Genomic DNA, 61135 nt, shown 5'->3' with positions numbered 1-61135 from the left:
CCGCCTCCCAATCTTGACTAAGCTCCTGAGGAAATCCCTACCCACTGCTATCACTATGAGTTGGGAAGATGGGAGGAGAGGGAGCAGGTTAACAGCTTAGGCTCATGTAGTAGCTCCTTGCTGCTCCCGCTCTTACAGTGGATCTCAAGCCTCAGGCAGCACCTGCATCTCTGCTACTCACTATGTTCTGGGAAGTGAGGAAGGCGTAATAGACACAGGTAAGAGACAGAAGGGCACACAGAGGGGCGGTGGTAAGAGATATGAAGGGCAGAAGTCAGGGATGGGACAGGGCACATGGAAAGGATGGGGAGTGTCAGGAGTGAGACAGAAGGACAAGGCTAAGAGAGATAGTGGCCCTGCCCCAATTAGGGGAAACATTGGGAAGTTGGATGATGAGGCTCTGGGGAGCATTGCAGAGGATGAGTGAGACTATTTTTTATTTTACTTATTGCACTTGTATCCCACATTTTCCCACCTATTTGCAGGCTCAATGTGGTTTACAAATACCTTTGATGGCATCGCCATTTCAGGGTACAGAAATACAATTGGTGTTAAAAAGATGTCAAGAACAACAAGGTTAACATGTCAATATAATCAAACAGTTATAGAATGGGGGCCATCATTATCAGGGAGTCGTGGTAGTATGTTGTGGTTTGTTATGGATTCTCATGGTAAGCTTTAGTAAAGAGATAGGTTTTCAATGATTTGCGAAAGTTAGTTATTTCATTAATTGTTTTTAAGTATTTTGGTAGTGTGTTCCACAACTGCGTGCTCATGTAAGAAAAGCTGGAAGCATGTGTTAGTTTGTATTTTAATCCTTTGCAACTGGGGAAGTGTAGATGAAGGAAAGTACGGGCAGATCTTTTGGAATTTCTGGGTGGTAGGTCCACTCGGTCAAGCATTTATGACGGGGCGTCTCCGTAGATGATTTTATGAACTATTGTGCAAATCTTGAACGTGATACGTTCTTTAACAGGGAGCCAGTGTAATTTCTCTCTTAGGGGTTTTGCACTTTCATATTTTGTTTTTCCAAATATAAGTCTGGCTGCGGTGTTTTGAGCGGTTAGAAGTTTCTTGATAATCTGTTCTTTACATCCAGCATAAAGTGTATTGCAGTAGTCCAGATGACTTAGTACCATCGATTGTACTAGGTTTCGAAAAATGGCCCTCGGGAAGAAAGGTCTTACTCTTTTGAGTTTCCACATGGAGTGGAACATTTTCTTAGTTGTATTCTTCATGTAGTTTTCAAGTGTGAGATGGCGATCTATGGTGACTCCAAGAATCTTCAGAGTGTTAGAGACGGGGAGGGAAAGGTTTGGGGTGGTTATGGCGGGAAGTTAGTTGTGTTATATTGTGAGGTAAGTATAAGACATTGTGTTTTTTCTGCGTTGAATTTTAGCTGAAATGCATCCGCCCAGGAGTGCATGATTTGGAAGCTTTGGTTGATCTCATTGGTAATTTCCTTTAGATCGCGTTTGAACGGGATGTAAATCGTGACATCATCTGCATATATGTATGGATTGAGGTTTTGATTGTCTAGCATTTTGGCTAGAGGTATCATCATTAGGTTAAAGAGGGTTGGTGAAAGGGGAGATCCTTGGGGAACTCCACATTTAGGTGTCCATGGGTCTGATGTCATCGATTTAGTTGTTACTTGGTAAGATCTCATTGTCAGGAATCCTCTAAACCAATTAAGAACATTTCCTCCAATACCAAAGTATTCAAGAATGTGTAAAAGTATTCCATGGTTGACCACGTCGAAGGCGCTGGACATGTTGAATTACAAAAGTAGTATGTTGTTGCCAATTGCAATTGTTTGTTTAAATTTATTCAGTAAAGTTTCCAATACTGTTTCGGTGCTGTAATTCGATCTGAATCCTGATTGAGATTCATGCAGAATTGAGTGTTTGTTTAGGTAGTTAGTGAGCTGTTTCGTCACTGCTCCTTCCATGAGTTTGGTTATCAGCGGGATCGATGCTACTGGGCGATAGTTGGTTAGGTCACTTGCAGATTTCTTTGCGTCTTTTGGTAGAGGAGTAAGTAGGATATTTCCTTTATTGTTTGGGAAGAGACCCTTTTGTAGCATGTAGTTCAGATGTCTCGTGAGGTCAGTTTTGAATTGTTGAGGGGCTGATCTTATGAGATTGCTAGGGCAAGTATCTAATTTGCATTGCGATTTGGCGTAGTTTTTAAGCAGTTGAAAAGTATTGTCGGTTGATAGTGTGTCAAAGTTAGTCATGATCGGTCAGCTGGATATTCCCTGGGTAATGGGTCTAAACATTCAAGGAGGTTGACATAGTCAGTTGTGTTTGTCGGTAATGTGAGTCGTAACACATTTATAATTTTCTCTTTGAAGTAGTTCGCTAGGTTGTCTGCTGATGGAGTATCCACGTTGTTAGAGGTGATCGGAGTTGTATTCAGTAGTTTATTTACAAGTTGGAAGAGTTTGTGTGTGTCTTTGTAAGCCGGTTTTAGTTTGTCTGATGGCGTATTTGTATTTTCTTAGTAACTGCTTCCAGTTGTTAAATGCAGATTCGTCTTTTTTTCTTATTCCATGCCCGCTCTGACCTTCTGACTTGTGTTTTTAGTTAAGTTCTTCATTAAACCATGGTATTGAATTTTTTCTATGTGAGGTTCTGATTTGAAGTGGTGCTATGTGGTCTAGTATGGTTCTGCATCTGTTGTCCCAATCCTGTAGAAATTGGGTTGAGTCTGTTGATGCTGTCCATCCGTTATTATAGAGTTGTTGCCAAAATGTTGGTGGGTCTGTTTTGCCTCTCATGGTGTAAGTTGATTGTTCTTGTTTGTGTTGAGAATTTTTTTTCGTTCGCCAGAATCTCTGTGTCTCTCTTTTTGTCCAATATCCAGTTTTGACAGGTGACACACCTACTTCTGGGTTCTCAGCCAATCAGAAGCGAAGACACACCCAAGCCACACCTGCTCCTTGCCCCTTGAATGATGTCACCAGATATGATGTCTTGACCCCACCCAAGTCCCAGCCCTGTTGTGTAGCCATGCCCCTTGCCCCACCTCCAAACCCCACCCTCTTTTCATGGCCCTGTCCGAAACCCCACCCCCTTTGGTGATATCACATAAAGTGGTGTCATAGCCATGCCCCAGTTCCAAGATACCTGAGATACCACAGGTTGCTGACTCCCATGGTAAATCAAGGTGTGGTAAAAGCCTGCCTTTTACCACTCCTTGATAACTTTCCCTCTTGGTGATACAACTCTTGATATCAGCATTGAATATTTGTTGAAGTAGAATTGTTGCTCATTAAAAATTCTGTACTAATAAACATGTATTTATTTTAAATAAGTGATTTTTGTAGAATCACTCCATATCACACCACTTGGAATTCAATGCGGTCAGAGTTTTGTGATAGCTGCTTTGGAGATGATATTCGGCATTCTTTGAATTTACATAACCATCATAGAGTGCCCAAATATCATCCCTGAAGCCAATATCCCCAAACTCTGACTGCTTTGGATTCCAAACAGTTTGATATGGAAATATTCTGTGAACTCACTTGCTTAAAATAAATACATTTTGTTGCTGCAGCATTTTTTTTCTTCAGATTAACTGCAAGAAAACTATGGGGACTTTTCACAAAAGAACTGAAAAGTTTTGCTTTTATCACACCTTACATATAAAGGTTGTGTGCTAACTTTTGGGGTGCTCCCAGCATGTTCCTGTAGAGTTACCCTACAGAAAAGTACTTTACTATGTGGCAAGTGGAATTACGGAGCACATGGATACCATTAATTATAAATAAATGATAATTTTACAAAGCTTTTTCTGTATGTAAAGTTTTTAAGACTAGAATGTAAGCCGCTCAGACATCCCTTGATGGGTGGGATAGAAATTCCTTTAATAAACTTGGAAACTATGTGCAGATATAGCGAAGTTACTTACCTGTAGCAGGTTATTTTCTGAGGACTGCAGGACAAATATTCTCACATATGGGTAACTTGGAGCCCCAGCGTGGACACTGCCCAATGTTCAAAGGAAAATCTTGAAGCCTGTGGCACCATACCCGCTCAACATGAGTGTGCAGGACCAGTGTCACATCAGTCGCTCCCTCCGGCTGCTCCCCCGTGGGGAGCAGGAGCCGGCGTCCTCCACGACGAAGGCCGGCCTTCTTGAGGCCACGGAGGGGAGCCGGGGCTCACCGGGGTGATGGCCGCCCAGTCCGGGGCCGAGGCCGGAGGCCGGCGATCGCGGCTGCCGGACTATCGATCGCCGGCTACGGGGGCTGTGTTTGCGCCAGTAAGGGAAATGGTGCCGAGGCGCGGTTGCCGGCGTTCCCTTTATTCTTGGGCGCGGGAACCCCAAGCTCCGCCTCAGAGGAGTTAGACTGGAAGGCCAGCACGATAGACCCGCCTGGGAGGTCGGTCAGAGCCAATCAGAAGAGTTCCATTGATAACCAAGTTCTGATTGGCCGGCTATGTCTACAGGGGCTGGGCGGCTGACTGCCGAACAGTATTTAAGGAATGAGTCTGAGGTAGGAGGTTGCTTCAGGTTCTGTTACCCGAGGCCAGTCTCCGTGGTTCCTGTGTTCCGTTGATTTCCTGGTGTTGCTGATTTTGGACTGTTTCCTGGTTTTCTCTGCTAGCTGCCTGCCTTGACCTCTTGCCTGACTCTGACCACGTTATTAGCTGCCTGCCCAGATCTGCTGCCTGTTTGTGGACTCTCTACTCCATCTGCCCGCTTCTATCCTGGTTCCAGTCCAGGTCAGTCCGTCAACCCCGCGGCTCCTGAAGTCCTGTTGACCGCCTGCAGCTGGGGGCTCAACCCTTGGTGAACGGCGGTCGCCGCAGGTGAAGACTTGGGGTTGCACGGCTGTCCTTTGAGGTCCTTCGGGGCCTTACGGGACCTAAGGGCTCACCTTCCTTGCGGACAAGACAACCAGCAGAATAATAATAAAGCAGATAGAATGCAACTCCTAGGTGAGAAGGGAAAGTATACGAGACTTGGTTGTCCTGCTGTCTTCGGAGAACATCTGCTACAATTGAGTAACTATCAGGCTTATTTTCGAAAGAGAAGGGCGCCCATCTTTCGACACTAATTGGGAGATGGGCGTCCTCCCAGGGTCGCCCAAATCGGCATAATTGAAAGCCGATTTTGGGCACCCTCAACTGCTTTCTGTCGCGGGGACGACCAAAGTTCTCGGCGGTGTGTCGGAAGCATAGTGAAGGCGGGACTAGGGAGTGCTTAACACATGGGTGTCTTTGGCCGATAATGGAAAAAAGAAGGGCGTCCCTGATGAACACTTGGCCGACTTTACTTGGTCCATTTTTTCTTGCGACCAAGCCTCAAAAAGGTGCCCGAACTGACCAGATGACCACCGGAGGGAATTGGGGATGACCTCCCCTTACTCCCCCAGTGGTCACTAACCCCCTCCCACCCTAAAAATAGACTTAAAAAATATTTTTTTCAGCCTCTATGCCAGCCTCAAATATCATACCCAGCTCCCTGACAGCAGTAAGCAGGTCCCTGGAGCAGTTTTAGTGGGTGCAGTGCACTTCAGGCAGGTGGACCCAGGCCCATCCCCCCCTACCTGTTACACTTGTGGTGGTAAATGTGAGCCCTTCAAAACCCACTGTACCCACATGTAGGTGCTCCCCTTCACCCCTTAGGGCTATGGTAGTGTTGTACAGTTGTGGGGAGTGGGTTGGGGGGCTCAGCACCCAAGGTAAGGGAGCTATGCACCTGGGAGCAATTTCTGAAGTCCACTGCAGTGTCCCCTAGGGTGCCCAGTTGGTGTCCTGGCATGTCAGGGGGACCAGTGCACTACTAATGCTGGCTCCTCCCACGACCAAAGGGCTTGCATTTGGTAGTTTCTGAGATGGGCGTCCTCAGTTTCTGTTATCACCGAAAACCGGGGATGACCATCTCTAAGGTTGACCTAAATGTTGAGATTTGGGCATCCCCGATCGTATTATCGAAATGAAAGATGGACGCCCATCTTGTTTCGATAATACGGGTTTCCCCCGCCCCTTTGCCGGGACGTCCTGCGAGGACGTCCTCAGGAAAACTTGGGCACCCCATTCGATTATGCCCCGCTTTGCTTTCTCAGAGGACAAACAGGACATTGTATCTCACATATGGGAATCCCTAGCTACCAGGCTCATCGAAAGCAACCAGAGGTCGAAAGGGACTTGCAACAGCAAGGCCAATCATAAACCAATCAACCTATACATATATACAGTCTTCTTGTGAGGCAGCCTGGAAAAAAAAGAAAAAATGGGAGGGCAGGGGGGAGAAGAGAATCGCTGGACATGGATGAGAGGGGAGGGCAGGGGGGGAAGAGAATCGCTGGACATGGATGAGAGGGGAGGGCAGGGGGGAAGAGAATCGTTGGACATGGATGAGAGGGGAGGGAAGGGGAGAGGAGAATCGTTGGACATGGATGAGAGGTGAGGGAAGGGGAGAGGAGAATCGTTGGACATGGATGAGAGGTGAGGGAAGGGGAGAGGAGAATCATTGGACATGGATGAGAGGTGAGGGAAGGGGAGAGGAGAATCACTGGACATGGATGGCAGGGGAGGATGGGGGACAGAGGAGAATCGCTGGACATGGGAGGGGAGGGCAGGGGAGAGAGGAGACATGCTGGACATGGATGGAGAGGAGAGAAGGAGATAGAGGAGAATTGCTGGACATGGATGGGTGGAGGGATTTGGGGGAGAGAAGAGAAATGCTGGACTTGGATGGAGGAGAGGGGAGAGAGAATTATTGCTTTATATGAATACAAAGGAGGGAAGAGGAGGAATGCTGGACATGGATGGAGGGGAGGAGTGCTGGACATTGATGGAGGGAAGGAAAGAAAAAAAAAAAAAAAAAAAGAAGATGCACATGGATGGAGATGAGGGAAAGGGAAGAGAGGAGAAAAACTGCACATGGATAGAGAAAATAGGCAAATGCTGGATCCACGTTATACCTCCTCCAGTCAATTCCACGGAGGAGGACTCAGCTTTTACTTATGGATGTAGGGCAAGAAATTAAGAAGAAAGGAGGAAAGTAAAGAAATAAATGGAAAGGAAGCCCTGGAAACGGAGTTAAGAGAACAGATAGAGAGCAGCTGAATCAGACTGGGACCAATATGGATAGAAAAACAAAGTCACCAGACAACAAAGGTAGAAAAAATATTTACCATCTATTTCATTATAAGGGAAAACAATTGGAAAATTAATGTACAAAACTGCTATAAAAATGCAAGTTAAGAACTGTATTTTAAACTTGCATTTTATCTCATTTTAAGCATGACTGGTTGCTTGTTTCAAACAAAGAACTTTCATTTTCACACAGCTTTTAGATTTAATGATTGGAAAGATTACTCAAACCTAGCATTGTAAGAACAATGACTAAGATTTAAACATTAAAAACTCATACGAACATCACAAATAAAGAATACTCTTTGGACTTACCCTCTCTCTTGATCTGACCATAACTTAGTGCTGCTTTGAACAAAGAACCCATAATTCAGCACAATATTTAACGTGTGAGAACCAAATGGATAAGCCAATCACAATCTGTTTTAAAACTATGATGTAATGTTATATAAATTGGCTTAATTTACCCTTTCAGTACTGATATCCATTTTATCAATTGTCTCATTGGCAACACATTGTGATGAGAACAAATAGTAATGAGACAATCTCTGCTTATATTAGCAACTCTTAGTTGTTAACTTCTAGAGTCCTAAATGCATTGAAAATCTAGTCATTATGAGAAAGTTTGATCCACACTTTATTTCAGTTATATACCCTTTCAATACTGGAATCTATTTTCTCAATTGTCTCATTGGCAACACATTGTGGTGAGAGCAAATGGTAATGAAACAATCTCTGCTTGTGTTGGCTACTCTTTTGGTTATTAGCCTCTGGAGTCTTAAATGCACTGAAAACCTGGTCACATTACACTGCCAATCTACTCTATTTGGCTTCCAAAATTTTGTTAAATGAGTAAATAACAAAAACATCAACTTGTTTGTTAATATAGCCAATACCTGACAGACTCAATGATACCTAGTTGTAATATGTATATTCCTACCCAAACATTTTAAGAAAGTTTAAACCCACACTTTTTCAATTAGATCACACTTGGTTTTTACCCTTAATGCTGACTGTGATATGTTTACTTAACAGATTAACTGGTTTATACTTTATTACTGATGTTGGAATTAGTAACAAATTACTGCAGGAGAGCATCAATACTTTGTGTAGCTTGAATAAACACAATTAATTAAAGAATACCCTCCATTCAATGTTATTGTTCAAACCTGAGGGTTCCAAAGTGTTCAATCTATGTATCCATCTCTGTTCCAATTTCAACAAAGGTTTTGCACGATCACCTCCTCTGATATTAGGTTTAATTAAATCAATGATGAAACATTTGAGTTGTCCAAATCCATGATTAAATTTCAAGCAATGATGAACTAATGGAGCCTCCAATTTTAGTCTTTTGATATTACTGCGATGTTCATTTAATCTAAGCTTGAAATTTCTTGTGGTTTTCCCTACATATAGACGATTGCAGGGACAGAAAATTCCATATACTGCATATGCAGTATTGCAATTACTGAAATGTCTTAAATTATATATTTTGTTGTCAAAAGGATTTTTAAAAGATTTACATTGTAAAGTGACATCACAGTTTTTACATTGTCCACGTTTGTAATGCCCTAAAATCTTATTCTTGACAGTAGTCTTCTTTGTAGGGAGATATGATGGACTTAGAATCTCTTTTATATTTCTTCCTCTTGAGTATGACATTCTGAGGGAAGTATTTTTGAATTTCTCATGTGATTGCATTATGTGCCATTGTTCTTTAATAATCCTTGAAATTCTTGGACTTGCATTATTGTATCTGCTAATAAATGTAAGAATATTATCAGTATCTGTGGTGTTCATTGATTTTTTTAAAAGTCATTGTCTGTCATTGAATTTTGCACGTTTGTATGCTTTTTTTAGAAGATGTTTTTTGTAACCACGTGTTTTCAGATCTTTAATTAACAATTTGGACTGATGTTTAAAATCCTCATCATTTGTGCAGATTCTTTTATATCTTAGAAATTGGGAAAATGGTAATGCATCTTTGCAATGTTTAGGATGACAACTTGTAAAATGCAACAGAGTATTTTTGTTCAATGTTTTTTTTGGTAAACTTTAGTAATTAATTTACAATGTTGTTGTATGATATCAACATCTAAAAAATTAAGTTGTTCAAAAGAAAATTTGTAAGTAAATTGAATTGCAGAGTTGCAGGAATTTGCCCAGAGTACAAAAGATTTTAATTGAGCAATGTTTCCTTTCCACAATAGGAAAACATCATCAATGTATCTATGCCATGAATAAATACGTTCCACAAAAGGTGATTTGAAGATCCATTGTTCTTCAAAGTTATTCATAAATAAACAGGCTATAGAGGGGGCAAAAGTTGCCCTCATAGCAACCCCGGATATTTGATGGTAAAGTTGATCATTAAAAAGGAAAAAGTTTTCTTTCATCGCGATTCTTGCTGCAGCAATGATAAATTCTGTTGGAACTTTGTGGCCTATCACGTTTATCCAGAATCACTCTAAGAACTGTAAGCATCTCGTCTTGGGGTATTGATGTATATAATGAAATGACGTCTAGTGTTACCATAAGAAATGTTTGGTCTTCACCTTGAATTTCATTTAAGATATTCAAAAAGTGTGTTGTATCTATGATATAAGCAGGATGTTTTTCAACTTCATTTCTGATAAAAGAATCCACAAAAATAGACAGTGGTTCTAAAAGGGATCCGCGAGCTGAAATAATTGGATGTCCTGGTGGTTGTTCATGATTTTTATGAACTTTAGGAAGTAAATACAAAACTGGTGTTGTTGGATTTGAGTTATTCAAAAACTTGGCCTCACTTTTAGAGATAAAACCATGCCGAACTTCCATCAGTGACAAGACTATTTATTCTTTTTTGTAATTTAATTGTTGGATCTAATTTCAAAAGCTTATATGTGTTGGTATCAGAAAGTTGTCGTTCTGCTCTTTTATGTAATCAACCATATTTTGCACTACTATTGAACCTCCTTTATCAGCTTTTTTTTTAATGATGATTGATTCATCTTCTTTCAGTGATTTAAGTGCCAATCTTTCTTCTTTAGTCAGATTGTTCTTCCTGTGATTGAAAGTTGTTTTAGATATTTCATTAAGAACAACTTGACGGAATGTTGAAATTGTTGGATCCAAAGGACCAGGTGGCATCCAGTTTGATTTGAGCTTAAAAGTGCTTTGCTCAGATACAGATGTATTGTCAAAAAATGCTTTAAGCTGTAATGTTCTAATAAATTTCTCAAAGTCCAACTTAAATTGAAAATCATCAAAATGAATGCTGGGGACAAAAGAGAAACCTTTTGCTAACACTGATTCTTCTGTGTTAGTTAATGATCTCGAGGACAGATTAATTACCAGTGACCTCTCTGCTGTCTGTTTTTCGATTGCGGACGCAAACGTCTTCCTCTTCTTTGGTTGTTGCCTTGATATCTTCTGTGGTTGCCCTTTCGTGTTTCTAAAAAAATCATCTGGGGAATCACTACTACTGGAGGATCTTGATGACCCAGAGGAAGATGATTGAAAGCTAACTTTTTGGTTATGCTCTTCTTTGTTTTTATCACTATTGAAGGTCCATGCATAAACCCTATTTGTCTCATAGTCTTTGGCGTCTCGTAATAATTTCTTTGTTTTTTAACAATTTTTCTGTACCTGTTGATATTTTCTGTAACCTCTTGATAACGTTTTTCAAAATTCTAATCTCCCACGCCGGCACCACTACTCTGTCACTGCTTATTCCCCATCCGGTTTCACTCTGCTGCTTTACGCTCTTCGATAGTGCACACAATTACGCCACAATGCTGCAGGGGAAAATCGGCTGGCTGTTGTCACATTCCTCACTGTCCCCTCGCTGGATCAATCAGCTTTTTTTGTTGATTTCCCCCCCCCCCCCCGGCCTTAGCACTCCCCTGCGGCCCTACAACAGCACACAGTGCTCTTTGAGTCTGCACCAGTGCCTGCCACCACCGAAGCCCAGCTACCCAGCCCAGGTAAAATAAATATATTTTTAAAATTTTAACGTATACAGTCTAATGCTGGCTGATGGTGGGGTTCTGAGTGGGGGTGGGCTCTTCACTTTGTAGGGCAAAAAAAGAGTATATTTAATCATTAAATATACCTTTTTTCCCTAGGCAGTGAAGAGTCTAGCCCTACCCAGAAACCCATCGACAATAAATTTTAATAGTGCCCAGGTTGTATATTTGTCATGTTGGTGCCTTGGTGGGTTTTTGGGTGGGGTTGGTCTTTGAAGTGCAGTGCCTTGTTAAAATTAAAAAAAAAGTTTTAAATTTAATGTAGGTGGGTTTCTAGGTGGAGGTGGGCTCTGCAGTGCCCAGGACATTAAAAAAGGGTCATATTTAATGCTGGTGTCCTTCGGGGGGGGGGGGGGGGGGGGGAGATGCCAGACCATGGGGGGATGGGTAGGGGGGTAGGACAGGGCTGACACTAGGCTACAGGGAGGTGTGGGGAAAGGGTAGGGCTGAGGGCTGATACCGGGATGGATGGGGGGGGGGGTAAGGTAGAGAAGGGAAGGGCTGATGGTGGGCTACGGGGATGGATAGGAGGGTAGGGAAGGAAAAGAAGGGCAGATTCAGGGATAGGGAGATGGATGGAGGGGTAAAGGGAAAAGCTGATTCTGGTCTATGGGGATAGATGGGGGGGGGGGGGGTAGGGAAGGGCTGATGACAATTTCTAATTTTTGGTCCTTTATTTTGTGAGGGTTGGTCTGTGTTCTGCATGTGACTAAGTAGGTGAGAGATTCTGCTGGCATGTGGTTTGTGTGGGGATCTGTGAGTCTGACTTCTCTGGCTTTTCCAATGGGATGCGTAGTGCTTTTGTGTATATTCACTGCTGCCTTTGTAAAGGTACTGTTATTGGAATTGGTGTTAAGGTTTGCAACATAGGATCTGAGAAGCCTCTATGCAGGATTTAGTGCTACTTTATAAAGTACCTGGCAGTGAAGGGATTTTTTTTTTTGCTATTTTTGAGGTGCTACCAGAATTTGAATACATTGTTATATGTCATTGCTGTAATTATATTGCAGGATCCTGCCATGTGCATTGAGATGTTTGCCATTATAGTAGACTTATGTGTGGTCAAGTTTGATATGGCATAATGTAACTATATTTAAAAAAATCAGTTTTTCCATTAAGTATGTCTGTGGTTTATGTTGATCCAGGGCAGCTGTTGGGCAGACTACTTACAAATCCATCATCAAGTGCATTCTATGGCATTATTTTGTAGTATCCCAAGAAACATTACTCATACCTATATACACAGTGCCCACCCATATTATCTCTGGGCCCACCCAAAATGTCAGGTCTGGCTACGCCACTGGATGGCACGTCTCAAATCATTTTATTTTTGGGAGGTCAAAGCTTTGGAATGACCTGCCTCCTTCCTTAAGATCCGAACAGTCTTACAAGATCTTCAGATCATTACTCAAAACTTTATTTTTCTCTCAGGCTTTCAGGCCTCAGCATTAGAGAGTATTTCTGTGTCCTTTTCCCCTCCTCCCTCTGTTTTATGCTTTATTGTTTAGATGAGCATAGTTGAACTGATATGATTGAGGCTTTCATGTCATATATTTGGAGTTCTTTTCTCTTTTCTGTTTTATATATTGTTATATTATTACTTTATTCATTGTAAACTGCCCTGACTTGCTTGTTCAGATAGGCTAAATTTTAATAAACATAAAAATAACTGAGCCTGTTTCAAGTTGAGATGTGCCATGGATGTCACATGTACTGTGAAGGCAATGTGGCCTAACAACCTCGACATCGGCTGAGCTGAAACCTGCTGGCTCTGCTGTTCATGCAGGGCAATGGACTCTAAGGCCTTGGCCCTGGATTCTGGAAGGAAGGCCCTAGCTTGAACTGTGCCTAACAGGGCTCCTGTGAACTCCAGTTGTTGAGAGGGAAGGAAATGAGACTTTGGGTAGTTTATGGCAAAACCTAGTAGCTCCAACACCCAGATGGTTTTTTGCATGGAATTCTGGGCTCTTTCTTTGGATGTGCTCTTGACCATCCAATCAGCCTGGTAGGAAAACACATGCACCCCGGGGAGCAGAAGTGAGGCTAAATGGCAGGATGCAATACTTGTAATGGTGCTTCCTTGCTTAAAATTGGAGATACTTTTTGTGATTGGGAAGTATCTGAATATGGGTGTAAGCATAGCCAATTGTTTGCCTGAATCATGGGAAGTAGGGTGCACAGGGAAACCATCCTGAACTTTTCTATGACCAAATAATTGTTCAGGGCCCTTAGGTCTAGGATGGGATGAAATCCCCATCTTCTTGGGCACCAGGAAGTTCTTCTCCTGGCAGTAAAGGCTCGGCTACGTAGGTCTGTAGAAGGGGGGAGAGTTTCTCTGCAAGTACAACCCGGTGCTGCAAGCTGAAAGTTGACACTCTTGGAGGAATTTGATGCCAATTTAGGGTATAACCCCCCCCCCCCCCCCGCAACTATTTGCAGAACTCACCAGTCGGAGGTTACAAGGGGCCATCTTGCATGGAAAAAATTTAGCCTTCTCCCTACTGGAAGGTCATGTGGGACAGTTACTTTTATTGTGGCTATGCTCACCTGAAACCAATCAAAAGCTCATCCCTGGCTTCATCTGGGGAGCTGGTTGGGCCTTGTGGGGCCTCTGCTGCCTAAGTCTGTAGTGAGATCCTTGGGATTTCTGGGAAGGGTTGGCTGGAGGAGCATACTTATGCCTTTGAGAGCAGTAGTATCTCCTTTAGTTCCAAAAATGTCTTCAAGCTTTGTGACTTTCTCCACTTTGTCCCCAAAAATGTTGCCACCTTGGCAAGGGACATCAGTCATTTTTTTCTGAATGGCCAGCTCTAGGTCTAAGACACAAAGCCAGGCAAGTCTGTGCATGCCAATACTGCTTGGTTACTAATGCATGGAGTTTTGCAGCCTTATCTGTAGGTAAAGAGTCTGCAAACTCCACTACACTGCTCACCAAGTTCCTCAAGTAAACGCTCATGAAAGGTTTGTAGGACTGCATGTGGAAGACTAGCATACAAGCCTGATAAACTTTTCTCCCAAAAGACTTTAAGATCTTAGCATTCCACCACAGGGGCACAAAAGTGTGAGTTCTAGAACTCAAAGGCATTTTGAGAGCAGATTCAACTACCATAGAGTGGTATGAAAGTTGTTGCTTCTTGAATCCAGGAGCCTTCTGGACTCTATGTGTAGAATCCGCCTTCTGAGGAACTGGCTGTACAGTGAGAGGGGTCTCCCAATTCTTCATCTGCACATGCCTCAGGATGCCGTGCATGGGCACTGTCACAGCCTCCTTAGGGGGATCCTCATAGTCAAAGATGTCAAAACTCTTAGTCCTGAATTTGTCCTCAACTTCAAAATCAAATGGAATGGCTTTGGGCATTTCCTGCAAAAAACTGATGAAGGAGAGTTCCTCTGATGAAGACTTTCTCCTTTCTTGATTTGATGGCAAACCAAGAGAATTCTTCATGAGACCTCCAATTGTTCCACATCAGACACCCAGGAATTGTCTGAATCAGACTCAGGAAAGTATTCTTGAGACTGAGTCTGTGTCTGGCTTGGGTGACTAGACTGATGTCTAGACTTTGGGCCAGAGTGCTGAGGAACAGGTCCCTTCCTGGACACTGGGGGATCTTCCTTTCCCGATGGGCTGGAGAGGAGCACATCCTCTTCTGAGGCCAATGCTGGCTTCCTTCTAGGCACCGGTGTCACCTCATGGGTGACAGACAATGTATGGACCTTGAGAATCATTGGAATGGAGCCATGGTTAGCATCAACACACTCAAGGCCTTAGCATTGTGCTGAGCCAAGATTCGCTCCAACTCCTCCTGCAACAGGGGCAGGCATCAGCAAAGGTAGGGCTGGCATTGGCATAGCGACAGCCTGCAAAGATGTCAAGGCCGAATCAGAAGGCTGTTCCTGGTGTCGAGGAGACTGATACATCAGCACCAGCTCCATGGAGAGGGAACGGTCAATGCTTCTTGGGTATGGGCGGTGCAGATGACCTGGAGCTCCTGGCACTGTTCTTCGAGTGGGATCGATGTCATTGCTTCTTAGCTTTAGCTCAATGCACATCGGGCTTCCTCGGTGCTGACGAGGATGATGTCGAATCCAGATGAGTCCTTGGTGTCGGGTATGATACAGGTTAGTCTAATGGGGCCCTACTGGCACTTGATGCCGGTGTGCCCCCAGTGTTCGATACAGCTCACACTGGGCCTTTCTATTTTTTATGTCATGTTCTGCATTTTAGAATAGAGATGACAGAGGCTGTGTGGTCAGGTCCTAGACACGGCAAATATCAATTCTGAATGTCAGTCACAGATATGGTTTTGCCACACCTAGCACACATGCTCATCTTCAAATGTGGTATATCTCATTCAATACAAAAAGTGTGAAGAAGGGTGTGATACTGGAGAAACAAGCCAGATGCTAAAGACAAGATTCAATCTACATAGACATCATATTAAGCATGACAATGCCAAACAGGATGTCACCTCTGTGGGACAGCACTTTAGAAAACCAGAACTCTGCAAGAATGATTTTATGGTGAGAATACTAATGGAAATTTTAAGACAATCCAGGAACGTAAGATCTAGATATGAGAAAAACTAGTGAGGTAATTAAATTTGCTGACAACACAAAGTTATTCAAAGTTGTTAAGTCACTAGGGGATTGTGAAAAATTGCAAGAGGACCTTACAAGACTGGGAGACTGGGCATCCAAATGGCAGATGACATTTAATGTGAGCAACTGCAAAGTGATGCATGTGGGAAAAAGGAATCCAAACTACAGCTACGTGATGCAAGGTTCCACATTAGGAGTCACCGACCAGGAAAAGAATCTAGGTGTCATTGCTGACGATACGTTGAAACCCTCTGTTCAGTGTGCAGCGACGACGAAGAAAGCAAATAGATTGTTAGGAAAGGAATGGTAAACAAAAATAGGGAAGTTATAATGCCTTTGTATTGCTCCATGGTGCAACTGCACCTTGAATACTGTGTGCAATCCTGGTCACCGCATCTCAAAAAAGATATAGAGGGGCATTTTCGACCAGGGACGCCCATCTCTAAGGGCGCCCATCTCCGAGGCTGGCGCCATGAAGGGGCAGGGCCGACCATCTTTCGTTTTGATAATACAGTTGGGGCTGGCTAAATGTCAGAGATGGCCGTGTTTGAGATGGCCGGCCTCGGTTTTCGCCGATAATGGAAACCGAGGCCAGCCACCTCAAACCTGGCCAAATCCAAGACATTTGGTCATGGGAGGAGCCAACATTTGTAGTGCACTGGTCCCCCTGACATGCCAGGACACCAACCGGGCACCCTAGGGGGCACTTCTAAAAATTAAAAAAAAAAATTTTAAATAGCTCCCAGGTGCATAGCTCCCTTACCTTGGATGCTGAGCCCCCCAAGTCCCCCCCAAAACCCACTCCCCACAACTCTACACCATTATCATAGCCCTTATGGTGAAGAGGGGCACCTACATGTGGGTACAGTGGGTTTTGGGGGGGAGGGTTGGAGGGCTCCCATTTACCATCACAAGTGTAACAGGTGGGGGGGGGGGGATGGGCCTGGGTCCACCTGCCTGAACTGCACTGCACCCACTAAAAACTGCTCCAGGGACCTGCATACTGCTGTCAGGGAGCTGGGTATGACATTTGAGGCTGGCATAGATACTGGCAAAAAATGTTTTTTATTTTATTTTTTTTTTGGGTGGGAGGGAGTTGGTGACCACTGGGGGAGTAAGGGGAGGTCATCCCCGATTCTCTCTGGTGGTCATCTGGTCATTTGGGGCACCTTTTTGAGGCTTGGTCGTGAAAAAAAAGGGACCAAGTAAAGTCGGCCAAATGCTCATCAGGGACGGCTTTCTTTTTTCCATTATTGGGCGAAGTCGGCCATCTCTTAAGCACGCCCCCGTCCTGCCTTCTGTACCCTGCCGACACACCCCCTTGAAGTTTGGCCGGCTCCACGACGGACTGCAGTTGAGGCCGGCCAAAATCGACTTTCGATTATGCCGATTTCGCTGGCCTTGAGAGATGGCCGGCCATCTCCCGATTTGTGTCAGAAGATGGCCGGCCTTTTCTTTCTAAAATAAGCTGGACAGTGGAATTAGAAAAGGTACAGAGAAAGTTGACAAAAATGATAAAGGGGATGGTACAACTTCCCTATGAGGAAAGGCTGAAGTGGCTAGTGCTCTTCAGCTTGGAGAAAAGACAGCTAAGGGGAAATATAATAGAGGAATATAAAATAATGAGTGGAGTGGAATGGGTAGACGTGAATTGCTTGTTTACTCTTTCCAAAAATACTAGGACTAGGGGGGCATGCAATGGAGCTACAAAGTAGTAACTTTGAAACAAATCAGAGAAAATATCTCTTCATTCAACATGTAATTAAACTCTGGAATTCATTGCCAGAGAATGTGGTAAAAGCAGTTAGCTTAGCAGGGTTTAAAAAGGTTTGGATATCTCCCGAAATGAAAAGTCCATAAGCCATATTAAGATGGACTTGGGAAAATCTACTGCTTATTTCTAGGAAAAGCAGCATAAAATGTACTGTTTTAGGATCTTGCCAGGTATTTGTGACCTGGATTGGCAATGCTTATGTTCTTTTGATGAAATATTACACCCACCAGACAGGACTTAAAGATCTGGGGTTTCTATAAACCATAAAATTCTACTGCTGTGTCACCCTCTAATCAGCTAGCCAACTCTCCATGTTTCTCACCTAACCCACCCCATCCTCTTCCTGTGCAACTGTCATTGGAATGCTTTTTGTTTCACTTATATATTCTGATATTTGTCAACATTTGCTTATTTCTGATCTGAAGAAGAAGGGTTACCTTTGAAAGCTAATCGAAAAATGTATTTATTTATTTGTGACATTTATATCCCACATTATCCCAAAAGTCTTGAGTTCAATGTGGCTTACAATATAGATTGAATGGATATAGACTGAACAATTGGTGTCCTGGCATGTCAGGGGGACCAGTAAACTACAAATGTTGGCTCCTCCCACATCCAAATGGCTTGCATTTGGATGTTTTTAACATGGACGTCTTTGATTTCGAAAATCGACGAAAGTCAAAGACGTCCATGCCTAAGGACGTCCAAATCCAAGGACGTCCTTGGTATTTTCGAAATGAAAGATGGACGTCCATCTTTTTTCGAAAATATGGTTTTCCCTGCCCCCCGGATTTGGACGTTTTACAAAGACGTCCAAATCCCAACTTGGACGTTTCTTTCAAAAATACCCCTCCACGTTACCTTTATAAATTTGGATATCTCACATAGGCTTCTTGTTCTAAAAACCAGCCCTAAATAGAAAAAATATGTGGAGGCCTTAGAGTTCTGTTCCTGAAAGGAATTGCAGAGACCACTAGTGATTCTATTCTATTATTTTATGTTGAATTTTACTTACCCTCACAGCATCTGGAACAAGAATTAGAAAAGATTCAAAGAAGAGCAACCAAGATGATAAAGGGGATAGAACTTCTCTCATATGAAGAAAGGCTAAAGATGTTAGGGCTCTTCAGCTTGGAAAAGAGACAGCTGGGGGGGGGGGGGGGATATCATTAAGGTCTACAAAATCCTGAGTGGTGTAGAATGGATAAATGCGTATCGATTTTTTACTTTTTCAAAAAGTACAAAGACTAGGGGACACTCAATGAAGTTACTTGTAAATTCTTTTAAAACAAATAGAAGGAAATATTTTTTCACTCAATGAATAGTTAAGCTCTGAAGGAAAAGTATATAGTCTACTATTGAGATAGACATGAGGAAGACACTGCTTGCCCTTGGATTTGTAGCATGGAATGTTGCTACTGTCTGGGTTTCTGTCAGGTACTTCTGACTTGGATTGGCCACTGCTGATACTGGACTAGATGGCCCATTGGTCTGAGCCAGTATGGGTATTCTTATGTTCCCTATCTGTGATTGACACAGGTAGGAGGAGACATCTTTGGGGGGGAATTATAGCTGATGTAAATACCAAGCCCGGTTTGCATTTCATGTCTTTGGCTCCAAATTCCTGGTCATTGCATCTCAACCATAAGAGGAAGAGGCTTGGCTCTTACCTCCATATCTGATGCTCATCCAAGGGATGAAGTCGCTGTCTAACACAGCCACTGCAGCTGAACCACTGCAGCTGGAGAAATAAGGAGTGGTTGCATTTATCAGAGCCTTAAGGTTGCTGCATTTGTATCCAAGAGGAGCAACAGAAAAAGGATCAAGCCTGAAGGAACAGAAGGAGACTGCAGGAAAGTTCCAGCAAATGTACAAGGAAAAAGGATAATATGATAAAAGGCTCAGATAGCCTTACTTAACTGAAAGAGACTTACAGAGAAATTATTCCTCTTGAGGAGAGGCCCAGAGGGAGGACAGTTGTATTTAGTTTAGGACTTTTTCCAAGAACACTTGATAAAGGGGAAAACATTGCTAAGGGAAAAAGCTGCTAAGATACTGTCAGTATTACAATGTTTTCCTACCTTGACTATGCCTATAAATAGCTGCTTTAAGCATTGCCCAACTTGCCTGACATATCCATGTTTAAGTAAAGCTATGGTTGAGAACTGCAGCCTCTAACCTAGACTGACCTATTGGATGAAAGGAGAGTGCTATGGGAGTGGATTAATGTGCTAATCTGTCTCCTGGCTCATGTTGGTCCCAGGTCTGACCACTCTACAAACTCTAAGATATACTAAAAGTAACCTGCCTAATGCTCACCAGGCAAAACAGGGTTATTTTAATTTAATTTCTTTAATAGTTTGATATACTACATAAGGGGCCCTTTTACCAAACTGCGCTAAAAAGTGGGGTTTTTTGCGCTGTGACCACTTTTAGCACAGTGGTAAAATGACCATATTTCCATGTTTCATTAATGGCCATGCGCTAACCCCATGGTAATCAGGCAGCATGTGGCAATGTGCCCACGCTACCCGATTAGCACAGGTCATGCCTACTCTCCGCTCATGTGCCCACACTACCCGATTAGCACAGGACATGCCTACTCTGTGCTCGTAGTCACACTTCCCATGCTGAAAAATAAAAAAAATATTTAGCACGTGATTAGTACACGCTGATGGGCACACTACCACGGCAGTGCTTTTTACCACGCATTAGGCACGTGGCAGTGTCTACTGCACCTTAGTAAAAGGGCCCAAAATGTACAAGCATTAGGCCGTGTACAATAAATACAAAGAAAGTCTTGGAAAGGGAAATACAATATTTAAAGGAAATGAATGGAGCAAATTAGAGTGCTAGAAAGAAGTGAAAGATGGGGAGGAGTGGGGAGAAAAGTGCTAAATTGATGGGAAAGGCCTATTACTTTAGGGAGAGGTGAAAAAGCCAGGCTTTGAGGTGAGATGAACTTCTTGAGTAATGGTTCCATCTGTATGTGTTCTGACAAAGAGTTGCATAAGGGCCTAAATATCCAAATGCAGTGGCACGAATACTATTTAGCTATTGGTGGCACATCCAGGAGACATGCGTGAGCAAAACAGAGGGACTTGACAGAGGTATAGGGTATAACAAGGGAGATGAGCTTAGAGATTTTTTCAGGTGGGACAAATAGGAGGAGTGGCCTAGTGGTTAGGGTGGTGGACTTTGGTCCTGAAGAACTGAGTTCAATTCCCACTTCAGGCCCAGGCAGCGCCTTGTGACTCTGGGCAAGTCACTTAACCCTCCATTGCCCCACGTAAGCTGCATTGAGCCTGCCATGAGTGGGAAAGTGCAGGGTACAATGTAACAAAAAAAAAAATGGCAATGTTCAACAGGTAGAGAACTTATCTGTCTACACCAAACTGGCCAAATAGTAGATATAACTTTAAATGGATGATATCCATTTAAATTTATACATGGATTTTCCAGATTTTCAGCAATTTTATATGGATAGGTAGCAATGTTCAAAATCTGCATAGCTTTAAAGGGATAGCTTATCCATTTAAAGTTATGTGGTGCTGAAAATTTACACCATAAGAATTAGAGAGACCTGATTGAAAAAGAATAAAAACCTATCCTGGTACTTATTTTATGGTGTCTTCTACTCTTTGTTTGATTACAGATTGTTTGTGGAAGTTTTGTTTTCCTGTTTTTGCTTTTTATCTATAATCTGCCTACAATCCATATGAAATTGGCAGAATAAACAAAACTGTACAAACATATACTTCCCTAAGAATGGCACCAAGATTCATGCCTAGGGTGAAGTTGGCTCCTCCTTTCTGGAATCTACCACCAACTTCTGTTTTCTAGGCCATCTCACTAACAGTGCCACAGGTGGAGTGTCACAGTTCAGGAAAGGTGAACCCCTTGGGCCCCACAGCTGAATTAGCACTACCTGGTCAACCCAAAGGTTAGCTGCGCTCCGACTAGTGGCAGAGAAGTCACCCAGGCAAGGCACAGGACACGGCTCAGTAGGTAACCAGAGTCTAGACCAACAGAAACAGAAGACATGGCTGGAACTGGAAGGCAGGGCTGGAACTGGAAGACAGGGCCGAAGCTTGAAGGCAGGGCTGGAGCTTGAAGGCAGGGCTGGAACTAGAAAACAGGACTAGAGCTTGAAGGCAGGGCAGGAAACAGGGCAGAAGCAGGACTAGACACAAGGCAAGAACAAGCTGAGGCAAGGTTGGAGCCAACAGGAACAAACAAAGACAGGGCTGGAGATAAGGATGGAACAGGCTGAAGCAAGACTGGAGACAAGGGAAGAACAGGCTGATGGAAGGCTGGAGACAAGGCAGGAACAGGCTGGGGTAAGACCGGAGACAAGGCAGGAACAGGCTGATGCATGGCTGGAGACAAGGCAGGAACAGGCTGGGGCAAGGCTGGAGACAAGGCAGGAACAGGCTGATGCAAGGCTGGAGACAAGGCAGGAACAACTGAGGCAGGGCTAGAGTGCAACACACATAATAGACACCACTAGGACACCTGTGTTGCAAAGGCAAAGCATGAGAGTCCCATGGTTCCTTATAAGTGCCCTCGCTAATGATGTCATGATATCTGGTGCCCCAGAATGAGGCTTGGAACACACTGAAAGAGGTAGTAGGAGCACCAGAATGAAGCTAGAATACTGGAACATCAGAGTGAGGACTGGATAATCTCTGGAATGAGACTTGGAGCATAGTGAAAAAGGGAAACTGGCAGCATAGGCATCAGTACAGGAGGGATGCAGTGCTGGGGAGGTGATCCATGGAAGCCACAGAACTCTCCACTGGAATGAAAGGTGAATCGGGGGCATGGCCATGGCTGTGACAGTGAGTAGGCAAATGGATTTTTCAAATGCTGTATATGTAGCTTTGTTACATCTATAACCGTTCAAAATTCTTTATATATAACTAGTAAAAAAGGCCCGTTTCCGAAACCAATGAAACGGGCGCTAGCATGTGGCTTTTTTTGTGTGTGTGTGTGTGTACGTGTCACAGAGTTATTTTGTGTGTGTGTGTGAGTGTGTGAGGGTGCGGTGTGTGTGCAGGTTGTTGATGTGTGTCTTTTTTTGTTTTGTTCTTTCCAGCGGTGGTTCTGTGCTCTCCGTGCTGCACAGATAATGAGCCATTCTGCTGTGGAATGCTCCTCCCTTATTGTCATGTAGTTTCCTCTGATTGGTCCGTCTTACGTTGCCTAGTGTTGCCTGGGAACGGTGTTGTGATGGTCCTTTGTGTTTCAGAATGTTGAGGGTGTTTTTTCTGATTGGTCCGTCATGCGAGGGCGGGGCAGAGAGACATGGTCAGTGTTGTGGCTTCACCACCATGAATCCATGAACCCTTCAGGAAGTGACTGAGTGACTTCAGAACGTTGTCTTCAGAACGTTGAGGGTGAGTTTTATTACAGTAGATATTACAGAATTGGCTGGTCTTTGCAGAATCATGTGAAATCAGGAAAGGGCAGAGAACCTCCCTCATCTGATTCCCTCATCTCCTTCTCCTTCCCACAGCCAACTAGCAAAGAGAGGAAGTAAGCAATTGCTCCTCAAACTGCATCCTCCTCCTCTATCACCAAGGACCCAATATACAATTTAAGCAATGCAGCACTGTAGTTGCCCCTTGTTGTTCAATCTATGAGTTAAGACCCTGAGTAGGAAAGGAGAAGGATACAGCTGAGGCACGATGGGAAGTGGGGGTGTAGAAATTTGCTGGAGGTAAGGGCAAGGTGCTAAGTAAATTAGATTACTGTAATGCTCTGTACCAAGGATTAATTTAGGAAGCTAAAATAGGTTACAATTTATACCAAATGCATATACAGAATTAAAGTAATCTGACCAAATTACACCATGTTTCAAAGTTTACATTGGCATATGGTTGAGACAATTCACTTCAAAATCATATTTCTGGTTTATAAATGCACATATAGGGGCCTACCCAGATATTTAAATAATTGTTTGAATGTTTCACTCCTCTCAGTTGAGTCTTTTAGATTTACCATCTTTGTCTCTGGTTCATTTGATATCAATAAGAAATAAACCTTCTGATAATTAAACTTCCTTATGAACATTGCTCTCTAAGCTTGACCTGTATATTCAGAACCAGGCCATAACCAGAAACCCACACTGAGCAGCTATTATGCTGTCTAGCTTGTCTGGATAGATATTTGGTTACCAGTGCTGAATAGAGGCAGGGTCCAGATAGAATCCAGCTCCACTTTGGCTCTGCCCCGGACCACCCTACTGGATAAGTGCCACTGAATATCAACTCAAAAGCTTTTACCTATATAGAACAATGGCTTTGGAGTCCTCTTACCATGAATCTGAAAGAACAAGTGAATTATGTGTATTCTAGAAAAAGAATTTCAGCCTGTTATTTTACACATATTCGTGAGTTGAGAATTTATGTGGTTAATTTAATTCTAAAGAACTTTAAAGGCATTTTATTCATGTATTTAATATATTAAAGTTTTTTAATTCCCCATCCTCTGCTTTAAGTGATGTACAAAAGGAAAAGGGTAAATCAATACAAAACAAAGTAAAAAATACAGATGAATACAATAATAATAAAATTTACAAGATTTTGAGAATTTAAACAAGCAAAATCCAGCATGCCATGAATTATACTTAAACATATATAAGGTAATTTTATAATGTTTTTCACACATAAGCAGTCATTTATGAGCATAAAATTACTTTTATAAAATGATGTCACACCTATAAGTGCATTTGGTGCAACTAATTGCATACTTGTAGATTAGGTATACATGGAGGGGCATTTTCAATATGATGTTAATCTGACTTTAGACGTTTTGCAAAAAACGTCCAAAATCTGAATGGGAAAGAAGTTCATTTTCAAAAAAAGAAAAACATCTATCGTTTGTTGTCAAAAATACTGTTTCTAACAAGGTTTTGTCCTTCAGACGTTTTGTTTTTTGGTCCATATTAAAAAAAAAATGTCCAAGTGAAAAATGTAGAAAATCAAGCCATTGGGATGTAGGGATGGGCCAGCATTTTTAGTAGACTGCTTTCCTAGACATCCGAGGAGATAAATGGGGCACCCTAGGGTGCACTGCAGTGGACTTCAAAAACATGCTCCCAGGTACACATCTCACCATTGCTCCCTTATCTTGTCTGCTGAGCCCCCAAAAACCCACTGTCCACAACTGTACACCACTACAATAGCCCTTATGGGTGAAGGGGGCACCTATATGTGGGTACAGTAAGTTTCTGGTGAGTTTTGGAGGGCTCACAATTTGCCCCTTAAATGTGACAGGTAGAGGGAGATATGGACCAGAGTACCCCACTCCATGGTGTATTGCCCTGTACTGACCACTACACTACTCCAAGGACCTGCATGCTGCTCTAATGGACCTGGCTCTAACATCTGAGGCTGTCATAGAGGCTGCTAAATCATATTTGTATTCACATTTGTGGGAGAGGGTCAGTGACCACTGGGGAGTATTGGGGGGGGGGGTCACCCCTGATTCCCTCCAGTGGTCATCTGGACATTTAGTGCACCCTTTTGTGCCTTATTCGTTATAAAAACAGATTTAGCTCAAAACGTCTTAGTTTTAGTCCTGGAACGTTTATTTTGTTCCATTATGGCTGGAAAACGTCCGAGTGTTAGGAACACCCAGATTCCGTCCTTAACATGCCACCTTGTGATTTGAACGCACTTCTGATGGACTTCATAGAAAAATGTCTAAAAATTGGTTTAGAAAATACCAATTTGAACGTTTTTGTGAGAAAAATGTCCAAATGCAGATTTTTGCCACTTTTTGGGCGTTTTTATCTTTTGAAAATTAGCTCATTAGTGGAGGATTTTGGGTAGAGCACAGTTAGTCACAACTCAAGTGCACAGATTAAAAAATATGTATTAAATGCATGTACTTTATGCGCTAGCATTTAGGCTGTATTCTGTTTGAAAATACATGTGAGACTGACATTCATTTGGGACATTTTGACTTTGACATTCCTATTGTGACTTGGACGCCCTTTCTAAAATGCTCCTCCACGTGTCCTTATAAAATAGGATAAAAGTAGGCACCTTCTTGCTCTAGTAACATAGGCATCCTATTCTAAAATGACCCTCATAAATTGAAAAATTTTTTAAAAAAACCCCATAAATAATCTAAAGTTAAAATTAAAGTTGCTGATGCTATTTACAATATCAAATACTGTAACTGGCTCTCCAAGCAGCTCATTTCTCCCAAGATGTACTGATACATTGCTGTCGCTTACTACTTTACAGATTCTTCCAGCAGACTCAGATATCCTATTTCCCAATGGTAACAGTAGTGACTCAGTGCATTACCTATAACATAGTTGCTCCATCAAGTGCTTTGTGAGTTGAAGTGATCATTTTAAAGGTAAGTTAAATGGACTTTTAAGATGTGTTGCAAATAAGTCGCCCTGAAGTGGTTAAAAAAATACCTTGGTTCAGCCTCATTAGCTGAAGAGTCCTGTCTGCAACTTCATAAGTACATAAGTACATAAGTACATAAGTAGTGCCATACTGGGAAAGACCAAAGGTCCATCTAGCCCAGCATCCTGTCACCGACAGTGGCCAATCCAGGTCAAGGGCACCTGGCACGCTCCCCAAACGTAAAAACATTCCAGACAAGTTATACCTAAAAATGAGGAATTTTTCCAGTCCATTTAATAGCGGTCTATGGACTTGTCCTTTAGGAATCTATCCAACCCCTTTTTAAACTCCGTCAAGCTAACCGCCCGTACCACGTTCTCCGGCAATGAATTCCAGAGTCTAATTACACGTTGGGTGAAGAAAAATTTTCTCCGATTCGTTTTAAATTTACCACACTGTAGCTTCAACTCATGCCCTCTAGTCCTAGTATTTTTGGATAGCGTGAACAGTCGCTTCACATCCACCCGATCCATTCCACTCATTATTTTATACACTTCTATCATATCTCCCCTCAGCCGTCTCTTCTCCAAGCTGAAAAGCCCTAGCCTTCTCAGCCTCTCTTCATAGGAAAGTCGTCCCATCCCCACTATCATTTTCGTCGCCCTTCGCTGTACCTTTTCCAATTCTACTATATCTTTTTTGAGATACGGAGACCAGTACTGAACACAATACTCCAGGTGCGGTCGCACCATGGAGCGATACAACGGCATTATAACATCCGCACACTTGGACTCCATACCCTTCTTAATAACACCCAACATTCTATTCGCTTTCCTAGCCGCAGCAGCACACTGAGCAGAAGGTTTCAGCGTATCATCGACGACGACACCCAGATCCCTTTCTTGATCCGTAACTCCTAACGCGGAACCTTGCAAGACGTAGCTATAATTCGGGTTCCTCTTACCCACATGCATCACTTTGCACTTGTCAACATTGAACTTCATCTGCCACTTGCACGCCCATTCTCCCAGTCTCGCAAGGTCCTCCTGTAATCGTTCACATTCCTCCTGCGACTTGACGACCCTGAATAATTTTGTGTCATCGGCGAATTTAATTACCTCACTAGTTATTCCCATCTCTAGGTCATTTATAAATACATTAAAAAGCAACGGACCCAGCACAGACCCCTGCGGGACCCCACTAACTACCCTCCTCCACTGAGAATACTGGCCACGCAATCCTACTCTCTGCTTCCTATCTTTCAACCAGTTCTTAATCCATAATAATACCCTACCTCCGATTCCATGACTCTGCAATTTCTTCAGGAGTCTTTCGTGCGGCACTTTGTCAAACGCCTTCTGAAAATCCAGATATACAATATCAACCGGCTCCCCATTGTCCACATGTTTGCTTACCCCCTCAAAAAAATGCATTAGATTGGTGAGGCAAGACTTCCCTTCACTAAATCCGTGCTGACTTTGTCTCATCAGTCCATGTTTTTGTATATGCTCTGCAATTTTATTCTTAATAATAGCCTCCACCATCTTGCCCGGCACCGACGTCAGACTCACCGGTCTATAATTTCCCGGATCTCCTCTGGAACCTTTCTTAAAAATCGGAGTAACATTGGCTACCCTCCAGTCTTCCGGTATTACACTCGATTTTAGGGACAGATTGCATATTTCTAACAGTAGCTCCGCAAGTTCATTTTTTAGTTCTATTAATACTCTGGGATGAATACCATCAGGTCCCGGTGATTTACTACTACTACTACTACTATTTAACATTTCTAGAGCGCTACAAAGCGTACGCAGCGCTGTACAAGCACAGAAGAAAGACAGTCCCTGCTCAAAGAGCTTACAATCTAATAGACAAAAAGTAAAGCATTTAAATTTAAAATATTTAAGCAGTCAAGCACAAGAGAACAGTCACAGAAGGACAGAAGATGTTGAAGGGTGGTCAGTGTGATTAGGTGTAACTCTGGTTGGAGTAGTGGGAGAAGGTGATAGAAGAATAGAAATGGGTGAGGTAAAGTAATGAGTGGGTTGATAGGGAGGTTATATAAGACATGTCACTCTAGGGGTGGGTGGGTAGAGGGGTAGGGTGGGTAGGATTAAGTCTAAAGCAGCTTGCTGAACTGACCCATTACATCCTCCAAGGTTACAGAGAATTTGTTTAGTTTCTCCGACTCCCCCGCTTCAAATATTCTTTCCAGCACCGGTGTCCCCCCCTGAACTGTTTCAAACCTGGGGAAGTCAGTGGCACGCTTCCAGTGCGCCTCCAACTGTCATGGGTTTGAAACAGTTCAGGGTGACTCTAGAGAAGATTCCTTAGCTGGCAGGGCTCTGGGAGCCCCACCAGCTACACTGATCATGTGTGCTGCCACTAGGTAGGAATGAACCAAAACTAGATGGGCCCCTCCCCACCCGGCCCCACCCATAGCTACGCCACTGCATCAGAAACATCCAGTCCAGAGATATGGGGGCCGATATTCAGACCATGGGAAGGAGGTGAACTGCCTCCTGCTGTCAACTCTGAACCCGGTTATACAATGCCAGGCCATTTCTGGTGACCGGCATTGAATATCCGGGTGTTTTTTGGCTGGTTTAAATTTAACCGGCCAAGCCAATATTCAGAACTGGCCGGTTAAGTTTAAACCAGCCAAAGATATTCCAGCTATTTCAGCAGCCTAATTTTGCCACCAAACTTAGCTGGCAATGCACCGAATATCATAACCAGCTATCCGCTAAGCACTAGCCGACAATATTCAGTAGGAGAGAGCCGGCTATTTCCTGCTGAATATTGCTGGATAGCCAGTTAAGGGCCATTTATATTTCCAACTTCAAAACGCCTGGTTTTGTCCCACAGTTACTGTAGCACATTTTATTTAGCATAAGAGAAAATAATTAAGGGCAATCTGGATCTATATTGTTTTGGTAACAATACTGTTCCATTTGCCTTTTGTAACCCACTGATGAATTATTTCTGACGTATAAGTTATTGCTGTCACTATATGCTTGAAAAGCTGAAGGAACTGAATTATTTTGTGCATGTTGAGATATAGCATTAACGTTAGTGCTCAGGTTTCCATCAGGGATATGGATAACTCTTGGAAATGCAGTGACAATCCCTGGTAAGGAATGAGCACCTACAGCACCAACCTGGTTTTCAGATTTCAGAACATCTGGATATTTTGTGGTGCTATTACTGTTATTTGTTCCACAGCATGATTTATTACAAATTCCAAAAAAGGTTAAGAACACTGGAATAAAAACAAGGCCATGAAGAGCACCAAATGATATTACAAGAAACATGATCTTGAAAAAGGTTCTGAAGATGTAACTTCCAGCTGCAGAGAGTGCAATAACTCCTAATATTGTCGAGAGAGCACCTTGCACAATTGGGTAGCCAAGAAGGTGCAATGCATCAATGACCTTTTCGTTTACACTAGATTTTTTACTTGAAACAAATGCATAGGAAATGTGGGCTGAAAAGTCCACCGAAAATCCTATACAAATGACAAGATTAATCATAGATATGGAATCTAGATTTACTCTCCAGTAAGCCATGAAACCAGAAACACCAACTATGATAGAAGCAATTGCAAACGTCACCCACAAAGAGCAGATTGGATGAGGAATTAATAAAAGGGAGATTACCAACATAACTCCAGTTGCAACTGCGACATTTTGAATAGTGTTTTCAATTATTACAACATACTGGTCAAAGAATATAAATGCTGGGTGATATATTACAATTGGAATTTTACAGGTCTTTGCTTCTTCTCTTAATTGATTTAACAAAGTCTTCTCATCAACTGCAGTCGTAACATTTATAGTCTGAATGAAGAAACGTGATGCTTCTATTTTCTGATTGTTTAGAAAAATGTCCTGTTTATACTCTGGAAAAAATGTAAATAGTCTGCTTAAATTATGAGTAAAACTATGTTCACTGTCTATAGATATATTAAACATTTTTGACAATATCTCATACGTTCTCAGCCAGGATTCTGAAAGATTTCTATCAACATAAGAATTATTTTCTAAAGACTCCAAACATTTCTCAATTTCATTGCGGACAGATGAATTCCAGTATGGTAATGGTTCTTTTACAGCAACCATCACTCTTGGGCCATATTCTGAAAAATATAAATCTTCACTATCATAAAATGGAATGACATAAGAATCATCAGTAGCTAGATTTCGAAGATCTATCCCTTCCTGCATCTGAAAACAACCATAAATACTACTAGCCACGTATCCCCCATAAAATACCACCACGAAAACCTTAGTCCATTTGTTTGTAAGAAAAGGACCATAATACTTTTTAAAGAATGCAGTCATTGGATGCTCTTCTTCTGCACCTGTTGTCCTGTTAAAAGCTCCTCCCACACAGCACATGTTATACATAGAGGAACGCTCGGGTTCAACATCTTCCTTCACTATTTTGCAAGCCAGCCAATGCCTGTTGTCTTCTTCTCGTTTGCCATTTAGAGCCAAAACAGCCCCGAAGAAGGTAATGTTGTATAAATAGCAAAATAAGATAGCAGTACCAGTGTAGATGCAAAAGGACCTAACTGATTGAAAAGAGGTCATAATTCCTATATAGAAGGCAAAAACAGTAGTCAGAGTGGTGATTGTTATAGACACTGCTGCATCTGCGTAGGTGTCAGCCATCCGGTCTTTAACTTTACTTTTTACTTTAGTCTGTTGCCAGCAGGAGATCATGATGAACATGTCATCAACTCCAACACCTAAAAAGGAGACGAGAATAACAAATTGTTTAATAGCAATCAAGGAGAGACAATGGATTGTAATGTAAGCTAAGGTAACACAGAGACAGGTACTGAAAAAACCCAAAGTGCTTATTTGTTACTAAGTGGAAGCAAGGAAGTTGTGTGAAAGACAGAAGGCAAGAGCAATCTCCAATACAAGCCTTAAATTCAGCAGAGGTTGACTGAAAATGATCTTTAGTAAATATATTTAGACTAGGACTCAACATTATTTGGTCTCCAGTGCCTTAAGGAAACATTGGTCTGATTTCAGCTCTTGATAGTCAGAACTCCTCACAAGGCCATCTGACACCTGGGATGTGATGTGTGGTAGGTGCACTCGAGAGCCAGGCTCTGCAGGAGGTAGGGCTGCTAATTTGCCCCAGGTTGATTCAATAGGCTGTGGCACCCCCCCCCCCCCCCCCGACCATATCCCCTCTCCCATGGTAGAAACCTCCCAATGCAGGAAACTCTCCAGATACAGGATCCCCCTGTGTCTATGGCAGAACCCCCCCCCCCATGTGGCCACAGCACCCCACACTATGTGGCAACCTCTCCATGAGGCCAACTTCTCCAATAGCCCCTCCCCCCTCAAAGCAGCCTCTAGCTGATCCCCTGACTCCCAACCTTAAATCTCCAACTAATCTTTATTGGGGTCCTTGGTGATTAGTGGGCTGGAAGCAATACCCACTCGCTCCTGCATGACAGTCCTGGATCACAAACTGGCTGCTGAGACCACTAAGTGGTAATATCATGGTATTACAGCAAGGGCTCAGGCTTCCATATAGGGGAAAATCACTGGGTGGATGATACTAGAAAAGCCAGGGAAGGGGTGAAAGGGGAAATGGTGTTTTTCTGGTGTTTAGCCAAGAAACACTTTTTTTTAACTGTTTTTTGCATCAAAGTGTTTATCAGTTAAAACTTAAAATCAGAAGCCTTATATAAGCCACAAACCAAATGAAGGAAGAGCTGAAGACCCTTCAGAGTAAAGCCAGCATTTGTGATGCATTTGGAAGTTGATCTGACAGACTGCTGATGTCGTTGTGCATGAAATGAGGGTCAGAATCTGCAGACATCTTACATGGAACATACTAAGCATGAACCAAGGAAAGCTGGACATGGTGATGAATCAAATAGAATGTTCACAACTCAAACTGTTGGGCATCAGTGAACTGAAATAGACTGGCATATGAGAGTATGAATCTGAGGAATAACATGGACTACAAGAGAAATTAAAGGCATGGAAGAAATAATGTTGCATAATATTTAAGAAGCTTGCAAGAAATGTAATGTAATATTGTGCTGTCAGTGAACGCTTAATTTCTATCATCCTATGAGGAACACCCTTCAACATGACTATTATTCAAGTATGAATGCCAACAACAGATGCAGATGAGAATAAAGCTGATCAGTTCTATGAACGACTACTAGCTGATTCTGAAATTGATAGAACATGTAAACAAAGTATGAAGAAGAACTGGATAGGACCTCTAGTAAACCAAGAATAACCCCAAGGTGGGGGAGGGATCCTGATTCCCCAGTCCTAGAACTGTCAATCAGTGGCCCTCAGAGAGAACATCAAGACTCCAGTAGGCTAGAGAGGAGGAAGAAGAAGGGTGGGGAAAACCTGGGTTAGAGGAAGAAGCACAGCCTATGGAGTTAGAGACTTCAAACCCACAGGCTGAGGAAGTGCCTGAGGACATGGATGTGAAAGAGGAAGTATGAGTGGTATTGGAGGAAACAATCCTAAAGCAGCAGAGGAAGACATGGACTTGGAGCTAAGTCTTTGAGCATTTTCCTTTGTCTACATGTGTCCAAGATTTTGGGGACACTTCGAGTTTTTGCTTGCAGCAGCAGTGAGTGTGAGAAAGAGAAACACTGCAGGGGAGGAGGCTGCCCAAATCTGGGACTGAAGCCAGGGCTGTAGTTCCTTTGATTTTTAAAAGTATATTGCATTTGAAATGAACTATGGACCTAACTTTGTTATGAAAGACTGATTAAACAGGACCCAAGAATAAAAGAAAATGAGAGAGGGCTGGGAGTGAAGGCCTTTTTTTTTTTTTTGGGGGGGGGGGGGGGGGGAAGGGGTTCCTCACCCCCATCTACAGGGACCCATGAAAGGGGAAGTACCCTAACATTTCCCATTGCATTGAAGTGGGCTGGTTGAGACAAAAGACACCAGTCAAGGATCTATCCTGACAGAACTTAAGGACTTTTGGTGAAAGTACTGCAGAAGGAATAAGTCTACCTTAGACAAAGCTGTGTTTGCTACTTGCATTAATATTAGGACTTTAAATTTGTTTTGAACCTCAGCACTTTCTGAACGTCAACAAGTGGATCAAGACTTTATAGGACATTCACTATGTAGGAAGTGTTCTGTTTGCAGACACTGTATATCTCTGAATAGTTTGAACATCCGGTTACCAAATTCAACTTTGTTCTAAAACATTCTACTTACTGCAATTCGACAAATGTGATATATGCAATAGTATGCTCTGAATAGCCTATTTTACATTGGAAAAATGAGAGGGATGATAAAGGCCAGAATTATAGAACTCAGAAGTACCAAGTTAACCACACAATAGATGATCTACAATTCTTTATCATTAAACAGATAAGCCTAAACTGGAGAAGAGGAGACGATGATAAACTTCTACGACATGAGGAACAACATTTCATTTTTAATCTGAGATCCGTAGAACCAGAGGGCCTGAATTCTGAATTTGATGTGAGACCTTTTTTTATGACATTCTTTAGTCAATATACACTTTTGACTTATTCATTCAGTAGAATGTTTTTAAATGGTTTGGGTTCAAGAGCCTAATCCTAAATATTGAAAATATGTCTTTTATTTCATTTTACATTATCTAGTTTCATGTGTTATGAAGCATATCTGTTAGATATATCAGATTTTATTTGTGTTTTTGCATCTATATATTGATTAATTTGTGTGGTTTGAATATGTTTAGTGTTTTTTTAATCCCTTGTTATTATTGGTATTTATGCATTATGGTATTCTTATCATTTTATTTTACATAAGAACATAAGTGTTTCTATACTGGGACATACCAAAGGTCCATCACGCCCAGTATCCTGTTTCCAACAATGACCAATCCAGGTCACACGTACCTGGCAAGAAAGAGACAGTGGATTTTCCCAAGTCCATCTTAATAATGGCTTATGGACTTTTCTTTTAGGAAGATATCCAAACCTTTTTTTAAACCCTGCTAATCTAATTGCTTTTACCACATTCTCTGGGAAACGAAATCCAGAGGTTGATTACATGTTGAGTGAAGAAATATTTTCTCTGATTTGTTTTAAATTTACTACTTTGTAGCTTCATTGCATGCCCCCTAGTCCTAGTATATTTGGAAAGAGTAAACAAATGATTCATGTCTACCCGTTCCACTTTACTCATTATTTTATAGACCTCTATCATATTTCCCTCAGCAGTCTTTCCTCCAAGCTAAAGAGCCCTAGCCACTTTAGCCTTTCTTCATAGGGAAGTTGTCCCATCGCCTTTATCATTTTTGTTTTCTGTACCTTTTCTAATTCCACTATATCTTTTTTGAGATACGGTGACCAGAATTGCACAGAGTATTTGAGGTGTGGTCACGCCATAGAGTGATACAAGGGTATTATAGCATCCTCATTTTTGTTTTCCATTCCTTTCCTAATAATACCTAACATTCTATTTGCTTTCCTCGCTGCCGCTGCACACTGAGCAGAGGGCTTCAACATGTCATCAACAATGACACCTAAATCCTTTTCCTGGTCGGGTTCCTCTTTGCACTTGTTCACATTAAATGTCATCAGCCATTTGGATGCCCAGTCTCCCAGCCCTTGATTTCATCAAGGAATTTTACCTCTCTAGCATTCCCTGATGTTACATTTACCCAGTCAATATCGGGGTAATTGAAATCACCCATTATTATTGTGTTCCCCAGTTTGTTAGCCTCTCTAATTTCTGATAACATTTCTACATCTGTCTGTTCATCCTGGCAAGGTGGACAGAAGTAATCCTATAATATCTCAAATGAAGGATTGTGCAATCTCCCTTCTTCACATTCTCACAGTGGTTGCACTCCAGCAAATCATGACAAACCTTAAAAACTTGAATATGATAAAAGCCCGGTTTTGGTAGAACTCAGTTTTGCTAATATATATATATATATATATATATATATATATATATATGAAATCAATTTACTGTCTCATGGTAATCACTGCCGTAAGCTTTGAATTTGTTCATATCTACAAAAATATGCTTCCTTCCCTGATCAGAGTACATACTCTACTATTAACTAACTGAATGCAAATGTATGCTTAGTGACCTGAGTAATAATATATGGTTTATAATTACTGTATATATAGATGTATGACTTGATAACTCTGAATGATGCTGGAATACTAGATAGAGGTGTTATCACTTTGACTGTGGTTATTCTTCACTCTGTACCTTATTATAATGTTTACTGTATTATCTCTGTTTTTCTTTCTCTTTTTGATACAACCTAAATATCAATATAAATATTTGGAATAAAAAAAAAAAAAGAATTGCAACCAGCTTCAACTTCATCTGTGCTTGAAAGTGACCAAACTCATCACTGTTCTGTTTGGCTGGAAACTAGTAACCAGTTCAACAAGCACAGGCAACTCTACTGTTCTCATAGATTGTATTCCCTGTACACAAAAATTTAAAGATGAGATGATCCACTGTTTGCGTGACAAGTTTTGCTATTTCATTTGGTTTACTGAGGAATCATCATTTAGGTCTCTCTGCCACTTTTATTTTTTACTTTTAACTGCAAGCATCAGAAATAACTAGGTAAAATTCTATAGACACATATACAGACTATCAATCTACGTTTCACATTAAAACTGACATATTATTGTAATCCTCAACTAATATGTAAATTGTAAGTCATTTTGATCTGAAACTTGTTTTTGGATAACAGTGGGATACAAGTAATAAAAACTGTTTAAAACATATTATACAGAGCATATATTTGACAGATGTACATACACAGACAAAGCATCAGGGCATGCACATAACTTATAGAATGATTTAAGTTACAAGCATATTTCCTGCATTTAGGCACAAGTGCTTAAGCCAGTTTTATTCAAATTAAAACACACCAAAAAAGCAAGTGTGGGGACTACCAATTCTATATAACTTTACTTACCAGCTTATTTTCGAAAGAGAAAGACACCCATATTTCGACCCAAATCGGGAGATGGGCGCCTTTCTCTCATGGGCGCCCAAATCGGTATAATTGAAAGCCGATTTTGGGCACCTCCAACTGCACTCTGTCGCGGGAACGAACAAAGTTGACGGGGGCGTGTTGGAGGCGTGGTGAAGGCGGGATGGGGGCGCGTTTATCGGCCCAGAAGCGAGAATTTAGGTCACTTTTTTTGGACCCTTTTTTTCACGAACAAGTCCCCAAAAAGTGCCCCAACTGCCCAGATGACCACAGGAGAGATTCGGGGATGACCTCCCCTGACTCCCCCAGTGGTCACTAACCCTCTCCCACCAAAAAAAAAAAGAACTTTAAAAACTTTTTTTCCCAGCCTGTATGCCAGCCTCAAATGCCATACCCAGCTCCATCACAGCAGTATGCAGGTCCCTGGAGCAGTTGTTAGTGTGTGCAGTGGACTTCAGGCAGTTGGACCCAGGCCCATCCCCCCCTACCTGTTACACTTGTGCTGCTAAATGGGAGCGCTCCAAACCGCCCCCAAAACCCACTGTACCCACATGTAGGTGCCCCCCTTCAGCCATAGGTGCTATGGTAATGGTGTAGAGTTGTGGGCAGTGGGTTTTCGGGGGGATTTGGGGGGCTCAGCACCCAAGGGAAGGGAGCTATGCACCTGGGAGTTATTTAAATTTTTTTTTTACTTTTTACAAGTGCCCCCTAGGGTGCCCGGTTGGTGTCCTGACATGTAAGGGGGACCAGTGCACTACAAATCCTGGCCCCTCCCACGACCAAATGCCTTGGATTTGTTCGTTTTTGAGCTGGGTGCCTTCGGTTTCCATTATCGCTGAAAACCGATACCGCCCAGCTCAAATCCGCCAAAATGCGATGCATTTGCCCGGCACAAACCGTATTATCGAAACAAAAGATGGACGCCCATCTTTTTCGAAAATACGGTCTGTCCCGCCCCTTCGCGTACCCATCCTCTGAGATAGGCGCCCACGGAGATGGGCATTCGCGTTCGATTATGCCCCTCTTAGTGTTCCAAACATCCAGAACTTCATCACAATTTTCTTATAACTGCAATGAGATAAATACTTTATTTGATTTTATGGGGATCATCAGACCTAACTGCAGTACACACCATATGAACAATTTTGTTCTGCCTTTTTCAAAGAAATGGTTGTGGTGCAAATCTTCATGAGATAACCCTGATTTTATATTTTTTTAGTTTTTTTGTAACTTTTCTTTTTAATATTTCAGTATCTCGTGGCTGCACATTATAACAGCATTTTAGAAGTTTGTGCTCCCGCATAAGGAAAAAATGGCCTTATGCGGGAGCACATGAATCATGTTATGAGAGCCTCTTCCTTGAGGAAGCTTACCGCGAAACCTGGCCACGTCGGTGGAGGTTCTCCTGCGGTCAAAGGCTGCCGCCGTGTAAAGATAAGTTTGTGCTACAATGCATGTTTCGTATACTTCTAAAATGCTGTTATAATGTGCAGCCACGAGATACTGAAATATTAAAAAGAAAAGCTACGAAAAAACTAAAAAAATATAAAATCAGGGTTATCTCATGAAGATTTGCACCACAACCATTTCTTTGAAAAAGGCAGAACAAAATTGTTCATATGGTGTATACTGCAGTTAGGTCTGATGATCCCCATAAAATCAAATAAAGTATTTATCTCATTGCAGTTATAAGAAAATTGTGATGAAGTTCTGGATGTTTGGGACACTAAGTAAAGTTATATAAGCCAGTTTGATGGCATGTATTTTACCTGTTATGCTAGTCTTTTATAAAGGAAAGTAGGCATCTTGGGGCCTATATAAAGCACACTGTTATATGATTGTCCTCTACATGACTTTGAAGAGTGTCCTTATGAATAGTGTTCCCTCTAAGCTGTGCACTCACAGGTCAGAAAGGGAGCACACACAACTAGCAACTGCGCACACAAAATGTTTGCTGGCTTTCTTTATTGTGAACATAGGCTATAGGTACACATTGAGTCGAGGCTGAAAACTTATGCATAAAATGATTTTTATATGCACATGGGCCAACAAAAAGTAGACAGAACATTGTAAGTACAAGGAATTTTCTGCTAGACTAGTTCTAGAGGATATATAAGTAAACACAGTGCTTTAGCTATTGTCCCAGAGAACTGCATCTGGCCCCTAAGTTTATTTAACTTACCTAGAATAAGAAATGGTGCATTTGCAACAGTAACAACGAATGGTACTCCACAAAACATCATCAATCCAAAACTGGTCAACACAGCTAAGCCAGATGAAAGAACGCCAAATGTGGCAACCCAGATTTTGTTTCTCACACAGTCCAACCTGAAAGTTGTAAAAAGACATCTCCAGTGACATTAATCTAACATAATAATACTTTAAACACAATAAATTACCTATACTTCAGCACAATCAGTGCGAATGATATCTGTATTCACTGCTGTAGCAATCACTCTTTTACAAGTATCTGGCCATTAATACAATGAATTGTCCTACAAATAATTATATGAGTGTTGAATGAAAAATAATACCTCTGCCTCTATAATTCATCAACAAATGGCAGCACTGATGTGCTACACATCGTGTTCATTTGTTCTTGAAATCTAAGACTTGGATGTTTTTCAGCCATAATAGAACAAAACAAAACTGTCCAGGACTAAAACTAAGACTTTTTCAGCTAGACCTGTTTTTAGAACGAATAATGCACAAAAAGGTGCCCTAAATCAGTGTTTCCCAAGTCCAGTCCTAAAGTAACCTTGGCAGTCAGGTTTTCAGGAAAGAAGCGTATTCCCGCCAGCTCAGATATTTTTCTGGTGGGGATTGTGAAGAACACTTGGTACCCACCCATTTCTTGCTTAGGCCCACTCAAAATCTGTTGTTTGGCTACACCCCTGCTTTTGAATGCTTATTTTGTTTGCACACAAATATGTCAATATCTTCTTTAGCACAAAAAACGTTCTTCCTTTAAAATATTTAAGTTCTTTTATTACAATAAATATATCATATAAAACAACTTATGCTATGCAAGTTCCGGAACTCGCCCAGTCACACCCTTCACTTCACCACCCATTCACATAAACCTTGTGTGGACACATTTCTATATCTCCACAAACTGTGTACATGCTCCTCAATTGTTGTTTCCTCAATTTCAAATCTTCCACTTGTGTCTTAGATATTGTCCTTAAAGGTTCAAATTATAGTCCTTGTAAATCATGAAAATCTTCTAAATCACATCAAGCAGGAGCACAATGTTCACAACAAAGTCTCTCCAGCACTCTTCTTGGAGTAGTGTTATTTCAGCAGAGTGAATCAGTGCAGTGTGTCAAGGGCTTCCTGGAATTTACATACTGTTTCCAGACTTTAAGCACCTTCTAACTCTTCACACCTTCTCTCTTTTGTTCCTTCTCTCTTTTGTATCTTCTTGAGAACATTAGTCAACAAACACTTATCTTTAAACAATCTGTGTTATGTCATGTCCAGGATCAGAGCCAAGCCACTGCTGTGCTGGCAGTCCACACACCAGTCACTTAACCCTCCATTCCCCCTGGTACAAAATAAATACATGTATAAAATATGTAAACTGCTTTGATTATAACTACAGAAAGGTGGTATATCAAGTCCCATCCTCCCTCCTATAATAGAAAGAAGGAAACTGATGCAAGATGGAAATACAAAGTTCTCTGCAACTCTTAGCAATAAATTGAGGTGGGGAGAGCTCTAGAATTTGTAATCCGAGTACATGGATGTTTAAATAAAGACGGTATGTTGGCATTTTTTCTTTCTTCTAAGGATGTTTCTTTGTGGTGCTGGTTCTGGTTGTAATGCCCCCTTGTGAGTGTTCCTGGGTTCAGGGTCAACCTGGCTGGAGTTTCATCAAGCCCTGAATTAGTTGCCACTGTGCCTTCAACACCACGTGTGCCCCAGAGGCCATCTGCCTCCCTCTGAGCATGCTCCAAAGGGCTGCTCCATCATTGTCTTGCCTCCTGGGGTCCCTTCTCTGACAGGCTCACAGCTCAGCTCTTTTGTGAGTTTATCTGTCTCTCTCTCTCTCTCTACTACTACTACTACTATTATTTAGCATTTCTATAGCGCTACAAGGCATACGCAGCGCTGCACAAACATAGAAGAAAGACAGTCCCTGCTCAAAGAGCTTACAATCTAATAGACAAAAAATAAACAAAGTAAGCAAATCAAATCAATTAATGTGAATGGGAAGGAAGAGAGGAGGGTAGGTGGAGGCGAGTGGTTACAAGTGGTTACGAGTCAAAAGCAATGTTAAAGAGGTGGGCTTTCAGTCTAGATTTAAAGGTGGCCAAGGATGGGGCAAGATGTAGGGGCTCAGGAAGTTTATTCCAGGCGTAGGGTGCAGTGAGACAGAAGGCGCGAAGTCTGGAGTTGGCAGTAGTGGAGAAGGGAACAGATAAGAAGGATTTATCCATGGAGCGGAGTGCACGGGAAGGGATGTAGGGAAGGACGAGTGTGGAGAGATACTGGGGAGCAGCAGAGTGAGTACATTCATAGGTTAGTAGAAGAAGTTTGAACAGGATGCGAAAATGGATAGGGAGCCAGTGAAGGGTCTTGAGGAGAGGGGTAGTATGAGTAAAGCGACCCTGGCGGAAGACGAGACGGGCAGCAGAGTTTTGAACCGACTGGAGGGGGGAGAGGTGACTAAGTGGGAGGCCAGCAAGAAGCAGATTGCAGTAGTCTAAACGAGAGGTGACAAGTGTCCCGTCTGTGGCCGTGCCACCCTTCAGACTTACCCTGTTTCTGGGAGTCAGTGTCTGTGCTGGCTTCTGCTTGTCTCTGTGTCTGTGTCTGTCTTAGGTTCTCTCTGGCTCTGTGTGCTGATTGCCCTACTGAACCTCACCTGTGTGGGCTATGCCTCTTCCAAGATGGCTGCCGCCTCTTCGTCTCTGCCAGTATCCACAATGGCTCCCGATGTTACTTTCTATGGGATGCCTGCTCTGAGTGTCAAGCCTCTGTTTGGTTGCAAGGTGATTGCTGCACCTGTGGCTCTGGTGTTGATGGGCTTTATTAGTCACCTGAAGACTACAGTCCTGGCCTTTGTATCTCATCTCATCTAATCTCATCCAAAGGTCCTGGAGTATAGAGTGCTCTGTACCCAGCGTCAGTGTTTGCTCTGTGTGAGTGTTCTGTGTTTGTTTCCAAGGTATGACTAGTTAGCTTAGGCACCGTCTGGCTTGTTGCCTGTGCATAGCTTTACTAGTTCTCTGTGTTTGTTTCCAAAGTATGACTAGTTAGCTTAGGCACCGTCTGGCTTGTTGCCTGTGCATAGCTTTACTAGTGCTCTATGTTTGTGTCCAAGGTATGACTAGTTAGCTTAGGCACCGTCTGGCTTGTTGCCTGTGCCTAGCTCTACTAGTTCTCTGTGTTTGTTTCCAAGGTTTGACTAGTTAGCTTAGGCACCGTCTGGCTTGTTGCCTGTGCATAGCTTTACTAGTGCTCTATGTTTGTGTCCAAGGTATGACTAGTTAGCTTAGGCACCGTCTGGCTTGTTGCCTGTGCATAGCCTTACTAGTTCTCTATGTTTGATTCCAAGGTATGACTAGTTAGCTTAGGCACCGTCTGGCTTGTTGCCTGTGCCTAGCTCTACTAGTTCTCTGTGTTTGTTTCCAAGGTTTGACTAGTTAGCTTAGGCACCGTCTGGCTTGTTGCCTGTGCATAGCTCTAGTTCTCTGTGTTTGTTTCCAGTGATAGCCTAGCCAGCTTAGGCACCGTGGGGCGTGTAGCCTGTGCATAGCTCTGCTAGTTCACTGTGTTTGTTCCTAGTGTTAGACTAGCCGCCCTTGCTAGTCAATATCCCAAGACTGTGTTTGTTCCTAGTGTTAGACTAGCCGCCCTTGCTAGTCAATATCCCAAGACTGTGTTTGTTCCTAGTGACAGACTAGCCAGCTTAGGCCCTTCTGGCTTGTAGCCTGTGTTAAGCTCTGCTAGTGTTCTGCGGTTGTGTCCAGGGCATGACTTGTTAGCTGGGGCACAGCTTAGTTGTTAGCTGGTGTATAGCCTTCCAAGTCTCCTGAGTTTGCTCTGTGTATGTTCCTGTGTATGACTGGTCTGCCTGGGTATAGCGTTCCTATTAGCCTGGGTACAGTTTACTAGTCATTGTGTTGATTCCTGCCGACTGCCAGAACCCAGACAGTTCCTGCTTGTCTGCCTTGCCTTCGCCTAGGTGCCAGGGGGCACTCCTGGATCTTCATTCCTGCTGTTCCTGTAAGTCCTACCGGCTGCCAGAACCTGAGGGCTCAACCCGAGGGAGAAGGCAGTCAAGTGTAGGTGAAGCCTAGGTCCAGGGTGTTCCAGTTCCGCGGGTTCCGCTCCAGTGTGTTCCAGTCCAGCGGGTTTCACTCCTGTATGTTTCCGTCCAGTGGGGCCACTCCAGTGTGTCCAGCCCAGTGGGCCCCACTCCAGTGCGCACCCGTCCGGTGCGTTCCAGTTCCGAGTGTTCCGGTGTAGTACTCCAGTCCGGAGTCCCGGTCCAGTCTTATCTCCTCTCTACCTGGAAGGTGATTTTGCCTAAAGGACTCACAAACCCCGCGCTCCCGGGGAAGAAGCCTGAAGGTATGCCAAGGTCCTCGAGAGCGCGGCAAGCGCGTGTGGCGCGACAACAAGGGTGTGGATGAGGGTTTTGGTAGAGTGCTCGGAAAGAAAGGGGCGGATTTTACGGATGTTGTAAAGAAAGAAACGACAGGTCTTGGCACACTGCTGGATATGAGCAGAGAAGGAGAGAGAAGAGTCAAAGATGACCCCAAGGTTTCGAGCTGAGGAGACAGGGAGAATGAGAGAGCCATCAACAGAAATAGAAAATGGGGGGAGCGGGGAGGTGGGTTTGGGGGGGAAAATGAGAAGCTCAGTTTTGGTCATATTTAATTTCAGGTGGCATTGAGACATCCAGACAGCAATGTCAGACAAGCATGCTGAAACTTTGGTTTGGATGCAAGGTGAGATATCAGGGGTAGAAAGGTAGATTTGGGAGTCATCAGCATAGAGATGGTAGGAAAAGCCATGGGATGAGATTAATGAACCAAGGGAAGAAGTGTAGATAGAAAAGAGGAGGGGACCAAGAACAGAACCCTGAGGTACGCCGACAGGCAGAGGGATAGAAGTAGAAGAGGATCCACCAGAGTGAACACTAAAGGTGCGGAGGGAGAGGTAGGAAGAGAACCAGGAAAGGACAGAGCCCTGGAATCCAAGTGAGGACAGGGTATCGAGAAGTATGCTGTGATCGACAGTGTCAAAAGCAGCGAAAAGATCAAGAAGAATGAGAATGGAATATTGACCTCTGGATTTAGCCAGTAATAGGTCATTGGAGACTTTAGTAAGCGCAGTTTCGGTTGAGTGGAGAGGGCGAAAACCAGATTGTAGTGGGTCAAGAATAGCATGTGAGGAGAGAAAATCAAGGCAGCGGCGGTGAACAGCACGCTCAAGTAATTTGGAGAGAAAAGGAAGGAGGGAGATGGGTCGGTAATTAGAGGGACAAGTAGGGTCGAGTGAAGGCTTCTTAAGGAGAGGTGTGACCACAGCATGTTTAAAGGCAGCAGGGACAGTCGCAGTGGAAAGTGAGAGGTTGAGAATATGACAGATAAAAGGAATAAGAGCAGGAGAGATGGCATTAAGAAGGTGGGTGGGAATGGGATCAGAGGAACAGGTGGTACATTTTGAGGAAGAGAGGAGAAGTGTAGTTTCCTCAATAGTAACTTCAGGAAAGGAGGAAAGGGAATGAGGGGAAGGAGAGAGAGGGGAACGGACTAATTGAGGGAGAGGTGGTGAGGTAGAGAAAGCAAGGTTTATCTTTTGAACCTTGTTGTGAAAGAATTCAGCAAGGGTCTGAGGAGATAATGAAGGGGGAGTTGGGGGAGGGGCACCTTGAGGAGAGAGTTCAATGTGGTGAAGAGAAGTCGAGGATTAGAGCCAAGAGAGTTGGTCAGTTGGATATAATAATCCTGTTTGGCACGTAAAAGAGCAGATTGCAAGGAGGTCAGCATGAACTTAAAGTGTAAGAAATCAGCAAGGGCCCGAGATTTCCGCCAGAGGCGTTCAGCGGAGCGGGTACAGGAACGTAGGTCGTGGATATTAGAAGTCAGCCAAGGTTGAGGTTTTGTACGCCTTACAGGGCAGGTCATCAAAGGTGCAAGAGTGTCTAAGGCAGAGGATAGAGTATTGTTGTAAGAAGAAACAGCCTCGTTGACAGACGTGGATGGTGCCACAGTAGAGAGGAGGTTTGAAACATGGGAGGATAGAGATGAAGGGTCAATATCGTGAAGATTCCTAGATAAATTAGATAAGATAGGACGGGACTGGGAGGGAGGAGATTTAAGTGTGAAAGTTATAAGATGGTGATCAGAGGAGGGAAGATCAGAGGCAAGGAAACTAGAGGGTGAACAGTTGGAGGAGAAGATGAGATCAAGACAGTGACCATTTTGATGAGTGGGGGAGGTGGAGCATAGTTGGAGATTAAAGGAGGACGTTAAAGCGAGTAACTTGGAAATATAAGAGTTGGAAGGATCATTAGCAGGAATATTAAAGTCACCAAGGATGAGAGAGGGGGAGGAAGGATCATGGAAGAAGGCAAGCCAGGCGTCAAAGTCACTGAAAAAGGATGAAAGGGACTTATCAGGGGGACGATAAATGACCGCTATTCGAAGAGGCAGAGGAGAGAAAAGGCGGATAGAGTGGACTTCAAAGGAGGAAAAACAATGAGATTGAGGTGGAAGAAGGGGTTGAAATCTGGAGGAGGGAGAGAGAAGTAGTCCAACACCGCCCCCACGGCCAGCAGGGCGAGGAGTATGTGAAAATAGATAACCGCCATGGCACAGGGCTGCGACTGAAGCAGAGTCATCAGAGCAGAGCCAGGTTTCTGTTATGGCGAGCAGATGGAGGTGACGCGAGATAAAGAGGTCCTGGATATAGGCGAGTTTGTTACAGATAGAGCGGGCATTCCATAGGGCGCAAGAGAAGGGCAGAGAAGAGGAGGGGAGTAGAGAAATAGAGATGAGGTTAGAGAGGTCGCGGTGAGATCTGTAGAGTTGGGATAATAGTTGGTGAGGGGGGCCAGGATTGGGATTGATGTCACCGGCTGAGAGTAAGAGAAGGAGGAAAAGAGAGCAGAGGAGAGTAGGAGAGGTGTGGCCACGAAGGCGTCGAAGGCGAGAGGTATTTAGGTGGAATGGGGAAGGCAAAATGGACGGAAGAAAGAGGCGGAGATTAAAAGCCAAGAGGGAGGAAGAGGGTAGGAGAGAAGGTGAGGTGATGAAGTCGATGGATGGGCAGTGAGTTCCTGTAGCGGAGAGAGGTAGGGGGTGAGGGAAAAGATTAGGAAGGGACAGGGCTAGGAAGAGAATGTGAATAGGGGCCATAAATGACTGAGGTACTTTAGCAACTGGGAAGAAGATTAGATGTATAGAGAAAAATGCCCCGCGCGCCGTTAGGCACCCGGCACCTAGAGCGGAGGCCCTGAGTGGATCGGAGTGGACCTGGGTGTCACCCCGGAGAAGGCTGTAAGGATATGCAGATGAGCTGCAAGTCCTCCACAGCACCTGAAAGGCAGCCGGTGGTAGAGCTGGGCACCTCTCAGCTGAGGAAAGGCTTACCAGGGGTTAGGCCGAAGCCTCTCTCTCTCTCTCTCTCTCTCTGATTCCAACCCTTCAGAGCCTGACATCTGCAGTTTCAGGTTTTCTCAATAGAGAGAAACCTCCCCTCTCATCCAAAAGACCAAGCGACCAGAGATCCTGCACAGAATTTCTGTACCATTGAATGAATGATATGTCTGGAACCCCAGGAAGTCATGACTAGACTACCTCAATTATATTCTTTCTTTGTCCCTATACTTCCCTGTCCAGTATCTCCCGTTCTCATATCCCCACAACCATCATAAATAAGTACATCCATGTCCTTGCCCGTCCTGCTCACTACTGCAATACCCTACCCACCCCCGTCCCCCACCACCTCACCATCGCTCCTGTCCTCCTCCTCCTTCCTAGCTCTTAACCTTCAACACCTCCTTCCTGCCATTAACCCTTCCCCATTCCTCCTAAGCGCATCCCGCCTTCGTCGCCCTACCTCCCCACCCTCCTCCGCACTCTCTTGCTCCTTCTCCTGCTATCCGCGGGAGACATCAATCCCAACCCAGGTCCCCCACACCTGTCATCGTCTTATCCATGCAAACGATTCCGCGATGTCTCCAATCTCATCTCTATTGCCTTCCTCCCCCCCTCTTCCCTCCCCTTCTCGTGTGCCCTGTGGAATGCCTGCTCGGTCTGCAACAAACTTTCCTTCACCCATGATCTCTTCATCTCCCATTCCCTTCAACTGCTCGCCCTAACTGAAACCTGGCTCACCCCCGACGAGTCTGCCTCAGTCGCGGCCCTATGCCATGGAGGCTATCTTTTCTCTGACTCTCCCCGCCTAGTTGGCCGCGGAGGAGGCGTCGGGTTACTACTCTCGCCCTCTTGTAGTTTTCAACCCCTCCTCCTACCGCAGTCTCACTGCTTCTCATCCTTTGAAGTTCACTCCATCCGTCTATTCTACCCGCTGCCACTCAGAGTTGCAGTCATTTACCGCCCCCCTGAAGTCCCTCTCTTCCTTCCTTACCGACTTCGATGCCTGGCTCTCTGTTTTTCTTGAACCCTCATCCCCGTCCCTCATTCTTGGAGACTTTAACATACACGCTGATGACCCATCCAACTCTTACACTTTTCAGTTCCTCACTCTGACCTCCTCCTTCAACCTCCAACTGAGCTCCACCACCCCTACTCACCAAACTGGCCATTGCCTTGACCTTGTCCTCTCCTCTACCTGCTCACCCTCCAATTTCTGCACCTCAGCCCTTCCTCTCTCAGACCATCACCTGATCACCTTCACACTTCATCACCCTCCCCCTCAGTCCCGCCCAACACTAACCACTGCTTCCAGGAATCTCCAGGCTGTCGACCCTCCCACTTTATCCTCGAGTATCTCTGATCTCCTCCCTTCCATTATGTCCTCCGAGTCTGTTGACAAGGCTGTCTCCGCTTACAATGCCACCCTCTCCTCTGCTCTGGACACCCTTGCACCATCCATCTCCTGTCCCACAAGGCATACTAATCCCCAGCCCTGGCTGACCCCTTGCATCCGATACCTTCGCTCCTGCGCCCGATTGGCTGAACGCCTCTGGAGGAAATCTCGTACCCATACCGATTTCATTCATTATAAATTCATGCTATCCTCCTTCCAGTCCTCCCTATTCCTTGCCAAACAGGACTATTACACCCAATTAACTAATTCTCTCAGCTCTAACCCTCGTCGTCTCTTCGCCACCCTTAACTCCCTCCTCAAAGTGCCCTCCGCTCCCACCCCCCTCACTCTCTCCTCAATCACTGGCTGACTACTTCTGCGACAAGGTGCAAAAGATCAACCTCGAACTCACCACCAAGCCACCTCCTCCTCTTCACCCTTTAACCCACTCCCTCAACCAACCAACCCAGGCCTCCTTCTCCTCTTTTCCTGTCATCACCGAAGAGGAAACCTCGCACCTTCTTTCCTCCTCGAAATGCACCACCTGCTCCTCTGATCCCATCCCCACCAACTTACTTAACACCATCTCTTCTACTATCACCCCCTCCATCTGTCATATCCTCAACCTCTCTCTCTCCACTGCAACTGTCCCTGACACCTTCAAGCATGCTGTAGTCATGCCACTCCTCAAAAAACCATCATTAGACCCTACCTGTCCCTCCAACTTCCGCCCCATTTCCCTCCTACCCTTCCTCTCCAAGATACTTGAACGCGCCGTTCACAGCCGTTGCCTCGATTTTCTCTCCTCTTATGCCATCCTTGATCCGCTTCAATCTGGCTTTCGCCCTCTACACTCGACAGAAACAGCACTATCTAAAGTCTGTAATGACCTGTTCCTTGCCAAATCCAAAGGTCACTACTCCATCCTCATCCTCCTCGACCTATCCGCCGCTTTTGACACTGTCAATCACAATTTACTTCTTGCCACACTGTCCTCATTTGGGTTCCAGGGCTCTGTACTCTCCTGGTTCTCCTCTTATCTCTCCCACCGTACCTGCAGAGTACATTCTCATGGATCTTCCTCCACCCCCATCCCGCTCTCTGTTGGAGTTCCTCAGGGATCTGTCCTTGGACCCTTTCTTTTTTCAATCTACACCTCTTCCCTGGGCTCACTGATCTCATCTCATGGTTTCCAATATCATCTTTATGCTGACGACACCCAGCTCTATCTCTCCACACCAGACATCACTGCGGAAACCCAGGCCAAAGTATCGGCCTGCTTATTCGACATTGCTGCCTGGATGTCCAACCGCCACCTGAAACTGAACATGGCCAAGACCGAGCTTATTGTCTTTCCACCCAAACCCACTTCTCCTCTCCCTCCACTCTCTATCTCAGTTGATAACACCCTCATCCTCCCCGTCTCATCTGCCCGCAACCTCGGAGTCATCTTCGACTCCTTCCTCTCCTCTGCTCATATCCAGCAGATAGCCAAGACCTGTTGCTTCTTTCTCTATAACATCAGCAAAATTCGCCCTTTCCTATCTGAGCACACCATCCGAACTCTCATCCACTCTCTCATTACCTCTCGCCTTGACTACCTACTCCTCACTGGCCTCCCACTTAGCCATCTATCCCCCCTTCAATCCATTCAGAACTCTGCTGCACGTCTTATCTTCCGTCTGGACCGATATGCTCATATCACCCCTCTCCTCAAATCACTTCACTGGCTTCCGATCAGGTACCGCATACAGTTCAAGCTTCTCCTACTAACCTACAAATGCACTCGATCTGCAGCCCCTCGTTACCTCTCTACCCTCATCTCCCCTTACGTTCCTACCTGAAACCTCCGCTCACAGGACAAATCCCTCCTCTCAGTACCCTTCTCCTCCACCGCCAACTCCAGGCTCCGCCCTTTCTGCCTCGCCTCACCCTATGCTTGGAATAAACTCCCCGAGTCCATATGCCAAGCCCCCTCCCTGCCCATCTTCAAATCCTTGCTCAAGGCACACCTCTTCAATATCGCATTCGGCACCTAACCATTATACCTCTATTCAGGAAATCTAGACTGCCCCAACTTGACATTTCGTCCTTTAGATTGTAAGCTCCTTTGAGCAGGGACTGGCCTTCTTTGTTAAACTGTACAGCGCTGCGTAACCCTAGTAGCGCTTTAGAAATGTTAAGTAGTAGTAGTAGCAGTAGTATATAATATGTAAGCCACATTGAACCTGCTATGAGTGGGAAAGTGCGGGGTACAAATGTAACAAAAATAAAAAATAAAATAAATAAGATAAATATTCTGGTGAGGAGTTTTCCCTGACCTCATAATCAGCTTTGGTTACCTTTACATAGTGTATGTGCATTATTAACCCCAACTTTATCAACTTTAATAGATAATCCTCCCTAAAGTGTGCAAATGTTAATCATTTAGTGCCCATTTTACCACGCTGCGGTAAAAGGAGGCACACAGTGGTGTCAGCACGCAGGTGTGTCACGCTCTGACACCCCTTTTTTACCACAGCAGCTATTTCCCGGGGGAATCCTTACTGCCACCTTTTTAGGAAGTAGTAAGGGTTCCCTTGCTAACCTGGCACAGAAAAAACAAACGGCACGTTGGAAATGCCTGATTGTAGTAGTAGTGTCTGATTGGTGCTTGCCAACACCTTGGTAGCTATACTGCGGTGTTGTAAAAGGTACCCTTAGTCTGCCTTTCCTTACAGTAATGTTATTTTTAAGAAGCCTACTGCCAGATGAGAATGTCACTTATAAAGTTAAATTCTCTTTCCCAGAAAATTTACTTCAGCCAGAGAGAATAATCTGTCTTCCAAAATAATTTTAACCAATGATTTCTTCTTTTCTGTCTGTTTCTCAAAAGCCCCCCTTTTTTAGGGAGGTGTCACGGGTTTTGCTGTTAAGGCTGAATATTCTCATTGCTGATGCTAGGGACGTTCCAGGACTTTGCTGTGCAGACAGCCCAGGGGGTAACTGACTCCTGTTTTCTTACCATAGTGTTACTTTTACCCATAGAGGCCTGCTGTTGCACTGGGGCCTCCTATCTGAAGTTTTCTTCCAGATACCAGAGACAGACAGTTGCATTATGTGGATATAATTTTTTTACTTTTGTTAACAGGGCATGGTCATTGTTGGGTAATGTCACTAACCGGCGTAACTGAACTCGTGGATCTTGAAGAGGCTTAATTCTTGTGTGCTAGTGAAATTATTTTAAACATTTGACCGGGCTGTTGGTCAGGTAAAACTCCCAGTGTGGGAAGGCTGCAAAAGATACCAATCCTGGTGCTTTCATTTTTTGCCTGTAATCAGACCACCATTTTCCCTATTTCTTTCCTTGGTCCCTACTAAGTATACGTGGAGGGGCATAATCGAATGCAAATGCCCATCTCCATGGGCGTCTATGTCCGAGAATGGGTACGTGAAGGGGCGGGACAGACCATATTTTCCAAAAAAATGGGCGCCTATCTTTTTTTCGATAATACGGTTTGTGCCGGCAAATGCATTGGATTTGTGCGGATTTGAGCTGGGTGGTTTCGTTTTTAAACGAACAAATCCAAGGCATTGGGTCGTGGGAGGGGCCAGGATTCGTAGTGCACTGGTCCCCCTCACATGCTAGGATACCAACCGGGCACCCTAGGGGGCACTTGTAATAATTGAAAAAAAAAGTTAAATACCTCCCAAGTCTATAGCTCCCATCCCTTGGGTGCTGAGCCCCTCAAATCCCCCCCCCCAACCCACTGCCCACAGCTCTACACCATTACCATAGCCCTTATGGCTGAAGGGGGGCACCTACATGTGGGTACAGTGGGTTTTGGGGTTGGTTTGGAGGGCTCCCATTTACCACCACAAGTGTAACAGGTAGGGGGGGATGGGCCTGGGTCCACCTGGGTGAAGTCCACTGCACCCACTAACAACTGCTCCAGGGACCTGCAGACTGCTGTGATGGAGCTGGGTATTGCATTTGAGGCTGGCATACAGGCTGGAAAAAAAAGTTGTTAAAGTTGGTTTTTTTAATGGTGGGAAGGGGTTAGTGATCACTGGGGGAGTCAGGGGTGGTCATCCCCGATTCCCTCCGGTGTTCATCTGATCATTTAGGGCACTTTTTGGGGACTTGTTCGTGAAAAAAAGAGTCCAAAAAATGACCCAAATTCGCGCTAAAAACGCCTTTCTTTTTTTGATTATCGGCCGAAGGCGCCCATCTCTCCTTGGCCAATAAACATGCCCCAGTCCCGCCTTCACCATGCCCCCGTCAACTTTGCCCGTTTCTGCGACAGATTGCAGTTGAAGACGCCCAAAATTTGCTTTCAATTATACCGATTTGGGCGCCTTTGCGAGATGGGCGCCCATCTCCTGATTTGGGTCGAAATATGGGTGCTCATCACTTTCGAAAATAAGGCTGTTATTATCCTTCACTTAGTTTTCTGAGTGAGTGAACAAGATCCTAGCATTTCCTCCTTCTATTTTTCCATAATCTTCTCCTTTCTTACCTCTTCACTTTCTTGTCAATTAGATTACTTCTTATTATCATTTCATCCTCTGTTTTCTCTTCATGATCGCCCTATTCCTCCTTCTGGTATCACATTTGCCATCTCTCCCATTTCATCATTCCCCTCTTCTTCTTTCCAACTTCTCACTGTCGTTCTCTCTCTTGCTTTTCTCTTTCCATGCTTCAATCAGCTACTTTGATTTTCTACCTATAGTATTATTCATTCATTCTTGATATACTACCTTTCTGTGGTACAATTTTTATATATGGCTCACTATTGAAGCAGTATACATAAATTCAGCTCCCCCTTGATCTCCACAAACCCAACCAACTGACTAACATAGTACTAACTTTTTGATTTTCAGCACTTCTCAAAGGCTGCAGTAGAAGGAGAAGAAGGCTTTGCTTACATGCTGGCATTGGGATAAAACAGAGAAGGCCATAAGCTGTTGCCAGCAATGGAAGGATGCAGAGAAGGTCTTCTACTGGTTCTGAGGGACAGAGAACACCATCTGCTGATGTCTAGAGGTGAAGAATATCTTATGCCATGCCAGTAGTAAGAGAAGGCAGATAAGGCCCCCCACATGTTCCAGAACAGAGAGGCCTAGTTTTAATGCTGAAAATGTAAGGAAGAAGAGCAGGGCTGTGCCAACACAGTAAGCACGGTAAGCGCCGCAGGGGGGGCGCCTGCCTTCAAGGGCGCCGCGCCTTCGAGCTGTATTAAAAAAAAAAACTTACTCCTCCACTCCATCCCCGATTCCCCGGTGCTTTAAATTTACCTCGGTCCGCCTCCAATGTCTGCGCAGCGTCAGTGAAAGCACTGCCTGTCTGACGTCTCTCCACCAGCCTTCCCTTCGTTCGTTTGTTCCCTCTGTGTCCCGCCCTCAAGGAAATGACGTCAGAAGAAGGCGGGACACAGAGGGAACGAACGAGCGAAGGGAAGGCTGGTGGAGAGACGTCAGGCAGTGCTTTCACTGACGCTGCGCAAACGTCGGAGCCGGAGGCAGAGAGAGGTAAATTTAAAGCGCCGGGGAATCGGGGATGGAGCGGAGGAGGCTCAGGCCAAACCCAGCTATTTCCTCTATCGCGCCCCAGACGGCAGCTTGGGGGAGCAGCGCTCGGCTCTTTGGCACCGCCCAGCTCTTCATGTGCCTTGGAGCCAGGCAGGTCCGGGGGGGTCACACGTGTGCGTGCGCGCCAACTGATAGTCTGCAGGGGGGCGCCAGAGACCCTAGGCACGGCCCTGAAGAAGAGAAGTCCTGTGTTGGTACCAGGAATTTGGAAAAGACCCTGTGCTGCTGCCAGTAGACATAGGAGGAGAAGACTTCACACCAGTGCTTGTGATGGGAATAGGTGGATTAAGTACCAGACTAATGCCATTAGTGAGGACAGCAGGAACCATAGGAACAAAGTAGCTAGGTACACTTTCCGGGCCCATGCTACAGGCTTCTTTCTCTTCTGTGCTGTTCTTTCTCTAAATAGGACATATCTAAAAGAGAAAAGGGAGTAGCCAAGGGAATCAGGTGCTTGGATTACTTGCTCTCTCTCCATAGTAAACAGAGTAGTAGGGTACAGATATGTAGGTGGTGGAGTTAAATATAGTCACATGTAATAAAGGAAGCATGAACAGTGGTGATGGAAACGTGGAGGGGCATATGACATCTTCGGGGCCGGCTCCGCAAAGGGATGGAGCCAACCGTATTATCGAAAAAGATGGCCGGCCATATTTTCTTTTGATAATACGGTTGGGGCCAGCTAAATCTCAACATTTAGGTCAAATGTTGAGATCGCCGGGTTTAGAGATGGCCGGCTTCAGTTTTCAGCCATAATGGAAACTGGGCCCGGCCATCTCAAACCCGACCAAATGCAAGCCCTTTGGTCGTGGGAGGAGCCAGCATTTGTAGTGCAGTGGTCCTCCTCACATGCCAGGACACCAACCAGGCACCCTAGGGGGCACTGCAGTGGACTTCAAACATTGCTCCCAGGTGCATACCTCCCTTACCTTGTGTGCTGAGCCCCCCAACCCCCCCAAAACCCACTTCCCACAACTGTACACCATTACCATAGCCCTAAGGGGTGAAGGGGGCACCTACATGTGGGTACAGTGGGTTTTGGGGGGTTTTGGAGGGCTGAACATTTACCACCACAAGTGTAACAGGTGGGGGGGGGGATGGGCCTGGGTCCACCTGCCTGAAGTGCACTGCACCCACTAAATACTGGTCCAGGGACCTGCATACTGCTGTCAAGGAGCTGGGTATGACATTTGAGGCTGGCATAGAGGCTGGCAAAAAATTGTTTTTGTTTTTATTTTTTGGGGGGTGGGAGGGGGATGGTGACCACTGGGGGAGTAAGGGGAGATGATCCCCAATTCCCTCCGGTGGTCATCTGGTCAATTGGGGCACATTTTGACACTTGGTCCTAAAAATAAATGGACCAAGTGAAGCCGGTGAAATGCTCATCAGAGCCGGCCATCTCGTAACCACGCCCCCATCCCGCCCCGTCCCGCCCCCTGTATCCTGCCGTGAAGTTTGGCTAGCTCCGCGATGGAAAGCAGTTGGCGCCGGCCAAAATCAGCTTTCGATTATACCGATTTGGCCGGGTTCAGGAGATCACCGGCCATCTCCCGATTTGTGTCGGAAGATGGCTGGCGATCTCCTTCGAAAATAAGCTGGACAGCCACATGCGATAAATCTAGCATTGAAATATTTGGCTTGAAAAAGAAACCAGTGGGTGAAATGGTGGCCCCATCGGGTTATTCTAAAAAGATAAGTTTTTAAAAGTTCATACACATATTGTTGGGATTGAAAAAAGTGCACAGATTTGATGAAATTCTTCAAAAATCCACACAGAGACCAATGAAAGATGAATTAAGTCCGAACAGTACGTGAATACTGCACCAAAAACAGGGCATCAGAGGTCTTTCCCTCTTTAAGTAGCCTAGTAGTTAGTGCAGTGGACTTTGAGCCTGGGGAACTGAGTTTAATTCCCACTTCAGCTCCTTGTGACTCTGGACAAGTCACTTAACCCTCCATTGCCCCTGGTATAAAATAAGTACCTGAATATATGTAAATTGCTTTGAATGTAGTTGCAAAAACCTCAGAAAGGCGGTATATCAAGTCCCATTTCCATTAATATCAGAAGTAATTTGAGTGGTCAGTGCCAGGCTTTAGATTTTTATTTATGTAGTTCATATTTCAGTTAGCCTGGGATTTAATCTCTGATTTTTGGAGAGGACAGGAATTCAAGGATACCTCCCTCAGGTGATCTAGTTTTGTCTCTGGTCCTATTTTTCTAAAGTATGTAACTTGATAGGTGGGCCTCTTTCAGATTGTTTATCTTCATCCTGATGAAGTCTCCCGCCTGACCTAGGCTAAATAGCAACAAGGGTCAGTATCTACTGCTGCCAAACAAACTTTTTGCTGGAGGTCAAATTTCATTAGTCACAGCAGAGAGAATCATTGCTAGTTATAAAAACTCAAAAAGAAGCAAACCCATAAAAACATACCTGTTACAGGACACAATTGAAAAAGTTATGGTCAGAAAATATGTGATGGAGAACAAAGGAATTATCGACAATGCATTTCCTTCAAATTCCTCCTGCCGGGATAATGATGTGAAGTAGGATACCTATAAAAATGTTATTAGTGAAATTCAGTGTTATTTCATTTTTGCACTCATTTTATCAGAAGGTTACAGAATAATATGTTTCAGAAAGTTATATAGGCTTTTATACAAAATAATGACTCATAGTTTGCTCAGTCTTCTTCATTTCAATTCTGAAACCAATTTCTATTACACCATTAGGTCCAATACTAGTATATATGCTCATAAAATTATATAATTGCTTCTTTTTTTAAACTCTTTGAGGACAGTATTCAGCAAGCTGGTGAGCGGTAAAATTAGTCAGTAATATTATCTGGATAACTTTCATTGTATATTAAGTGGGATTTATCTAGTTGGGTCTGTCATTGAATATAGAGTATCTGGTTAAAGATATCTGGACAACTTTTTGATAGAATTTTTCTGTGAATTAGACTGTCCACCTGACCTTTTATGACCAGTGCTGAATATCAGTACTTGCTGGATAGTTTTGACCCTGTTTATCAGGGTAAAATTTGTGACTAAGAAGTTGCTCACAAAAAATATACCCATTGTTCAAAGAACAAAAAACTGAGAACTACAACAGATAGCTATATATATACACTAGTAAAAAAGGCCCGTTTCTGACACAATTGAAACGGGCGCTTGCAAGGTTTTCTTCGGAGTGTGTATGTTTGAGAGAGTGTATGTAAGAGTGACTGTGTGACTGTGTGTGAGAGAGAGTGAATGTGTGAGTGTGTGTGTGAGAGAGACAGTGAGTGAGTCTGGGTGCGAGTGTGTCTGTGAGAGAGAAAGTGTGTGTGTGAGAATGAGAGTGTGTGCAAGTGCGTATGTGAGACACAGTGTGAGAGAGAGAGTGTGTTTCACACAGATACAGTGTGTGTTAAAGAGAGAGTGTGTGTGAGACACAGACTCTCTGTGAGACTGAGTGTATGAGACCAAGAGAGTGTGTGAGTGACTGTGTGACACATAGAGAGTGAATGTGATACAGTGTGAGACAGAGGGTGTGAGAGACAGTGTGTGAGAGTGAGAGAGAGAAAGACATTGACTGTGAGAGAGAGTGTGTGTGAGAGAGAGTGTGTGTGTGACAGAGATACCTCCCCCCCCCCCTCTCTGGTGTCAGGCCCCCCCCCTCTCTGGTGTCTGGTGTGCAGGACGCTGAGCTCTGGCTGTGCTTCAAGGAACTGGCCAATCCTATTTAATAGAATGCACCTCCAACATTCTAAAGCCGAGAAACCTCGTGTGGTTGGTCACTTCTGCTTGTGACGAACCCGGAAGTACGTGATGTCAATTCAGGAGATGGATACAGAGAGCAGGAATGCCTCAGCCATGCAGTCAGCTTCAGAATGTTGGAGGTGCATTTTATTATATAGGATATATATATTTATATACTGTATATACATACACACACACACACACACACACACACACACACACACACACATGTGGAGAGTAATTCTCAATAACATGTCAGTGTGTAAAACAGGGTCTTATGTATAGAAATGAGGCTTTTGAAAACTACCCAACATAACTCATGAGTATTTGCATATCAGGGAGGTGTTCCTAAGGGTGTGCCCCAACTGCTCAACATTGTTCAGCACAAACAGTGAGTACATTAACCTTAGTTAAGGGTATGCACTGAACACGTTTAGCACAGCTACTGAATCCCCTGCTATAAATGTCACCGCACGCCACTGCAACACTCTGAATGTACCTGAAGAATTTATATCAATGTCAGTGGACAAACTGTTCTTACATCTTGAAAGCATCTCAGCAATTGAAGAACTCACTTGAGTGTTGGGTGATGTAGTTTTAGTATCGTGTCAGGTAAGTGATTGCCTTCTTTCCTTTATAAACATATGTTTTATGCACATTAGTGGGTTGATATTATATTGGCACACTTTGTACGTGATTTGGTGGATTGGTTGCATGATTTTGCACCTTTTCAGAAGGCCAAATGACTGGAAAGTTAAAAAAAGGTTTGGACATACCATAGGAGTTGTTCCTAAAGGGAGCCTATAACCTTCTTGTGTAATAATACTCTGTGATGTCCTAAAATTATTTAAAATTATTTAAGGTTATTTATAATCAATATTAGATTTTTTAGATAGATTTTCATTTTTTATGGGCCATTTCTCAGTACATATAGTTTTGTCTCCCAAATATTTTTGTTATTGATGAAAATTAGTTCATAATAAGCAAAAAAAAGTACTTGGATAGAAATGATACCTTTATAACTCTAACTACCTTGCAAGGGTAATTTCAATATGGGGCACTAAAGTATGAGGCACACAGGCTCTATTTTATAGAGGCAAATATTAAGGGGTCATTTTACTAAACTGTGGTAAGCACTAGTGTGTAGTACAACTTAAAAGGGCTTACCGTGGGATGTAGTCTAAGGTTAATACGTGCAAACTATGCACTAAAATATATTTTCAGTTTTATTGCAGAGTGGGTGTTCCAGCACTGATCAGTAGCTGATTAACACATGATTAGTGTATGAGCCTTTACTGGTGTTTACATGCTAATTTGTTTTAATGGGAACACGTTAATAGCAACATTAGCATGTGGCCATTCATAAAAAAATTGGGAAATTGGCCATTTTACTGCTGCAGTAGAAAGTGGTCTTAGGAGCCCTTTTACCAAGCCACGGTAAAAAGTGGCCTTTGGTAGTGTGGGTGCAAAGGATTGCCATGTGCTGAGGCCTCTCTCTTCCATGGCGGAAAAAAGGCTACTTTTCAATGGATGTCATTAATGGCCTATTTAGAAGCACCTATTTACAAAGGCGGTAAGGGCTCACACATTACTCATGCAGTAATTGGGCAGTCTGCTCCCCACTCCCCATGCTAGAAAATAAAATTTACTTTCCAGGGCTGGAAAACGGTACATGGCAAAAGCAGAATTACCTCAGGGCGCCTGGGGGCACCCAGAAGTAGTGCTGTTTTGCTGCGCACTACCTGCGCCTTTGTAATAGGGCCCCTTAGCGCATGTGACAATTTAATAGTATTTCACCACCTTCCAATTCATTATTAAGAGTGCACTTTCAAAGGATCCCTAAAATAGATGCACACACACACTACAGCTACTCTGAGGCAGGTATAATTGTTTCCATATAAGTGCTGGTAAGAATAGGCGCATATGAGAATATTTTATAAAATACCAGTAAAAAAAGGCCCGTTTCTGTAAGAAATGAAACGGGTGCTAGCAAGGTTTTCTTCGGAGTGTGTATATTTGAGAGAGTGTGTGTGAGAGTGACTGTGTGAATGTGAATGTGCGAGTGTGTGTGTGTGACAGAGAGAGAGTGAGACTGGGTGCGAGTGTGACTGTGTGAGAGAGAGAGAGTGTGTGTGTGAGATTGAGAGTGTGTGCCAGGGCCCCCCCTTTCCCCCTCCCTCCCAGTTCCAGGGTCAGCCCCTTCCCTTTGAGTTCCAGGACCCCTCCCTCCCCTCCCCTTCGAGTTCCAGGATCCCCGAACAGAAAGGAAACAGGCGCTAGAAGGGTCCAGGGCCCCCTCCCTCCATCCATCCCTCCCTCCTACCCCTGTCCAGGCAGCGTCATTGGGGAATACGGAGCCTAGGCTGCCATAGCCACATGGCGTGCACCTCCGGCACATGCAGGCTGGCCTGTTTTCCTATTTTCTTTGGCGCTCCGCGTCACAGCTGGCCTCACACTGGCTCGGCCCCGACTCGTCCGGATTCACCGCTCCTGTCATCGTGGCTCCTCCCCTCTTCCCTCTGCTAGCCAATCTGGTGTTTCCTTTCCCTCGTCTCCTCCTTCCGGCCCTGATGCATCCGAATTCGCCACTCCTGTCTTCGCAGCTCCTCCCCTCTTCCCTCTGCTAGCCAATCTGGTGACTCCTTTCCGGTGACGTCAGCCTGTGTTACAGAGCCTAGCACACCAGCTCCGAAGAAGTCACGAACACAGGCAGCCAGATCAATAGAACATTGGAGGTGAGAATTATTATATAGGATGAACATGTGCCAATCCCACAACATCTCTACCTAATCTCTACCCCCAGGGACACCAACTAGTATATCATATAAAAATAGGTGCAAATTTATGTCAGTGTTTAACTCCCTCATAAAATTACCCCAATAAAGTTTCTGCCTCTATTTTTTTATACTTTTATAAAAGTATTTTTAAAAATGCACTGATTTTTTTCATTTTTAGAAAAAAAATATTGAGAAAAACATTAATATTTCTGATTGAATATTTGGCTTCTACCTACATATACTGATTTTATTAGATTCTGTAAACTACCTCATGTTTCACTTTTTGGGAAAATATGGTATAGAAGTAGAAAATGAAATGAAATATTTCGACCTTAACTTTAAACAAATTCTGCATTCGGAAAGAAAAACAGTCTGTTGTAACATAAACTTTTAGTGCAACTAAGTGAAAAATGAAATAATTTAAATTTATTATAATGTTAAAACATCATAGGCTTTTGCCAAAATTGCCCTTACTACAATTAAAGATTCTTCTGAGGCTTGAATTAAAGTTCAGCTTTTCACTTGATTTATACTTTCTGGATAGCAAAATAATCAAATCATAGGTACATAATAATTTCGAGAATCAGTGGATAAATAAAGAGTGATCTTACCTGTATAGAGTTTAAACTGAGGTTCTTCAGTAGGTCAGGAAAGGAGGTCATAAAGTTCTTCAGCCACTGCACACTCAGCTCCCGGTCAGCCAGCACATCTTCTCTTAAATAATAAAGTAACCGGAGAGCTTTGGCCTCTCGCACTCTGTCCGTGGAACCCAGACTGACACCGCCTATGAAGAGCGCCAAGAATATAGGTCGCCCCCTGTACTGGTACATGGGATAGGTGAGATTGAGGTAGTCTAAGTGGTTGACAGAGCCATTCAGGAGGTCCAGCAGAGGGTTGGGGGAGGCGCAGGCAAAGCTGCTGGTGCGGGCGCACAGCTCGCTGAAGCTATGGCCAGAGCCACTCATGCGCCGCACTGCACTGTCCAGGTTTAGCACCTCCTGCAGGTTGTTCTGGGCCAGGATGTTCTCCGTGTGGGACACAGCAATGATGGAGGCATAGGTGCCTTCAGTATACAGCCGCTGAGCCGAGAACAGCGCTGAATCGTTGGTCGGGAACAGTTTCATTATAAGGGCTCTCTCGGCTTTGGCCGGGCCACCGAGTGGTGTGAATTGTCCCTCGATGTCGTTAGCTTGCCGCTGGGGCAGAAGGTAAAAGCCAGCGCCCATCCCCGCTGAGATCAGCATGGGCAGCAGCAGGAACCAGTAGGGGTAGGTGGCGACCAGTGCACCTAGACGGTGGTAGATGCGAGAGAGCGGCCGCTCCAGGCAGTCTGTGTGACACCTAGCCATCAGCAGACACTGTCCAGGAGTAGCAAGAGAGGAAGGCTGAACACTTCTGATTTGTCTCAGGCACAGACAGCTTGCACAGGCAAAGTAATTGTAAAAGTAACATATGGGGCTGAACTTCTGGTTTCTCCTTTTGGCAGGAGATCAAAACTTTGTATGGCCCATTTAACAAAACACTGGGACGATTCATGCATAACAGGGAAGTGCATATAAATATAGGAGCACTATTTATTTACCTGGTGACAGAAGGTAATTTGTCTCAGTCTTTAACCTTTACACTTTAGTGGAATGAGTAATTTGCTGTTGCCTGGAGCCAAACATGATGCATCATTAATAGCAGTTATTCAACAATGTGTTTTTTACTCTGCAACTGTGCAATGATTTGCTCCTCTTCTCTCTACCAGGAGTTCTCAGCCCAGACCTTGGGACACACTAAGCCAGTCTGGTTTTCCAGATATCCACAGTGGATTTGCATAAGATAAATTTGCATGCATTGCCTCCATCGTATGCAAATCTTTCTCATGCATACTCATTGTGGGTATCCTGAAAACCTGACTGACTGGATGCATCCTGAGGACTGGGTTGAGAACCCCTGCTCTAAACCAAAAGGAATAGAAACCAGATGACAAGATCTTAGGTGATGCATTTATTTTGCAACAAAAATCGTATCATTAAAATATCCCTCCACAAGCAGGATGAATGTGCTACACAAATGGATGATGTCATTTATAGCACTCAATGGAATTGTTCCATCAGAGCTGAGAAAATATAGAAAAAACATAGAGACAATGACAGCAGATAAACACCACACAACCTGAGCCTATCAAACTACTAAACTCTACAA

General features: G+C 43.8%; 1 protein-coding gene across 1 annotated transcript; it reads right to left on the bottom strand.

Annotated features, from left to right (window-relative positions):
* Positions 1-28589: 28589 nt before the first annotated feature.
* Positions 28590-60322, bottom strand: LOC115460071 (patched domain-containing protein 3-like). The gene is made up of 4 exons (XM_030189916.1): positions 59557-60322; positions 54859-54980; positions 38025-38170; positions 28590-30620 (listed from the first exon to the last, which is right to left on the bottom strand). The coding sequence occupies exons 1-4, from the start codon at positions 60292-60294 to the stop codon at positions 28774-28776; spliced, it is 2853 nt and encodes a 950-aa protein (XP_030045776.1). The 5' UTR covers positions 60295-60322; the 3' UTR covers positions 28590-28773.
* Between the last annotated feature and the right edge of the window lie 813 nt (positions 60323-61135).

Source organism: Microcaecilia unicolor, chromosome 1 (genome assembly GCF_901765095.1).
Source record: "Microcaecilia unicolor chromosome 1, aMicUni1.1, whole genome shotgun sequence".
Classification (NCBI taxonomy): domain Eukaryota; kingdom Metazoa; phylum Chordata; class Amphibia; order Gymnophiona; family Siphonopidae; genus Microcaecilia; species Microcaecilia unicolor.
This window is presented reverse-complemented; position numbering and strand designations above follow the sequence as displayed.

What these genes read in the sequence shown, in the direction of transcription:
- LOC115460071 (XM_030189916.1), bottom strand. Translation starts at nt 60,294, where the DNA reads ATGGCTAGGTGTCACACAGACTGCCTGGAGCGGCCGCTCTCTCGCATC. An exon ending in TCAGTTTAAACTCTATACAG is followed by an intron (nt 54,981 to 59,556) that starts GTAAGATCACTC and finishes ACATTTTTATAG; the next exon opens with GTATCCTACTTCACATCATT. An exon ending in TGCACCATTTCTTATTCTAG is followed by an intron (nt 30,621 to 38,024) that starts GTAAGTTAAATA and finishes TCTCCTTTTTAG; the next exon opens with GTGTTGGAGTTGATGACATG.